Source organism: Liolophura sinensis, chromosome 3 (genome assembly GCF_032854445.1).
Source record: "Liolophura sinensis isolate JHLJ2023 chromosome 3, CUHK_Ljap_v2, whole genome shotgun sequence".
Classification (NCBI taxonomy): Eukaryota; Metazoa; Mollusca; class Polyplacophora; order Chitonida; family Chitonidae; genus Liolophura; species Liolophura sinensis.
In genome coordinates this window covers 3,469,623-3,541,711 of record NC_088297.1, presented here as the reverse complement: position 1 = coordinate 3,541,711, position 72,089 = coordinate 3,469,623, and the positions used below count along the sequence as shown (strand labels likewise).

The 72,089-nt window shown below is 39.8% G+C and overlaps 3 protein-coding genes across 6 annotated transcripts in view; 1 reads left to right on the top strand and 2 right to left on the bottom strand.

Annotated features, from left to right (window-relative positions):
- The window catches only part of LOC135463985 (uncharacterized), an 8,268-nt gene extending 8,093 nt beyond the window's left edge, over positions 1-175 (bottom strand). The window contains exon 1 of the mRNA XM_064741457.1: positions 170-175. Within this exon, the coding sequence (XP_064597527.1) occupies positions 170-175 (6 nt within the window). The remainder of the gene's footprint in view (positions 1-169) is intronic.
- A 15,219-nt stretch (positions 176-15,394) lies between these two features.
- On the bottom strand, positions 15,395-20,747 carry LOC135463866 (transcription termination factor 2-like). The gene is made up of 2 exons (XM_064741321.1): positions 20,641-20,747; positions 15,395-19,404 (listed from the first exon to the last, which is right to left on the bottom strand). Exon 2 carries the CDS (start codon positions 19,387-19,389, stop codon positions 15,832-15,834), a length of 3,558 nt encoding a protein of 1,185 aa, XP_064597391.1. The 5' UTR covers positions 19,390-19,404; positions 20,641-20,747; the 3' UTR covers positions 15,395-15,831.
- Positions 20,748-29,910: 9,163 nt separating this feature from the next.
- On the top strand, positions 29,911-62,596 carry LOC135463791 (phosphatidate phosphatase LPIN2-like). 4 transcript variants are annotated; one of them, XM_064741229.1, is made up of 16 exons: positions 29,911-30,101; positions 46,381-46,603; positions 47,286-47,390; positions 48,347-49,047; positions 49,415-49,626; positions 49,917-50,079; positions 51,787-52,086; positions 53,281-53,350; positions 53,654-54,403; positions 55,678-55,772; positions 56,467-56,614; positions 57,017-57,165; positions 58,783-59,022; positions 60,103-60,217; positions 61,317-61,420; positions 62,280-62,596. In XM_064741229.1, the coding sequence occupies exons 2-16, from the start codon at positions 46,415-46,417 to the stop codon at positions 62,500-62,502; spliced, it is 3,564 nt and encodes a 1,187-aa protein (XP_064597299.1). In that variant the 5' UTR covers positions 29,911-30,101; positions 46,381-46,414; the 3' UTR covers positions 62,503-62,596. The 4 variants fall into 4 exon arrangements, with proteins under 4 accessions (XP_064597299.1, XP_064597298.1, XP_064597297.1 ...); XM_064741228.1 differs by lacking the exon at positions 29,911-30,101 and adding an exon at positions 30,109-30,325; XM_064741227.1 differs by lacking the exon at positions 29,911-30,101 and adding an exon at positions 31,990-32,401.
- The last annotated feature ends 9,493 nt before the right edge of the window (positions 62,597-72,089 follow it).

Below are 72,089 nucleotides of genomic sequence, written 5' to 3'. Positions count from 1 at the left end.
TTGTCTCGTTGTGCTCCGGGGGAGCAAATGACACCCTTTTTTCCAAAGGAACACAAGCCCAGCTCCTCTTTTGTCTATCTTGTTCGTCTATGCAAATAAATCTTTATGTGAAACTTTTGTGGATGTCTCCAACATCCATGCTATGATGCATGCAAAAAATAATAATTACCTCCATTTTTGATCCCAAACTGGGTTGAAATCTTTGAGCGAATTAATTTCAATATTTGTCCTTTAAGGCCACGTCTTATACTGTGGTGTTCGGGTTTTATTTCGGTAGGAGGAATCCGCAGTAACTACCGACCTTTGACACAGTTAATGGACATTCTTCCCACTCGTGACAAACAGACATGCGTGCCATATTAGTTGAAAACAAGTAATCTTGAACATGCGGGCTAACCAGCGCCGTCGGTGTCCTTTTCCCAGTTCACTTTGGTCGATTTTAGTTTTGTTTTTGTCTTTCACAGCAATGGTCTGCAGTATCTTCTAGTTGCAGGAAATTATTCTGTAAAACGCATCCATTTATAATAGCACATCTCCAATAAACAAGTAAGCGGCATCTTCGTTCAAATAAAAAATTTCAGTCGGCTTATATATCTACGATTGCATACTCCTTACACCGCATGCGCCAATCTCACGTTTGTTTTACATCCCTGCCACTCCAAGTAAATCCAACTGGTCACTGGGTCAGGATGATGAGACAGGAAGTGATGTCAGAACACATAAAAACTCTGTGTCAACATTTGTTACTTTACGCACTACCATTCTCTTTATCTGAAGTATGTAAATCATAATTCTAACCAACACCTGGGAAAATTTCGTTGATGAATACTGATAAACAGTTCCGCGCAAAGACACAAGTGGCGAGGCTAAGCCTACATAAGCCTACGTGCGTCGCCAAGGCTCCATAGGTTAGTCTTATCTAATGGCGGTAATGATGCAAAGCTGGCGTAGAAAGTTCACGTGCACTTTAAGGAGTATACTATTATTGTTGTGCCTGCTTCACGCCTATGAGAAAAATTCTTTGTAAGCTATTGCTCGAGGAACGTCATAGAAAGTATTTTTACTCTTTAGAGCATTTGTATCTGAACTACAGGTATTGAATTCACAGGCATTGTTCCTGACGACAGAGGACACGTAAAGGAATTTTCCCTCGCACTTATGGAAGTGGAATGCCACCACTCGCGTTTTCATAGTTTCGACAATATAAATATGAGGTCGAATCTATAGACAATCGTACACCAGCCGTCAATCGATGAGAACGTTCCAGGTCAATAATCGCAAGGCCAGTTTCCAAAACGACGTATAACGCAAACCACCAAAGAACTATGAAAGTATATAAAGCACGGAAATAGGAGGGAATATGCAAAGAGAAGCTGTCAAAAGTTTTGAGTGATGTTGGAGTGACGACTGGTATACGAATGTCTGTTTCGACGCACAGATTCAAATCGTGTACCATGCTAGAATATCAGTTGTCAATAACAAAATATTATCACAGTTTGGTTGCAACTGTTCACATGTTCAACGCGGCAGTCTGATTCAACACGATGAAGATACAGGCCCAAGCCACGGGTTTAGCGGAATTAGACACAATCATGAAGAAGAGCGCCAGAGATTCTGGACGCTCTGTCCATATTTACTTACAAGAGAATTATACCCATTGTAAAACTTACGAAACTTGGAGTGTAGGCGCTTGATGGAATAACATTGAAACACTAGTTTTACAGTAATAGCTTGCCACGTTCATTGAAATCGTCACACAACACGCAGGATCTAACAAATGCTACAATGCAAGACACGAACACGCCATATACAGAAACCTTCGGTCAATTGCTGACCAAATATGGATAATTTACCATGTCAAAATTGAAACTATCCCTCTTGTCGTAAAGTCTGCGAGAGAGGAAACCGTTTTGGCCTTTGTACAAATGTAAGTTCAGATAAAACTGAAGAATACGACAGTGCAGGGTTGAAAATGCGAATACACGAAAGTACGACGGTCAAAAGCCCGGTGGTGAGAAACGAAGTATCAAAAAAGCGAAGTCAAAACCCGAGAAAATGCGAGTGGTCGGATCCCGATAGGCTTCCATGTGTACCTGTCCGCTTTGCAAGTTGGTTCGATGCCAGAAGAGCGCATACAGAAATCCTCTTCGACTCATCAAAGCCTATAGGCCTGGCCCTGGTTGTTCAAAACTGGTTTAAGAGGTAATGCCAGGTTTAAGTTTAAGCCGACTCTTTTCAGTTTTGCACGTAGCTTAAAAGCAAATGTGTAATATTGTATTAAACATGAACCAAAACTGCTGCTGTTGAACTCTGACCTCGGAGAACTGCATTGGCTGCTGGGCTTGCCTAAAAGCATTAACATAAAGTATGACTTAATACCAGCATTAACTGATACACTTTCTAACAACTGGGCATGTCTGTTTTGTCACGATTCCTAATATTACATTAATAATCAGTTATTATATTTTTTAAACAATATAATCGATTCTTGAAATTGGAAAATACAAATCGTACAAATGCTCCATTACTCTTCGGTCAAAAAATGTAAAAAAAAAAGAAACAAAACAAAAAACGCATGCATGTATTAAAAGCTAAAAGCGAATTTCTGTATGGTTCAATTGACGGACCGTATGAGTAAAGATATTTTTTACTTTCATCTTTTCTTCAAAGAGAGTCAAATGCATCGACTGCTTGAAATCCATATAGTTGGCATAATGAGCCATAAAACCGTGTATCCTTTGTGTATCCTTACGTTACAATTTTTTCCAGCTATTAATATTATAGTTTGAATTATAACGTTAGGATGTCAATTATTACCCTGAAGTAAAATATTATATTTATTTATTTATTTGACTCACTCCAGGACACTTAACTTATACGACGGGGAAGGGGTGGGAGGAAACCGGGCAGAGACCTGGGGGCACCCTCGACTGTCCCGAGGTATAAAATATTATAGTGTTCGTACTAAATTTGCCTGTGGGGAAATATAAACAGAAAAATAATCCCACAAAGTAATGTTATCTCAGAGTACTTGCCACTGGCATTATGGTCCATGCTGCCCATCTTAGAATTCAAACATTTGAATGCTTTTGATTTCATTTTAAAAAGTCTAGCAATCATCTTGGGATGATAACTTCAATTTTGAGCTATCTTTTCCTTGAAAAAAGTCGAAGCGGGAAAAATATAATTTATCTTAGTGAAATATTGTTACCAACCTGACTTGTTAATGCCAGAGAGTGACCCTCTCTGTGGCGGGCTAATCATACACATATGAGCCGAGGCAGCGGCCACACAAGCGAAGAGAAGATACAGTTTCATGGTGACAGAGAAGGTATACCAGTTGAACTGACCAGGTGAACTGACCAGGTGAGAGTTGATTACAAGGCCTTATGAAGACCTTATCAAGGGTGAGGAGCGCACCCCGTGGAACTTTGCGGAATAGCAGACTGTGGAATACCTGTATTCCTGACTAGTGATTGGACAGCTTTAAGAACGATTCACTGGAGACAATAAGTGCCCATTTTCAGGATTTGTGTCACTTGTACCACGATGATCAGTTTATGGTTGAGGGAAACCGGATTGCCCGGGATAAACGAACGACATTTTACACATTACTAATGACATACAAATATACGCGCACCATATTAGCGAGAAACAATTGGAGAGTTTGAGATCGAACTCTTTTGCTGTTAAATGTGAATGTTAGGCAATTCACATGTTAGGCAACCTTTGTTGACATTAATTTAGCGATCACCTGTCTCTCCGTGTTCTCGAGGCAGAAATCACACCGTTTTACTTCGGAAACGTATTAAGTTCACAAACGTTCAGGTCACTTTTCTCCATCGCTCGTCTGCTGTAAATAAACATTTTGTGAAACTTTTTCAGGTCCCATGTTATTGTACATGTAATCAAAAATGGCTGCCTAACATTTCTATAAAAAAAACATCATAGAATAGGACTGTTTTTATCTTCAGTGATAAAAGAGTTCGAACTCTCGAGCCTTAATTCCCTATTGTTCTTCAACGATTTTACGACTGAACAAACAAACGAACAAATTGATGTATGTTTATCAGTTGATTCTAGAACCAGTTACTGCATATGTGTACCATAATCTTTGCACAGTTTAACCGCACGAGCGGTTATACACATATTATGTATTTCAACTGTATTTGTACTGAACGGAAAGAAGATACAAAAAGTATGGAAGCGATCCAGTAACTTAATTTGGGTCACGATATGCACGATACATTTTTGAGATTGGATATTTTTCGCTCCTACAACACACTCAAGCGCATGTAGAGCTATGTAAGATCCCTAGCTTCCCGGGCCTTGATTACCCCTCAACAACCACCGCCTGACTGGCTTAGATAAAGCCCCTCCCCCTCCCCCACCTATTTCCCCGCCCACACCGCCACACATACACTGTTCCATAGGTCTACTTATAGGTACGGAAGCCGGATAGGGCCATCCTTGTACCATCGCCTGATGGTACGATGATGGCCTAATCCAGTCTAACATGCAAGTTTCAGAATTTAGAACTTTCTGGAGTCTACCAATGCGGTATAGGATGGGCCTTCTTTTTCCTGAGGTGGACATCACGTGGTGGAGTTCGTGATAATATTTGACATCTGGACATCGGGTCAACATTTGACATATGCAATATGACCTTTGTCCATGTTTCCAAGGTTGTTGGTGTGACAAGTACAGGTGTTACAGCTTAGGAGTCAACTACAAAGAAAGCTTAAGACCGTGCAAACAGATGGCACTGACATAGACCCTTATGTGGTCTTACACATAACCTGTGGTGGCGTCATAGGCAAGAATCAAATACACATAACTGGTACCGGTGATGCCGATATAGAGAACAGTCAAATACACCTAACCGAAGATGGCGTTATAGACAACAAACAAATACAAATAACCGGTCATGGCGTTAAAAACAACAATCAAATATACATAACCAATGATGGCGCTATAGACAACAATCAGATATACATAACCAGTGATGGCGCTATAGACAACAATCAAATACACATAACCGATGATGGCGTTATAGACAACAATCAAATGCACATAACTGATGATGGCGTTATAGACAACAATCAAATATATATATAACCCGTGGATGGGTTACAGACAACAATCAAATACACATAACTGATGATGGCGATATAGACAACAATCAAATATATATATAACCCGTGAATGGGTTACAGACAACAATCAAATACACATAACTGATGATGGCGATATAGACAACAATCAAATATATATATAACCCGTGAATGGGTTACAGACAACAATCAAATACACATAACTGATGATGGCGATATAGACAACAATCAAATATATATATAACCCGTGAATGGGTTACAGACAACAATCAAATACACATAACTGCCCAAAGCAGAAAATCTCCAGTATAGTTTCTTGAATTAAAGATATAGCCGAAGAAACCTCTAAAGTATAAAAAAGACCTTCGTCATGCAGGCACCTGACCTGACAAACCTCTAGGCTTAAAGCCCCAGCCAAAATAGCGAGAGCTGGATTCGAACACGCGACTTATTATAGTCATGGAGAACGGCGAAAAAACGTCATATCTTTATTGGTTTATAAGATTGTGAGTTAGATTTCAAGGTTAATCTGAACATTGCGTGTGTTTGCAAAAGGATTTCTTTGTATTATTGATTGAATTTTTTCTTGCGCTAACCGTGTCTGAGATACATGACAAAAAATAATTAATATTATAACATGGTCATGGTCTTTGCTCAGTGGGATATAATCCTCAGATTTATAGCCAACGTTTCACCAGCCTTAATGGAGGTATTAAGACTTCAGACGTTTCTAATGCACATGTGCTAGAAATCGGTCAGTTTTTACCAAACGAATAAAGATGGATTATTCTACAAAAAGCCTGTAGTTCTGGACAAAACATTGATTTCGCGAGAGATTCATTCGTTGATATCTGCCTGACTTCTCCTTATGACAAAGGGGATTCTTCTCATGACTATGTGGATATGATTTTTGTTCCTCTTTCTTTCATTTAAGACCCGAACTCAAAGCACAGACGAGCATATGTCAGACGAGACAAGGTGAACTTTGAATAACGGGAAAAATACCGTTCTTTGAAATCCAATGCTGTTCAGATGCATTACATTCGGTACAAAGAGCATCGTGACATGCTCGAATGGATGAGGTCCGCTCGGAGGATTTTCAACTGAATAAATAAAACCAAATAAGATTATTGCCACGCGCAAATGCTGAATTGTTTTTTTTATATATATGCCATTAAATTGATAAACGCGGTTAAAAGCCTTGTATAAAATGTTTGAAGTTAGCTATTGAACTGCACGCTTGCTTTAGACAAAAGCGACATGTATGCCCCATTACTATATTGTTAAGATTAACATCTCGTCCACGGAACAAAATCTATCCTATTTAGTCTAAGATCAATCAAATCACAACCGAGATGCATATTTCTGATTAACAATTTATAAATATTTCGGGGCCTCCTTGGCACAATGGGTTAGTGTGCTAGAGCAGCGTAATGACCCAGGAGTCTCTTACCAATGCGGTCGCTGTGAGTTTAAGTCCAGTTCATGCTGGCTTTCTCTCCGGCCGTACGTGGGAAGGTGTGCAGCAACCTGCGGATGGTCGTGGGTTTCCCCCGCGCTCTGCCCGGTTTCCTCCCACCATAATGCTGGCCGCCGTCGTATAAGTGAAATATTCTTGAGTATGGCGTAAAACACCAATCAAAAAATAAATAAATAAATATAAACATCTCCATTGTATGATGTCGAACACTTCGAATATAAAGTTGCATTTACCGTTTTAATCATACAGGTACAAATGACCGATCCACTTGACTCATTAACTGTTGAACATGGATGAATACACTATCCAGTCGATTAGAAGTTTCTTTAAAAGAAAAGACAAATGGTATAAGCTAACCTTATAGTCATTTCCGAAGAAGTTTGGAAAGAGGCCTCCATTTTGTTCTGAGGTACTTGGTAACGCCCTAAATTAACTTTGAGTCTGGAATTCACGCGAGGTTATGGGACATGATTTGTTATGGGGCAATCGGAAGCACGATCCCATGTCACTCCTATTCCACGCATATATGGTTGAAGGCAAAACAAGTTTCGGGTGACGTCAGCGGAAACAGCTGCGTTCTCGGGTTATAGACATAACGCACGCTTGATTGGTTAAAATTGATAACATGGCGGCGCTTTCGATTTTCTTATTGAGCGATTTTGATTACTTTTAGCTACGATATCTCGGTTTTGCAACATTATAAAAATAAAAAGTCATGTTTTTTTTTTAATTGATGTGGGATACTTTATCAATACACATATCAGCCTTCACCTGGTCTATAGTGTTGTCTATTCTTTCAAAGATGGACAGCTAAGGCGAAACAACAACAACTAACATACCGTACACAGATTGTCCACATTCACCGCACATGGCTGGAAAAATCTGATAAAACAAACACAGGCTACACCTTTAACGAGTGGAGACAAAAACGTCCTTATCTAAAATCATTGATCGTACCCAATTCGATCATCGATCGCACCCAATTCCATTAATAATAAAAGCATTATCTTTTCATATGTGTGTGTGTGTGTGTGTGTGTGTGAGGTGGGTAGGGGTGGATTGTATTTTTCTTTTTTGTTGTCCAATTTTAGCATTTGAAAACAATACTATGCAAGAGGCAATTGTATACGGGCGCTCGTTTACGCCACAGTGCAAGAATTGGGATTCCTGTTTTGAGCAAGTCAGTTAAATCTCTTCCTGTCAAGCGAAGATGGCCCAGTGGATGCTCTTTCATATAAATCAGTTATATCTCGCTTGTTGAAGAGAACAGACTGGACGGCAGGTAAATGTAAAGTAATTTAACAGACCAAAGTTTTCTGTGCAAGTACGATTATTACTAATATAATAATCAAAGATATATAGCATAGAGAGTAAAACCAGAGCAGAGACGACAGTGTCATAGCTGGCATATGGTTACCCGTAACCGGCGAAATACGCCTACAGTATGGAGAGTAAAACCAGAGCAGCGACGACAGTGCGAAAGCTGGCAAATGGCTACACGTAACCGGTGAAAAACAACTACCATTATGTTTTTTTTTACTCTCCCGCTTCCTGTGCCAAACAAACTACTCTGCCCAGTTTCTTCCCACCATAATGCTTGCCGCCATCGCATAAGTGAAATATTCTTGAGTACGGCGTAAATCACCAATCAAATAAATAAAATAAATCAAACAAACTATTATTATCTAAGATTCTCGGGCGTCGTGTTTGAAAGCACTTTTTGGCCACTGATACGTTATTACCGTATGTAAACGAAGTTTAACATTTTGTGTAACATGAACAGGTTTCAAATGCAAAGACAGAGAAGATGAAAGCAAAACAAAGGGTGACATCCAAGCAATTTTAACGTCAGCACATCAAATAATTTCCTCCACCAATAAAAACTCTGTACGCCTTTGGCGAGCGTTGCATAGCTCATCTTTCAACCTTCTCGGCTTCCAACGATTCTACGATGACGCGGAAGGTGACTCTTGAAATTAGCAGGAACAAGTCCAGTCTATAAATAACGCTAGTTCTTTGTTTCTATTTGTTTTCTTAAGTGTGTTACTAGTTTAAAAGGAGCGCCTACACCAGCTACAAAAGCTGTCCTTGTGTTTGAAAGCCGGTTCAAAGATATATCCGGTGCTGCCTCGCCTCAGAGGGTTATAACAGATTAGATAACCACGCTTAGTTCTGCAATATGAATGGTCTCCATTTCCGAACCACGCTGAGTTAAATTACCTGAGGTTATGATACCACTGCCAAGAAGGAACGGTTTCTAAAGAGCAGGAACGAAAGCACGTTCACGACTGCTTCCCTGGCATCTTCTGTAACCAAAACAAACTCTAGCACGGGAGAGTTCTATATGTAAACATTCCAAGGCAGGCATGACATATCCATGGTGATTCTTGCTTTCGGCCATTACATACACTCCAAGGATTCTTAGTCGTCATATGACTGAAAAAATTAAGTACTACCTTAAACCCTAAGCACTCACTCACTCTTCTAAGAGCGCCTGTGTATGACACCTTCTTGGTCTGGTTGTTAGCGCGCTGGCGAAGCATAACCACGCAACAGTCTCTCACCAAGGCAATCGCCCAGCTTGAGAATATTTCACTTACACGTCTAGTATTATTGTGGGAGGAAACCGGACAGATACCTGAGGAAATCCACGACCATCCACAGGTTGCCGCAGATTTTCCCACGTACGACAGGAGAGGAAGTCAGAATGAGCCTGACTTGAACTCACAGCGGTGGCTGAGCGGTCCCTGGGTGATTGTGCTGCCCTTAGCACGCTAGCCACTAGGCCATGGAGGCCTCAAGTTCCGAATATTTATCTATTTATTTACTTATTTATTTATTTCATTGGTGTTTTATTTATTTATTTATTTATTTATTTATTTGATTGGTGTTTTACCCCGTACTCAAGAATATTTCACTTATACGACGGCGGCCAGCATTATGGTGGGTGGAAACCGGGCACAGCCCGGAGGAAACCCACGACCATCCGCAGGTTGCTGGCAGGCCTTCCCACATACGGCTGGAGAGGAAGCCACCATGAGCTGGACTTGAACTCACAGCGGCCGGTGAGTGACTCCTGGGTCATTACGCTGCGCTAGCGCGCTAACCAACTGAGCAAGTTCCGAATAAAAGAAGAACATAAGAACATACACATACATTGTACGGTGTGCACGAATCTTTTCCAGATGTTTGATCCGACTGACTTGTTATAACAGGGGAGGTGACCAAGGTCCAGGTACTGGACTATTCGCGAACCCTGATTGATTGTCAGTCCTACGAATTGTGGTCACACTCTTATCCATGCATTCCGAATATATTGTTTTCACTAATCAAAACAGATTTGCTGTATTCGAAAGTTTTTAATGGTTCCGTTACCAGACAAACTACTGCACAGCAGTTAACGCAAGAGTGACGGGGTTTTTCGTGGCTAGCTGTTAAAGATTGTTCACTTCAGTTAGACGCATCGCACAGGCGAATGCATCAGCACGGTGAATTCCACGAACTCTTATTGCTCATCGAGAATACCATATTAGTGAAAGTGAAAGTGAAATTGCTAACAGTGAAAGAAAAAAAAACGAAAATAGGACTGAACTCTCATTTAAATACAATAATTTATGTACAGTTCTTGTAATGCAATATCCCGGTTTGCTTTGATTTTTTTTATGACAGAACTGACATGTGAACACGGGGTTATCATGTAAACCTCGCTCCAAATCGACGTAGCCATATGATTGAAAAATCGTAAATACGACATAAAACCCACAGCATACATGCAAAAGCAGACGCTCTAAAACGTGATTTTGCATTACATGCATTTTACATCCAAAATGATGCTCTTTGACCGAACAAACTCATATCTCATGTTACGCATTCTCTTGGGGCCGGTTGTTCATAAGTGTATTACAGTTAAGCCAGGTTTTAATCTTAAAGGAGAACAAAACTTAAAAACATGACACTACAGGCTGAAAAGAGCACATTTTTTTGCTACCTGGTCGTGCCTGCTGCATAATTTTGCAATTTTTCCTCGCCATACACATAAAGACTGAAAACGGCAAAGCTGGAATAAATTGCTTAGTCCATTGTGTCCTCCATCCTTAACACCCTGTAATTTATGCTGGGGTTGTGATGCCTCTCAGGCAATGAGAGTCGTTAGAACGGCCGGCTTGTTTGTGTAATCTCGGAACCGACGTCTAACATTCCGGTTTCCCGATCGTCAAACGGAAAACGAACTGTACTGTTCGCTACCTTCTGGGAAGAAGAGTTCTACCGGAAATGTACGAACTGCACTTCGGAGGTTTCCGACTGCAATTCTCCTCCTAACACAGAAGACTTCAGGACTAGCTCTTAGGCAAAATGGAGTCGCCCACAGCGGATTTTGGCGTTGACTTTATTTAAAATTTATCATCTTGAGGTACATATTAGAATATTTTATGGCATGCACCTTCCAGGAAATGCATACTCTTTTCAATGGTATATGTAATTTAAGTTTTCTTTTCCTTTAAGACCAATCTCACCCTAATACAAATAACAGGCGCTTTAGTCTGGACTAAATTAGTACCGGGATTGAGTAAATATAAGCGTCATATCCGACATTCGTATGCGATTCGTAGTCCGTAAAGGGCGTTCCAAGTCGATAATCGCAAGATCCATTTCCAAAACAACGTTTAACACTAGCTCCCAAAGACAAAGGTATGTAAGAAATTATACAAATAGGAAATAAAGCCGGTAACACACAAGAGAGAAGCGGTCATCAGTTTTCAATGATGACGGACAGACAGTTGATATTCCAGGCATGAATTCCATATTAAAGTTTAAATTCGTATTACATAAATGAGTTCCAGGTCTAATAACAATTAAACAAGATATCTCAGTCGCGCTTTGACTGCAACTGTTCATAAAGGCATCATGCTGATGTAATGAGCATGGCTGCCTATACGGCCTCTAGCCCCAGGCTAGGCGGTGTTAGTTACAGTTCGAAAATGACGAGCGTTACAGACCTTAACCGAAACAGATTGTGATTCAAAAGAAACGGATGATTACGTCTTTCCCGTTAATATGTAAGGATCTCATACTACAAGAGGCGCCATCTATGATATTACATATGACATGCTGGTCTGTATAAAAACTGCCAACAGGATAGACGGTTACACTCTGCAACCAGCGCCATTTGTGTTGTTAAAAATCCATGTACGCGATAGATATGTACATAACGATAACAGCGCCGTCTATGTGGTTGATCACAATGCAAATTGCCAGAGATTCTGAACGCTCTGTCCATAACTTCCAACGAGAGTGTTATTCTCATTGTAAAATTTGAGAAACTTAGAATGAAGGCGTTTGATGGAGTATCCTTGACAAACTAGTTTTTGAACTAGCAACTTGTGACGCAGATTAAAGTCATCACAATTAACGCAAGATCTGACAAATGCTACAAGGCGAGATATGTATACGCGATATGCAGGACCTTTTGGTATATTGCTATCCAAATAAAGATAATTTACAAAATCAAAATTGAAATTATCTCTTTTGTCGTAAAGGCGGCGTGAAAGGAAACAAGTGTTCGTCTTTGTACCATAGATCCAAATAAGATGTACCATCAGGACTATCTGTTGTTTCCTTTAAATCCAATGAAGGCGGATAGATTTCCTTCACCGCTTCAACAGTATGGGCTTATCAAACGCCAGTAGATCATGAATGTACCGCTTGGTAAATGAAAAGGACCGAGTTTTAAAGATATTACTGTTAAGTAATTTCTGCATATAGTCGTATTCATATGAACACAGGTATAGATCGATACACTTTTGGGCAAATAGGCCCAGCACGCTAATAAGATAAGACATTTGAAAGTTTTAATTTTGGTATGGTGGGTATTTTGGACCACCTATTAGTATATATTGTCCCAGGATAATAATCGTCTAAATGAGGACGTCACAGATGTTTAATACATTACGTAATATGCTAGATATTCGGTCTTTTCCGTTAACAAATGTGTTCAACCTGAATTTTAATCACATTTATAGTTTTGATATATTCATAAATATTGTTTATAATTAAGATTAAATGTGTTGTGATGAATGTGTTTGGATATTATCAACAGATTTACCTTGAAATAAATTCATTAGACTTGCATCACGTCCTTATTTAAAACACTATAATGCTAAGACGATGTATACCAAGGGGTGGTCCCAATACCCACTATACTAAAATATTTTCAAATGCCCTTTCTCCTGAGAGAAAAAAACCGGGAAAAAATGCTACGTTTGAAAAGACCATATTTGCAAATAACTTTCTACGTTCTTTCATCTGATATTTGCATCACTTTTATATTTTCCTCTCCTTTAGAAGATATGATGCCAAAACCTTAACCACATGATGGACTTACGGAGCTGCTTTGCAGCATCTAAGACAGCTTAATTCTGTCCTTGTTAAGCATGGGTCGATTTCGAACAGAGAAGACAAAAAGAGTCATAGTATTTGCCTTTTCCAGTTTTGTCACTTATTTGATTGGTGTTTTACGCCGTACTCAAGAATGTTTCACTTATACCACGGTGGCCAGCATTATGGTGGGAGGCAGAGTCCGGGGGAAACCGACGACCATCTGCAGGTTGCTGTGGACCTTCTCACGTAGGGCCTTGTCACTTAAACAGAATGCACAATTAATCATATCCCAAGATCACCCAATGTCTACTTAATAGGATCATATGAAACACAATATTAAGGATAAATCCCACGATTACACAAGTCTATCGATCCAGCAATGTGTGTGTGGTTTTTTTCACACATTATACAACGGCTTTTGACAGTGTGAAACAAAACAGGTGTAAGATATCTTCAGTAAATGCGAAGAGTTACCCACTAAATATTTTTTCCTTATCGCAATTAAACTCACGGTTGCCTCAACCACCAGTGGGCAATTCCCCCGTAATATGTATAACGACATTAAAATGTTTTCTCCCCAAAATTATTGTCTTTCTGAACAACATTTCAAATTAATAAATCGCTTCATTTCAAAGGGTTCTCTCAGTGCAAAACTGGAGTTTTTTCGTTGGGCATCGGATATTCTTCGGTGCCGTGTCATTCAGAAAAAAAAATCACCCCATACAATGAACGCTTTACTATATGCAATGCGATATCCCGATTCTCAATCCGAACTTTCTTCAGAATGATGGGAAGGGAGATTTGACTACGCTTAACCTACCTGAAACGTGCAAATCACACTGTAACGCGCATGCGTGATTTCGGCTTACATGATCTTCACCGTCTTCACCATAATGCCAAGTCCAAATCAGACATGTTCACGCTAACCTACATGTACCGGGTCTCTCTCCGTGGAAGAACACCTCAGTCTAAGGCATTTCAAATCTGCCCTGTGTCAAAATACTGTGCTCATCAAAAACACGATCAAATCAACCAGAAATAGATTCAAACGTGCATATTTGTAGTGGACAGAGCCATCAGTGATACACCCATAAAGCTGAAGACTTCCTATAGGCGAATAATCTGTTGTAAAACTGATCTTTGCCAACTGTATTCGCTGAAAACACAAGTTTAGCTGGTATGATGATATGGTCTTCTGCATATAAGCGAAACAAAGAACTGGATTCGAACTAAGCAAATACTCCAAATTAAGAAACTGTGCAGGCGTACTTATTTATATTTTTGTTAAGTGTTTTACGCCGTACTCAAAAATATTTTATTTACACTACGGCGGCCAGCATTATTGTTGGAGGAAACCGGGCATTGGGAAACACACGACCATGCGCAGGTTGTAGGAATACCTGCAGGTCTATGGGTGGAGATAACGGAGTACTCGAGATAAACTACCAACCTTTGGCAAGTTACTAATGACTTTGCCCACATGTGGCGTATAATATGCACACCATATTGGTGCTGTAAGATGAGTGGTCTGCAGTCAACTGCGCGAACTATGCACACAACTCCATGAGCCTCGTTGGCCCCTTTATCAGTGAGACCCCGATTAGTGAGAGCAGAGAAACGTAAAAATTTCCTGTTAATCAGGGTTTGAACCTCCGCCCCGTGTGTCGTAGCTTTGAAAGCCAAGCGACTTTAACCACTATCCCATGTATATACATATATAAAACTACCGGAAAGGTACACAACAAATTAATCTGTTAATTTTAACAGAAATTCTGTTGTCTGAGCGATGCTAGAATGTATTGGCCTATTGTAACAGATTATTCTGTTAACACATAACACATGTATAACACATGTGTTCTATTAATTTTACCCCTGCACAGAAAGCCTATTGTCTGAGCGATGCTAGAATGTATTGGGCTATTGTAACAGATTATTCTGTAAAACGTAACACACATATTCTATCAATTCAACATAAAAACTCTGCTATGTTGGATGTTATGTTGAATATCATCACAGTATTATGTGACAATAACAGATGCATTCTAGCATGACTCAGACAAAAGACTTTCTGTTACAATTAGTAGATTCATTTTTTTTTAGTGTACTGCATATCCATACAACACAAAACAGAAATTATGTCGAGATTGTGGAAAATAAATATTTACTGACAATTTCCTTGATCTGTTTTTTGTACATCTACATACACATACTTCTTCCACAATTTCGCAAAATCAGTATGAATATTTAGCACTACAATATACAACATACGAGTAAAAAAGAATAAATTATATATGACCACATAAAAAGTGTATTTTTAAGTCAAACAGATATGAAAGTTAGTTTATCAAAATGGATTGCACCTCGACTGACTAAAAAATTCTAATAACTTACAAAAAAAATACATGACCTTTTTTTTCCCTTAAAAATGACAGGAAATATAACCTGAAAACTTCTGACATCATCTGCATGCATTTTGCTTTTAAATATTTGTCCGAAGTTGAATTATTCAACAAAGTCTTTGATTAAATTTGTCACTGTGCTGTGGTATCACACACAACAGATAGGTTGCACGATGATTCCTTGAATTGCACATCCACACAATTGCATCCTTTCACTTAACTGCAAACCGAGATCTAAATCTGAAGTAGTTTTCGTCTGAAACATCAAACAGTGCACCTTGGTCTGAACTAATTCTCCTGTCACCTCGATTAATCCAGTACAGCTTGGTCAAACTTCAGTCTCTTTGCTTTCTACTCTTAAACCTTTAGTCTTAAACGTCAAACAGCAGTCTTCGGTCTAGATTGAAATCCACCGGTCTTCAACGCCAATCAGTACGGTCCAGACTTAAATTCACAAGTCCTAAACGCCAAACAGTAGACGCAAGTCCGCCAACGTCAGCTTACGCTTGGTACCACCAGTCCCAGTGAGAATGTCATTCGCCAACTCAGTTTTCCATTTCTGAAGCTCAGCGATTTTCTCCTCCACCGTTTCGGCGCACAGGAATTTGTGGATGACAACGTCTTTAGTCTGACCGACCCTGTAGACCCGATCGAAGGCTTGTTCCTCCAAGGCAGGATTCCAGTGCTGGTCCAACAAGAACAGGTTGCTCCCTCCGATTAAGTTCAGGCCCACGCCACCTGCCCTCAGGGACAGCAGTAACACTGTGGGTCCTGTTGGATTAGTGTTGAAATCCTCAACAGTTTCCATGCGTTTATGAGGTGGGATGTTTCCCTGGATTACGCTACAACGTATCCCTGCCTTAAGCAAGTGATGGGCAACAATTTCCAGCATTCTCGTCCACTGAGACACCACCACGCTTTTGATGGGATCTGACTTTGTGGATTTCTTCTGCACTTCCATCAGACCGTTCATCACGGCCTTGACCTTCGTGCTTACCTTCGCAATGTCGAACTGATCCAAAGATTTCTCGGATTTAGCCGATTTTTTGCCAGGTTTCTCACTGTCACCCAACATCAGGCCTCTCATCTGTTCTTCTAGAGTGAGTTCGATGCCCTCCGTCTCCAAGACATCATCCTCTATGGCCTCTTTGAGCAGGCTGAGATGACCACAGCACTGCCTCAGGCGAAGCAGGGATACGAGGATATGGGTGCCTCCTGTACCCTTCTGACCTAATACCGGGCCAGTCGACGCGCCAGGCTTGTCCATAAAAGGATTCCGACCGCCTAAGGAAGCCGGTGCCGTGTCGTTTAGATACTGGTCTCCTCCGTTCTTTTCAGCATGCCTTTTAAGATAGTCTTTGAACTTCGACTGAGACTGGGCATATACTTTATCATAGACGGATTTTTCCTCTTTGGAAAGCCGTAACTCGTGCACAATGATAGTCTTCGTCGGCAACGGAACCAAAGGTTTTCCTCCCGGTCCTTTCTGATTCTTCTCTCTCCTTAGCAAGAACGTTTTGACCAGAGTGTTTAGACGGACTTTGCCTGTCCCAGCGTTCGTGGCTACCTGTCTCTTCCACACCTGGAATTCGTCAAAGGGAGAACACCTAAGGAAGCGGAGTAAAGAGTACATGTCAATAAGGTCATTTTGGATAGGTGTCCCAGTGAGGGCCCACCTGCACCAGGCCCTAAGACGGCATACTCCTATCGCTGTCTTGCACTTATGATTCTTTATATTGTGTGCTTCATCCAAGATCACTCGCTCCCAAGCAATCTTTAACAAGTTCGGCATATTCTTTCCCTTCTTCCCTTTGAGGAAGTCCTGATCTTCGACTGGTTTTTCAGCATCTTTAGCGCTAGCATCAGATGCCACTTCTTTGCTGACTATGTTATAAGTCGTCAGGACGATGTCATTGTCCGCCAGTTTCAGGACGTTGGGTTCTCTGTTTGGGCCGTGGTACAGCAAAACTTTTTCCAGAATCCCAGGCGTGACCCTGTTTTCAATTTCTTTTTGCCACTGATGAATAAGAGAAGCTGGACATATGACGAGTGTCGCTCGCGACTTGATGATGTTTTTATCTACCTTATGTAACTGCTTGTCCTTACTCATCCAATCTCCAGACTTTCTGCCAGAAGCAGTTGCTTCCTGTTCCGGGCCTTTCAGCTCCCGCTGCTTCATCACCAGTGAAATCATCGTCAATGTTTTTCCCAGTCCCATATCATCGGCCAGAATCCCTCCCGCAGGTGTTTGGTGCTCCCGCCAAATAAGCCACGCCAGAGCTTGTCTCTGGTGTATCATCAAATTGACTTTTAAGCCTCTTGGATCCTCAACTTCAGCCGTTTCTGCGGGTCGCCTTTCCAACTGTTTATGAAGGCCTTCTATAGCGTCCTTCGTCACAGAGCCCACTTCCTTCAATCTGTCTGCAGTCATACGTCCGCCGTACAGAGTCTTCATCTGTGGATTGGCTCCATACATTTGTTGAAGAACATGATCTGGTATAGGCTCTGGTTTTTCAAGAGCGATTGTCTGCTTTTGTCCTGAAGCAGATGACATCGTTTTAAAGGATAACACCGTCTGCTTTGTGCCTTGGACAATTTGCTTAGAACCGCTATCCCCTGAGGCCCCTTTAGGCTGATGAAGCACATGAATGGTTTTGGTCTGACCAGTAGAGCCAGACGGTTGGGAAGGGTACACCGTGTAAACCTGAGGGGCTGGTGGAGCCTTTGGAGCCAGTGGGCGTACCGAAGATGCTGACGATGTGGACTTTGGATCTATTGGACGGACAATGGGCGCTGACGACGCCCTGTGGTCTTTGGGGTCCAACGGGCGTACATGAGATGCTGTACTAATCTTCAATGGGACAGGTTTTGATGCTGCTGGTACTGGAGGCGCAGGGGGCACATTGGGAGGCACAGAGCTCTTCGCTGAAGCCACGGAAGCTGCTTCTTTAGCTAGATGTGGATTGTTGACCAACTGAAGATTGAGGTACGACAGCTGTCGTTGAAGATCCTCTACCTGGTCATGAAGTCGTCTACCTTTGTCAGGAAGCGTGTTCAGATTCACAGTGCCAAGCATTTGTTTCTTTTGTTTCAGCTCTCTGGTCAGTTTTTCCTTCATGGATTGGTTTATTTCCATTGTCAGCTGAGATCTGTGACGGTCGCCACTCCCACCATGTTCACTGGTACCTGAGGTCTGCTGCTTTGAGCTGTGAGTGGCAGTGTGCCCATTCGACTGGTGCAATTTGGAGGACAGTGATGTAACTGGCGCCGTTTTCGTCAGATCTATATGAATAGAGCTTGTCAGGCTTTTAGGGGGTGCATTTACTTCAGTGTTAACAGCATTATCTTCTTCGATTAGAGTTGAGTTTGCCATAATCATTGGTGGCGTGTCGGCCAGGCCGAAGGAAGTTTCATCTAAATTGATGACTTCTGACGATGACGAAGCATGACTACCTGCCACTATTGTACTATTCGCTCCGTTATCAGGCATTCCCGTGTTACTCACTCCAGTCTGTCTACTCCCAGTTGTGATCTTTGAACCATGTTCCTGGATCCGGCTGCCATTGAGTGAGCACCTGTCGCGAGCTGCAGTTTTTTGCGAAGCTGCTGACAGTTTCCCTTCTGCGTCAGACACAGCTTTCTTCACGGACACTGATGTAATAATCACGGACTCATCAACGTTGTGCAGCTGGCTATCTCTGAGCGGGTCTATTCTCGGTATGGTGCCGATCACTGAGTACCCACACCAATTTGAGCCGCTTTCCACTCTCTCACGACACCTGTAGTAATGCCGCTTTTCCCCTGAGACTTTTCCCTCAGCGATGTACTGAAGGTCAGCGATATTGTCAGGGTGCTTCAAACAGTAACTGCTGGGAACATTTGGGGCACTTTTCACAAAGTCACACTTGTCTCTGAGAACACTACAGATGTAGAAACTCTTGCCATAGTTGGGGCCTGACTTACTTCCAGTCTTCAGCATGCATGGTGCACCATGTCTGGAGCATGACACTGACTCCATCTTCCTTGCTGCCACCTGAGACAAAAATATTCATCTGTTCATCACATTTATACTTTTCAGGTGTTCTTTTACTTTTTTCTTTAGGCATTAATTGAAAAGTTATTTTACTAAATTCAACAATTTAACTTTTAAATTGGATCTGTTGCTGCAGTTAGAAAGTCAACAAATGTTGAATGTAAATCTGGATGAATTTATTTGATCTGTGCTGAATGCAACTTAAATCCGTAATAATTACCTTGGAAATTAATAAAATAAAAGAGAAGTAAAATAATTAACAAACTGAGCTTATTACCAAAACAACTTTTTTTATCTTGGCCTTACACTCTGCAAAACAACCATCAGAGCTCAAACATGGAAAATCCACCACACAAAAGCATCAAAATAAGCAGACATTAAAGAACAAAAGTTTTACGCAATCATGTAAATACGTTTTTAAAATGTCAGAAAAATCTTGCATCTCTATCTGTTCCAGAAAATATTTTGATAAGCACCTTACACACCATATTTTCTCTTCAAATTATACAGCTGTATATGTCTCAACATGGCCAATATTCATTTTCTTAAACTTCTGCTTGCTAAAAAAGTTCCATCAGGCATAATTAAAGGAGCAAAACAGATTTATTTCTACATCTTACCATGATGACTGAAACTGCAACCGTCTAGTTTTACTAACAAGGAAATACCATAAACTTCATTTTATCTGTTTATTTGATTGCTGTTTATCAGTATTATGGGTGGAGGAAACTAAAATGCCCAGCATAAACCACCAACCTTGGGTTAGTTGCTGACAAACTTTCCCATACGTGACGTCCTTTTATGCACACCATATTGGTGGAAAAGTCCAAAGGTTAAAAGGCACAAATGATCATGCACTCATAGTAGACTGCCGATTGTCAAGAATGTGACAAATTCCTTGTCCAAGGCCAGGTTTGAACCAGCACCTCATATGTCCTAACATCTGAAAGGGAAGTGCTTCTAACCACTAGACCATTAACCGCTCCCCATGTTCTTTTAAGGGACAAGAGTGAATGAGAGCATGCTTGGGGTTCAATGTTGTACTTAACCATTTTTCAGTCATATGACGACGAAGGAGCCCTTAGAGTGTATGTAATGTGCCTCCTTGTTGCAGGACGGATTTCCAGCGCTCTTTTATCTAGTGCTGCTTCGCTGTGACAACTTACCGTAGGCAAGTAAGCCGTGCCAAAGCTTTTGGCACAAGCTGAAGTCTTGCTCTAGGATGATTGAACTTACCTGGCTGTAGCCTATTCAGATATCAACGATCCAGGGGAGACTACTCTGGTAGTTTTTCCCACAGATCTGTACCTCAGGGTTGCCTCTTTAGTCTCCAGCTTTCCTCTGAAAATTAAGGAGCAAAAATACAGCTGATATTGTATGTTTGGTTAGGGTTTAACATCTCTTTCAGCACTATTCTCATCATACAGTGTAGCACCATACAGTGTATCATTAAGTTTAGCATCATTAATGTGTACCATCATTAAAATGCACCACCATGCAGCACACCATCAATACAGTGTACCATCATTAAAATGTACCACCACACAGCCTACCATCATTAAAGTGTACCATCGTTAAAATGTGCCACCATACAGCACACATGTACCATCATTAATGTGTACCCTCATTAATGGGTACCATCGTTAAAATGTACCACCATACAGCATACATGAACCATTATTAATGTGTACCATCATTAAAATGTACCACCATACAGTATATCATTGTTAAAGTGTACCACCATACAGTGTGCCATCATTAAAGTGTATTTAGTCAGCTTTAGTCAACACAGTTCTTTATCCAGAAATTTCACAATAGCAATTACTTTTTATGTTGGATTTTTTACACAATATAACATTTTTAGCGCTTGAAAATCCATTAAAACTTACTAGAATGATCCTAATGCAGTTTATCGGGGAGTGTTTCACAGGTAATGACTATTTTCAAAATTCTTTTGAAGAATATGATGTGCAAAAGGACCACCACATTTTATCTTAACATCAAACAAATGTCTTTAACAGCACAGCAAAAATTTAACAAAAAAATTATACTGTAAAATAGAAGAACATGTGTGTCATTGGTAATTTGTTAGGTAACAAATTTTCAATTCTGCAAGATTGTGTTGATAAAAAACCATGACAAGTATAAGGCACAGCCTCTGTGGAAAGTAACTGCTACAAAGTAACTGCTACAAAGCACCTGCTACAAAGCACCTGCTACAAAGCAATGGCTACAACATAATAGTTTTATTTGATTGCTGTCATGTCACCACACAGAGATATTCCCGGTTTCCTCACACCATAGTGCTAGCCACCCTCGCATAAGTGAAATATTCTTGAGTATGGTGTAAAACTCTAATCAAATAAATAAACACAGCAATGCTAGGATTGGTGCTGAAAAACTGCAGGAATCAACAAGACATTGCATTCAAATACTAACAACTAAAAATTTTTTCTTTGATTCATGTAACCCCAAGAACATCCAGGCAAACATGAGCACAGCCGATAAAAAAACACTGGTGGACACCGACTATTGAACTGTAACAACAGAACTCACAACTAGGATGCACCTTTCTTACAAAAAAACCCTGCTCAAAATTAAAAACCAATAGTCTGCATATGCAGAGTAGTGCAATTACCATGTAACCAACAGTTCATACCTGTTTGTCAGCAACCTGCGGATGGTTGTGGGTTTCCCCCGGGCTCTGCCCTGTTTCCACCCACCATAATGCTGGCCGCCGTCGTATAAGTGAAACATTCTTGAGTACGGCGTAAAACACCAATCAAAATAAATCAAAAAATAAACAGTTCATACCACTTTAGATTCACATTCTGTGACCAAAAATTTGGGTTAAACTTTGTCAAATCAGCTGATTTCCTGCGCATTGGGCTCCTGTCATTGTTAGGAAGCTGATGATACAAAACTGAGGCTCCCTGGCCTCTTGGCAATGTGCTGCCATATTTGGCCTCATTGAAAAAAAAAAAAAATGGTTTGCTTCTCACAGAATGTACCTCAATGTCTGATCTAACTACGAAAAAACAGCCTTTTTTAAAGCAAGATAATTCTATTCTGAATGATACTAGCAACGTTTTTTGAGAGAAATAAATGCAAATTTGGAAGGGGTTTGAGAGTGTTTACCTGGCTGACTAATATAACATAACCAGCCACAACAAAGAAAAAGATCACATGGTCAGGTACTGGTAGAGCCTTTGGCAGCTGACCTCTGATGAAGGTGGGGCTAAACCTCTGATGAAGGTGGGGCTAGACCTCTGATGAAGGTGGGGCTAGACCTCTGATGAAGGTGGGGCTAGACCAGGCAGGTTGGAAAAGCTACAACAACAACTCCAAGAAATACAAAGTGGGGACGGCTAGTGTTTGTTCTGATGTTCTCGGGAGGATGTCTACTACTCGTGTGATGTAAGAAGTTCATGCGTACATTGGTGGCCAACGCGGTTCGAGTGAAAGTTTGAAGGGAGAACAGGTGTGGGAGACTCTGTTCAGCAAAATATCAATGACAATGGACAAACCAGTTAGAAATTAGATTGTAGACAAGGAGAGAAGGATTCAAGTGTAGCTCAAACAAGAGGGTAAGATGGGTAATTTAGCGTCAGCAATGTTGTTTGGAAACTCTGATTTTTTTCACATGGAACAACTTCTGACACTAATTCTGCAGCATGCCGTCAGGCCTATCACAAGATCTGTTGCAAGTTTAAGTCAGAATATCCCGACAATGTTGGGCTAGCCGGAGAATCGTGGGCTGTTGACTAAGGTTATATTTACATGTAACTTTCTACACCACTACTTACGTCACTCCATTCATGCTTTGCTGAATGAGGTGGACCAAATATGGTGGAGGCCTTTTTCAGATGAAGTTCACATGACAAAAGCATGTGACACACGCACATTCAACCCTTACCATGGTCATCTCTCTTAAATGTGTCTAAAAACCACGTTCTAGCACATCAACTCGAGTGGTGTAGTGGTATAAACAACTGGCTATGGACTTGACATGCTGTCTGATGGAAGTTCTAATCCAAAGCATTTCAGAACAAGTTAAGTTAATCCTTTACACAAAGGTATAAATCACGAAGCCATGTCATATAAATGACAGAGATAGGGGACAGAAATTAGAATAATAAACGTAATTAATTTACGTTGTTTTTCTTCGTATGCAAACTGAACATCCCACCATTCAATTTTAACCAATGAAAAACCAGTAAAAGCACGTTACCGTGGGGGAAAAATGACATCAGAAGGCACGTGGAAATCAACACATCAATATAGCCCTAGTCCTTACAACTCCCAATTTGTGCTACTGCTACGAGAGAAATATGATCAGGCTACATCTGAATGTTTTTAATTTCGAAAGATTCGAAAGATTCTAAGTCGACTCTGGCGAAAACTTAGCGAAGCCGTCAGGCGATACTTTAGACATGTTAAGTTCAAGGTTAGTAAATGAATAAATAAGGGTCTTAATCTCATTCCAACCATTCAAGCTTTCAAATTCATCACTTCCGCAGTATGTAGTCTGGCACAACAACAACACTGGAGAAAAAAATATACTGAGTGGTACATTTCAAAAGCAAATACAACACACCTAAATGCAGCAGTGCTACCTCTTTCGTTCGTGTGTAATTACACTTTCCTTTTACCTTAATATCCGGCTGTAAAACGTCCTCAAAATGAGATAAATTTTTTCAAAATGAGATAAATCGCCTTCCACGCAATGACAACGTCACTCGCACTATGTTCGAAATGCCGCCGCAGAATTCATCACGTGACAGAAACATTCCTAAAAACTTCTGTAAACGAAATGGACTTAAATCTGCAGCGCGTAATGATCGAAGTGGCTTGACCTACATATACTTTTCGCAGCAGCTTTTTACATGTATACTGGAATCATTTATATCACATTTCTTATGCTGACATTTATTACATTTTCCACACACACAGCTCAGTAACGTTTGTTTAAAGTACACCTATACCGCAAGGAAAAGGACCTATGTGCAAAAATGTAGAGATATGTACAGGCTGGGACTATTATAATCCCAGGTAGGCCTACAAGCTATAAATACCTGTGCACATAATTCGAAATTTATAATATAAAATCACATTCCAATCAACGGTGTCTTATTTTCTCACTAATTTAGGTCATTAGTGCAGTGGGGTGCGCCTGGTCGTGGGCCGTCATCGTATAAGTGAAACATTCTTGAGTTCGGCGTAAAACACTTCTCAAGTCAAAATCGACCACTTCGGTGGCATGGCCCTATACACAATAGTTTTAGTGAGTCATCCACGTGCGTGACATACATTTTTGTCACAATATATCACTCGTGCATACACAATAGTTTTAGTGAGTCATGCACGCGCGTGACATACATTTTTGTCAATGTATCACTCGTGCATACACAATATTTTTAGTGTCATGCACGTGCGTGACATGCATTTTAGCCACAATATATCACTCGTATATACACAACAGTTTTAGTGAGTCGTGCACGTGCGTGAGATGCATTTTTACCATAATGTATCACTTGCATATACACAATAATTTATAGAGAGTCATGCACGTGATGCGACAGAACCCACATGGGAAACGTCAGCACATCAGGTAAATAGCCCTACCTGTCTGAAACACCTCTTGAATGGAAGGTAAATGATCTAGAGTTGGAACCAAATATACACTTTAAAAACTACAGTGTACATTTATTCATTATTTCGATTCAGGGTTTTATGCCATATTCATGGATATTTCATGCGCTTATATATGACGGACAGACAGACTGTCCGTGTGGAGCAAACCGCCTGGCACCGCCCGATCTTAGTCAGGATCGGGAGCTTGCTCTTCACAGCGCGTGCGCCGCTCTCTACGATATAAAACGAACGTAGCAGGCTGATCAAGACTGTATACTCCCAAAAAACTATTCAGCTACATTTAACAGAAAGGTTTTCGTGTTTGTGTGATGTTAGAATGCATTCCGTTATTGTGGCAGATTATTTTGTTAAACACATGCTCATTCTTTTAATTCAACATAAAGATTGTACTAGGCCGTGAGGATAAGGTGTTGAATATCTGACATGGTACATTATGTTATAGTAACAGAACACATTCTAGCAGCGCTCACACAATAGACTTTATGTTAAAACTAACAGACTACTTTTTTGGGCGCATGTAGTGTACATAGCACGTGTATCACAATTCACCTTAGACAGAGACCGTAGCCTTAAAGGTTAAGTTTAACCTGTCGTAGAATCGTAGAGTAGTATATCACGTGGGCAAACGGGTTTGGGGGCAAAATCATGCACAAACTGACAGAACACAGTAAAAAAAGAAAAAAAGTCAACAATTCAACTTTTTAATTTATTCACATTGAAAACCATGTTTCTCACTTTCATGTTTTAATGGCGTCTAAATTCGCTGGAGTTGGACAGAGCAACTCGATCACGGAGGTGTACACCGTTTGCATGCATGTTTGACCCCTGCACAGACTTGCCCAGGCATCTATATAAATACGTAGCAACACCAAATTGCAATCCATCTGTCCGGTAAGATGGATGCTGTAAGAAGCCCTCATGGGTCTCTATATAGCCCAAAGCAAAGTTCCTACGGTAACGCCCAGCCTCGGTCATATAGATTTCCACGTGGACAATTTCACCAAAAAAAAAAAGCTCGAACCCCACCTTATTTTTGTTATCCACCAATTCCCTAAAAGCCCGAAATGCAATATGCCAAAGCCAGCATTGGTAAACCATCTTTCAACAGTAATCCAGCCATTTAAACTTTCGAATCGGACAACTCAGTTCAACGTCTGCCATGTTTGGATTTTCTTTTTCATCTTTGCCCAGGGCGATGGGCCGCATTAGGCATGCAATTCTTAAAGAGAATGTTGGGTAAGATAAAATTTTCGTGGTCCATCTCCTTACGGATAGCAAAAATAAGGCACGGTTCGAACAGGCTTTTTTTTAGTGAAATTGTCGTCGTGGAAATCCATATGACCGAGGCTGAACGTTACGGTAGGAACCTCCAGCTTAGCTTTGGGACATTCCCTGTATTCGGTAAGACGGGTCGCAAGTTGGAGGTCACGTGACCATCCTTTCGTGTCTGAAACAAAATGGCCCCCCAATGTTAAAGCATTCTGGCAAACGCCCCTTTTTGACACTTCGCTATCGACCAGTAAGGCCTAGCTGTACAAAATAACGTCTCGAAAGCTCTGCAGAAATACTCAGACTATCTGGAAAGCTGAAAATTATACACATCCAACGGATACAAGATCGCTGACAGTGATTCGAAAATAGGCGTTCCCTATGCAACAACGTTGAGAGGACCGTTTTCTACCGAAGAGATCACTTGATCTCTAGTTTCTGGTCCGTCTTACAGATATTATTGTTCTAATTAATAGCCACAATACCCACTTATGTTTTCTACAAAGAATCATGTAACCTTACCTATATACTGATAGCAGACAGGGAATATTTTGTTATAACGAATAAAATGTATTTCCCGCCTGTAAGCAATTCAGTCGGCTGCAAACTGTGTCAAAACACCATTCTCGCGCTGGGCAACACGCATGTGTCTCATTAATGGATAACATGGGATAAACTGAAGTTGTTATTCATGGGCCAGGTATATATTTATTATTGTTCTTTAAGGCCTGGAAAGGTTTCATTTAAACCTACTTTGATACGGGTGGAGTTTGTTAGAATTTCCCACGAAAGAAAACCACCGACCTGTGGCAAGTCACCGACAGTGTGGTCTACGTGTCTAATTGCTGAACGACTCGTTATTTTAAACGAACGTAGGGCCTATACAAGAGGTTGCACTAACGGTCACACGAGGGTCTTCGACCACTTGTTGTCCACAAGCCCGGGCAGTCCATAAAAATCCGTAGTTGTCCTAAATCCGAAGCATTGTCTTACAAGAAGAGCGTTGTCTAATTGATAATCAGTCCAGGGATTTATAAAATATCTTTAGACAATATACCTCAAAAAGATGCACAAATCAAAATTCTTGAAAAAGCTGTTCCCGGATATTCTGGGCAAACAATTCATATTTTCTAATCGAATCACATTCAGTTTCTGTGTTTACTGACAAATTATTTCCTTTCAGAAAATCTCAAACGTGTACATGTACTATTTAAAGCGCTAAAATCATTCTACAGTTTTCATAAGTTACAATGCCATCCGCTTAATAAATTTTAGGATCCTCATGGACAATAATGAAGGGTAACACGTGCAGAGACGAAAATCTACGGTATAGCCTTTTTGATTGCTTTGTAATGTGCGTGGAAAGAAAACACAGTGCGCTTCTCTATACATGTGAAGAGGACGAATATCTTGACGAATACGAGTGAAGCTACCAAGTCACTCGTATCCCTCACCCCTCGTACATACACAGTTAGCCTTAGCGATAGATATCCACGGGGACAGGTAGCCAGGGTGACATGCATCCAGGGTAACAGGTATCAAGGGTAGAGTGACCCACTTCAGCAGTGCACAGACGTTTACTCAGATAAACTGACCTAACAGGTCACCTTCCAGACACACACAGTTAACCTCGGCTTCCTCTCAGGTGTTTTATTGGCCAGAATATCGGACAAGGGCCGTTCTTAACCTATTTTCTTTTTGTAAACTGACTTAATATAATGTGCTGAGTTGTATATCGGTCTGAGGTCAGATTTGATGTTTTATTAAATGAGAAATAAATGCTGTCCTATATAAATTTTTAGTTCATGTACAAGTACCGCGCGCTCGGTAATGTTCTATGAAGTATATGTTTTATTTTACTCCAGACGTTTGCGTGAGTGAGTGAGTGAGTGAGTGCTTGGGGTTTAACGTCGTACTCAACAATTTTTCAGTCATATGACGACGAAGGAATCATTAGGGTGCTTGTACGTGTAATGTGCCTCCTCGTTGCAGGGCGGATTTCCACCGCTCTTTTTATTTAGTGCTACTTCACTGAGACGACTTACCGAAGGCAAGTAAGCCGCCCCGCCCGAGCCATTATACTGATACGGGTCAACCAGTCGTTGCACTATCCCCTTCATGCTGAACGCCAAGCGAGGAAGTTACAACTTCCTCTTTTAAAGTCTTAGGTGTGACTCGATCAAGGATTGATCCTGGATCTACCGGTCCCGAAGCGGGCGCTCTACCAACTGTGCTATCCTGGCCGGTCGTTTGAGTGAGACAAGGTTTACTGCTTACCCGCTCCTTATTGTGAGAAAAACTAATATAAATTGCGGCAAAACTTAACACTCCTCATTGTATTGCCTTAAATGGTTTTATATGCTTCCTTTTGTATTTACATGTATATACTAACTTATATACGGGCTACTAAGGTACTAGGTGCATATCCTTAATATTCTTGCTTTTTTCTGTTTCTTTTTTTTTTTTTTTTGAATCCATCCTGGACTATCCTTTGGCAAAAATGTCGACAGGGAACGTTATAATAAATATGAATCACTCAGAATATATGTGAAGAGGTCTCCATGTTGTCAAACAGGTGGATCGATGGATCTCTGCAATTAACTGTGAGGCTCTTGACCAAAGGGGTTGCGTGTTCGAATCTTGTTCTTGCTCATTCAGCTTCGACTGTGATGTCAGGAGGCTATAGCCAGACGCATATATACCCAGCCTTGGGCGGGGGTTTACTGAGGGCATCAAGGTTTCCTCCACCCCTAAATAGACCGCTGTCTTACGTGTACATGTATATAAGTGAAAATTTCTTTTATGCGACATCAAAAGCCAATGTATTTTGTTTTAACCCCATCACGGCTAAATGTACAAATTCCCACACTACAGACAATGGGACAATATGCACTGCATATCTGTCGTTGTGTGTGTTAAAGATGAAGGATCGTTTAACCCTCTCACCGATTCCATGGTTAACGGATTTGTACTTATCCGTGTACAAACGTGGACAAAATTACGATAGGACGTATAACTTTTCATTTAAATTTACTGACCGACCCACGGACGGACAAACAAACAGATAGATAACATATAAACATATAACGTATAATCCCATTTCCACCTTCGTATAAGTGAAATATTCTTGAGTACGGCGTAAAACACCAATCAAATAAATAAATAAATATAATCCCCTTTAAGAAGATAACAAATCTTTAAGAAGATAACAAATCTTTAAGAAGATAACAAATCTTTAAGAAGGTAACAAGCAAGGTTATGCGTATGGGCCGCAGATACAAGTACCTGTACATATACATGGTCTTGACACGAATGTTCAATCTTGACACGAATGTTCAATCTTGACACGAATGTTCAATCTTGACACGAATGTTCAATTTTTCTGAAAAGCAGATCCGGATGACCACCCATGTACACCACGTCTTTACTGTCCCGGGACTCTCATAAGAGACTTTCGTAAAATCAATACTATTTATGGCCTGGCATGATATGAGATCCAGGGTACAAACCTACGCGTTTATATAATCACAGATTTATCATCTGGGCTCGTACATATGTCTTGACTCCAAAGTGAAGCATCGAACACCTCGATCTTTTTCGGTATATTCAAATGGATAGGTATATATAGGGAAATGAGTGAGTCATATAGATAGAAGACACGAAATATTATAGCGGTATATATTTGCAGGAGAAAGGGAATATATAAGCAGTTTAACACGAACCTACGCCATGGAGCATGCGCAACTTGCAGCAGTAGCCTCTAGCTGTGCATGGTGAGTGTATCCGTCGTTATTTATTTATTTGATTAGTGTTTTACGCCGTACTCAAGAATATTTCACTTATACGACGGCGGTCAGCATGGTGGTTGGAGGAAATCGGGTAGATCCTGGGGGAAACCCACGAACATCCACACCTACGAATACGTTGCTGGCAGATCTTCCCATGTACGGAGAGGAAGCCAGCATGAGCAGGACTTCAACTCACGGCGACCACATTGGTGAGAGCCTCCTGGGTCATTACGCCGCGCTGTACCGCGTATATCTGCCGTATATGCCATATATAATAATGTGTTTTCTTGTATCATCTCAAAGATAAGAGGATAGTTTTTTTATTGGCATTTATTTGTCTGTCTCTTGATCTGTCCTGTTGTCTGTTTGTCTGTCAGCAACGTCATGCCAAAAGTTCTGGACAGATTTGCACGAAATTGTGTTTACAGCTTGGACTTGTGACAAGCACCAATCTGTTATTAGTATCTGGGTCTGTTAGTTTTAAACGACTGCTTCGCGTCTTTCTCTCTCTGGCAAATTCTATACGAACAAAGACAATACACGTGCTGACATGCTAACCCCTTATGCCACGGGGGCCCCAAGTTTTATTCAACACAATTATTCACTGTTGCCGGATCGGGCACAAATGTATATTTTCTTTTACACTTTTACAATCAGTCTGTTAAATTTAACAGAAAGTCTGTTGTCTGAGTGATGCTAGAATGTATATTGTTATTATAACATATCATTGAGTCATATTCGACATATCATTCCGTTATTCTAATAGAATCTATCGTTATGTTGAATTGTTTGAATATGTTAAATAGAATATGTGTGCTATATTTAACTGAATAATCTGCATCACTCAGATAACAGACGCCCTCTGAAATTTAACAGAATATTCTTTTGAGTGTACTTTTAAGTGTTGTTAAAATTCCTCATACTGTCGAGGGCATGCATGTATAGATATAGGCCTCTCTATACTCAGCTGTGCATTTGCTGCGTGGTCGTGCTTGGCTCATTTAAGAATTGTTCACTTATGACGGTGCAGTTTGGTCAGTTATATATAAGACGAAGAAACCATGGTGTGTAAAGCACTGCCCCGTGCCAGGCTGACTGTCAACCCTCCTGACTTAAAGCTACAGCCGATCGAGACAATGAAAGCTGCAATCGTGTTTGTGCCATATATGTGCATGTGTCACAATTTATTTATTTATTTCATTAGTGTTTTACGCCGTACTCAAGAATATTTCACTTATACGACGGCGACCAGCATTATGGTAGGAGGAAATCGGGCAGACCCACGATCATCAACAGTTTGCCGGAAGACCTTCCCATGTACGTCCGGAGAGGAGAAAGCAAGCATGAGTTGGACTTGAACCCACAGCGCCCTGGGTCACCTCAGCCATGGAGGCCCCGTATGCGTATTACCCGTTAAGAAACAGACGTTACTGTGAAATATTTAATTTTAGGTACCGTATCTATTTAAGTTCCTAAGGCCTAGGTACATGTACTGTATATTATGAAACTCTCTAGGCGAGGTACGTGTACCTCTTATCTGTGTGATAAAATTCATTTACTAGGAATTTTTTTTCTTTTTTCTTTTTGGAGCGATTAGCGCGAACCCTTGACCTCAGGTGAAAATATAACGGATTGTTGATAGTCTGCGTCGGACCTACTCCAGTGTGTAGGGCTATATGTCTGCATGTATAAGTAGTCACAAGCTGTTGCCTGAGGCGGTCGGTATAAGTCAGTTTGTTATGCTCTACATATTTGTTGCTACTGAAAACTAGGTGAGGACACACCCACAGAAACACCTCCAGTTTCGGTCGATTTGATTGGTCGACACATATAGCCAGACCCTTTTTTTTGTTTTTTTGGTTTGAATATTCATGACCTACAACATATGCGGTTAGTCGGGCAGTCGCGTGTGCGACCTGAATTGTACAAACAAGTGCTTTATCATATGTGTTTATTCTTCTCTCTCCGTCTATCTCGGGTAATTACTTACAATGTATGACAGCATGACCTAGAAAACGTATAGACTTAAATATACATCTGGTACTGTCCACAGTAGCTTGTTCAGAAGCATATCTAACGGTAGTTACATATGCAGTATTCGTATATAGGATTATATAAGTCATTTAACGTTAAGTTAAGTTAAGCAAGTAACTTCCACGAAGAGATGTAGTTACGAGCTGGCTGTTGTAGCCTAGCTGTTTGCAGTTATGTGAATCATATGCAGCCTGCAATGTGAAAGACAGCGGCTGCTCAAGCTGTGACAGGAATTTCTGAATCATAATAAGGTCAGTATATATGTCTGCATATGTAAACACTCAAAAAACTAAGCTGTCAAATTTAACTTGTCATGTATATTAATTCTGTTTGATGGTAGGACGGATCACGTTACGGCAACATATATAATATTATGTTATGGGCAACAGAATATACCCTGTTACAGCAACAAAAGAACACATTGTATTCTATTGGGATAACAGAACAAGTCTGCCATAAACATGTACATGTATATAACGTTACTGTAGCAATAACAGAATCTATTCTGTCATCATTTGGATAACTTATAGATCTAGTATTCTGCCAACTTAATGGAATAGTTTTTTTTTAGAGTGTACTGGTGTATGCCTAATATATAGCCAGACGTACCTATATACCCACGTATATGTGTATAGTAAAACACAATTACATAGCGGACCTGCCCATTTCACATGTTTGTTTCCATATATATACTTCCATGATTTATATAAGCTATATCTATATTAGGTGTATATCAACACCATTAATCAATTTATAACTATGGTTTTATACAAGCGCTCATGTGTAAGAGGATAAATATATCTACAGGCCTGTTAATACAAAATAACTGTCTCACCTAAATTGAATAATACATTTGTATATCACTTACAATACTTTTAGGGCAAGTCATTATATATATATAGTATATACAAACAGGAACTTCTCAGTTGCGTCAAAAATAAACGTTTTGGCCATTTGAACCAATAATGTATACAGGCCTCTGCGCATACACAGTGTAGTGGTCAGGTCCATTTCCGGGAAATGAGGGAGGTGGTTACCTGATAATGATGTGTGTCCTACCTGTATATGGTGGTCCTGCATATATGATCATGTTTTAATGCAATTCAATGATGATAATGCTCATGCATTTTGTGGTCGTGGTTACGAAGTGCTTTAGTGTTTACGTATTCTTGATAATATTTCTTGTGATCTTTGGTTATGACACAGGCCACAGTTACTCAGCCAACCAGTCACCAACTGACCTCCGTGGCTCAGTCGGTTAACGCGCTAGCGCAGCGTAAAGACCCAGGAGCCTCTCAGCAGTGTGGTCGCTGTGAGTTGAAGTCCAGCTCATGCTGGATTTCTCTCCCGCCGTACATGGGAAGGTCCGTCAGCAACTTGCGGATGGTCGTGGGTTTCCTCCCACCATAATGCTGGTCGCCGTCGTATAAGTGAAATGTTCTTGAGTACGGCGCAAAACGCCAATCAAATCAAATCAAATCAACCCTGGGAACGGCTGGGGGACAGCTACGGTGGACTAATGGTTAGAGCGTCCCGCTCGAAGTCGGGAGACCCCAGATAAAATCAGGATCGGGTCATACCAAAGACTTTGAACATCCTACTTGTTGCTGTCATGCTTGGGGGCTCACCATTGAGGTGTTAGAGCAAGGAAGCAGGGCTGATTGGTCTGGTGTCAGCATAATGTGACTCGGTGGGTGTCATGTCTGGTGTCTTCGGCATGACACTTCAGTGGCTGCAGCACGGACTCGCCCTGCCACAAGAAAATACATTATATGTACACACCTAATGACTCTTCGTGGTAGGCCTACGACGTAAAACCCAAAACATTCGTTTATTCATTCTGGGAGGGGCTGTGTCCTCCCCAGTAGTGTATAAAGAAATTTAAAGAAGTACGATGACACACCTAATGACTCTTCGTCGTCATATGACTGAAAAATTGATACGTAGGCCTACGACGTAAAACCCAAACATTCATTTATTCATTCTGGGAAGGGCTGTGTCCTCCTCAGTAGTGTATAAAGAAAGTAGGCTTAATAAATGATCGGTAGTTGTTTGGCATGAAGACTGAGTGTTTGTCTTCTTATTTTTCTTCTTAATTTGATGGAATTTCTGTCCAGCTACATGATATGTCGTTTGAGTTTCTCCACAACCATTCACTAGCGCAATACACATATTCGTCTAATGCATCGCTGAGGACCCAATTAAGCAAGTGCAGGTTTGAGTATTTATAAATTTATTTATATAAATAAATAAATATATATAGTTATAATTATATATTATAGTATATAAATTTATAAAACTAAGCAACTTCAAAAACTGCTGTGAGATCTTTGTTTTCAAACAATATCCTTTGCTTTTATTAAAGAAGCTATACTGAATATACAAATACATATATATATTATATCAATATACGCATAAAAAATTGCATATATATCAAAATCGTGTATTGAGATAAGTGATTATGCAAATTATAGGCCTAACCTGTCAAGGCCATCAGATAGGTATATAAATATATAGCACCCGACACCAATTGTATATATGTGTCATAATGTATTATAACAGTGTCACAAGATGGACAATAAATGGGTCATCTATGTTAATTGTGATTATACATGACGACACACAAAAGCTTTTAAGCGTACAGAGAAAAAGAACTATTGTGCTTAGCACATATGCAGCTGAATAGATCTGTAAAACATACATACATACATAAAAACAACTCTTGTATTAGCATGTACCCTGTAAACGGACGTGTACGTATAAAGGCAGACAAACTATATTGTTAAATGGTTCATTGCCGAAATACGTGTATACCTTCTAGTCTTCTTGAGACTGGACATCACGATTTTGTGTCATTGTATGAAGCTATATAAATATTTCTTTTCTTTTGTGTGTGTGTATGTGTGTGTAGCTATTTATTTATTTGGTTAACTTACTGCCCAAATAAGCACAGTAGGTATAGGTATAGCCTATGTACACATTTACGCCTACATGTGGCCCCAGCCTATAAATACCTGGCAATGGGCTGTAAACCAAGTCCCTTTTTTGTTAACGTATGATTTATAAATAAAATTCAGTAATGTAAATTTCTATGAGCACACAGGCCTGTAGAATGTTTTCATTAAAATGTAAGCCTAGTGGTAAAATACATTTGGTAAAGACCTTATATAAAGCATACTGTATATCCATATACTACTATACAGACACAACAATAAAACTCTGTACTCCTCTCACCTGTTGGCTGTATTCCACTTGGTAAGTGATTATTGAATATGAAATGTGTAGGTGTGCACGTATATATGTGTGAATAGTCACAGCTGTGTCCACAATACGGTAACATACTTAAGCGGCAAAAATGTATGCGGTGTATTATAAGTTTATATGTTGCATAGAGACTATTTTTGTCCCCTTTTCAGTATTTATTTGCCCCTCCCATTGTGTACATGTATGTGGGCAGGGTTTCAAATATTTTGCTGATTCACTTTTTTGTCACTGATCGCATAATCTAACACATGAGAGAATATATAATTTTAGTATAATGAACGTACGGTTTTAGCAGTCGAGCCATATCTGAGCTGCCAATCAGAGCCAGACCCACACGCCCCGCCCCCTTTCGACATGAGGTGAGCCGGTCATGTGACCCACTGACGCGAGACAGACAAAATGGTGGGATACCGGGAACGTAGTAGTTGACGTACGGTAGCCCAAAATGTAGATACTAGTCCAATTTAGTGCTAAATAATCGCTAGATTAGGAAGAGAATTGCCTGTCAGAGTCGAACAGAGGTCAGAATGATAATTGTGGAAAGATTTGGTAAGTATCTGTCGCTGAATTCCATGACAGTCTTGAGTGAGAATGACATTTCTTGAATAGTCCAACTTCTCTCAGACTGTTCTTCACGGTTTGCTGACAGTCTTGATCGTCTGATTTTTGACCAGGTCATATATATTATTGTTCAGTGGTCGGAGTTTTGCTAAAAATATACCCTGTTTAACTGTCCTTGTATGTGTCTAGGTCATACCTATTTTTAAATATAATATGTACACTAACTGACTGATACGAAGAATAAGAGTAAGGTTGTGTTAGAATGGACATGCAATGGCAGTATTGGCACCCCGTAGTTTTGGTTGCTATGGGAAGTTTGAAGTGAACGGATCTGGTAAATCAGTGGATCTGGTAATCAGTGGATCTGAGGGTGTTAGTAGCATGGATTAAAATATATATGACATATGGTAAGTTAATTCAACTAGCCAAATAATTGGACTGTAAGTACATGTACCTGTAGATTTTTTTATTGATGAGTATCAAGGTATTCCTTATTTTCTTTATGTTTATACGGTTTTAAGCCATAATCTGATATGCACAAACATTTATGAACATAAATTGTACACATGAAGATGACACTAATGCCGCCTTCAATTTCTTACGATAAAGGGCTGGTTTGCTACGACTTGAGTTACCCAAATCCTTGACCAATGGGGTTATGTTTTTTTATCACAGCTGTTGCTACTTCACCTATAGTTACACTCATCAAGCCACACAGTTCCAAGAAACAGCCCTGAAAATGTTGGGTTTGTGGTTTACTGCTGTACACATGTACATTAAGTCTTCCTTGGCATAAATCCACATCAACAGTGTGGTCTTTGTAATTGACTAACCTCAGTAGAATGGACCATGGAAATATCCTTTATTGTTAGTTTGTGTTGTTGCCATGATGGACTATTTTTTGGTTAGGTCAACGTAAGAACAGAATGTTGGTTAATTTGTACGAGCATGTAGTTGGGAGTACAGGGTAAAACACCAATCAAATAAATAAGTAACAGGCGGTTGGCGTCGATTTATGCCTGGGAAAACTTAATGTACGTGCAAACAGCGGAAAAGAGAGAGACGATATCTCTGTAATATACATGTATATCGCTGTAAACCAAACAGAGTTTATTGTTACTGAGCACATGTATATGTAGATGCATGTATTACTCAAGATTTTTTGTCAGTGAAAACAACTGTAGGCAACTGTTACTCAAGAATTCATGTGATTGTGTACAACTGTTATTCAAGAATTCTTGTGATTCTGTACAACTGTTACTCAAGAACTTGTGTGATTGTGTACAACATACTCAAAAATTCTTGTGATTGTGTACAACTGTTACTCAAGAACTATTGTGATTGTGTACAACTTACTCAAGACTTCTTGAGATTGTGTACATCTGTTACTCAAGAACTTTTGTGATTGTGTACAACTATTACTCAAGAACTCTTGTGATTGTGTACAATTGTTACTCAAGAGTTCTTGTGATTGTGTACAACTTACTTAAGAACTCTTGTGATTGTGTACAAAAAAAATTCTTGTGATTGTGTACAACTGTTACCCAAGAACTCTTGTGATTGTGTACAACTGTTGCTCAAGAACTCTTGTGATTGTGTACAACTGTTATTCAAGAACTTTTGTGATTGTGTACAACTGTTACTCAAGAACTCGTGTGATTGTGTACAACATACTCAAAAATTCTCGTGATTGTGTACAACTGTTACTCAAGAACTCTTGTGATTGTGTACAATTGTTACTCAAGAGTTCTTGTGATTGTGTACAACTTACTTAAGAACTCTTGTGATTGTGTACAACTTACTTAAGAACTCTTGTGATTGTGTACAACTGTTACTCAAGAACTCATGTGATTGTGTACTTGTACAACTGTTGCTTAAGAGCTCTTGTGATTGTGTACAACTGTTTCTCAAGAATTCTTGTGGTTGTGTACAACTATTACTCAAGAACTCTTGTGATTTTGTACATCTCTTTCTCAACAATTGTTGTCAATAACACAAAGGTCCATAAAGTTCAGAAATGTTTAAAAATGTTCAATAAAACCCCTGAAAACATAGGGGTGGGGGGTGCAGGGTAGAGAAATGGAAAAAAAAACATCATTCTACAATATTTTCCTATTGGGTTGTAAATGCTGATGTCAGCATAAAATATACTGCTGCATTAATCACATGTACATTCCCTTAAATACAGTTCTAACTGCGCTGAAATTAGAAAGGTGTTCTGAGGTTTGTTTGGAAGGTACATGTAGGATGCTAGCCTTGTAAGTTTTAAGTTTCAGCCCCTTAAATAATATTTTTGTGGTCTTTATTTGCTTTTAAAAGTGCACTTTGTGGACGCATTTTTAGGGCCAATACTGTAAGCCTGCATGCTCTAGTTGTGGCTGACCAGCATGTAGAAGGATAATTCTAGTGTCCCAGTGGAAATTTCCTGTCAACACAGCTGGACTGGTTATATCACACTACAGTGTTAGTGGCTTTTCACTGCCATGGCCAGGAGTACATTGTAAATGTCCTAAAATTTTGCCCAAAAATTTGCTTTTTTCGGAGGCAAGTAAATGTCATAAGTATTACTGTTACTGCAGAAACTTTCAATTTTCCAGCAGAGTATCGTCCTACCTTTCAAACAAACCTTATAAACACCCTTTTGTGGATCAACAAACCTGGCAGAATCAGGCAAAATGAACAGCTTCGTGATGTTTTAAGTGAATTACCCAACTTACAGTGCCAACTGGCTTATCTAGATGACCTCTCAGTGATGTAACCTGACTGGCTTATCTAGATGACCTCTCAGTGACATAACCTGACTGGCTTATCTAGATGACCTCTCAGTGACATAACCTTACCTAACAGTTGACAGTTCTGTGGCTAGATAAGGGTCATGTAGAATGGTTCAACATTGTAGGTGAAGGTGCTAGATCAAGGGCATGACAAGGCTTTGAGTGCACATTTGTTGTGAATCTGTATAGTTAACAGACTTTAACAGACAGTAAGTGAGTCAACATTTCCAGAAGCAAATTAATGTCCTGCAGCTTACAGTTTTTCAGCTGGATATCATCCTACCAGTTCCCAGTAAACCCTAAAGCACCTTTTATATGATCAACAGGACTCTCAAACCTACACATCACCCTGTGCGCTAGCGCAGCGTAAAGACACAGGAGCTTCTCACCAATGCGGTCGCTGTGAGTTCAAGTCCAGCTCATGCTGGCTTCCTCTCTGGCCGTACGTGGGAAGGTCTGCCAGCAACCTGCGAATGGTTGTGGGTTTCCCCTGGGCTCTGCTCGTTGTCCTCCCACCATAATGCTGGCCGCCGTCATGTAAGGGAAATATTGTTGAGTACAGTGTAAAACACCACTCAAATAAATAAATATTGAGCAATTGGTGTAATGTGTTCTGTGTATTTTAACACTTGATTGAGCAGCAGGTCTGTATATGCATTCTCAGTGTACATGTAGATTTGACTGAGGCATTCGATGAGTCTAAAAATACTTTATGGAAAGTCACCTTAAAGGAGAAGAAAACTTAAGATTATGACATCATAAGCTGAAAAGAGCACATTTTGTCTATCTGGTGGTGCCTGCTGCATAATTTTGGTATTTTTCCTTGCCATACACATAAAGCCTGAAAACCGCAAAGTTGGCATAAATCCCTGAGTCCATCACGTCCTCCATCTTTAACACCCTGTAATTGCTGGGGGTGTGTTGCCTCTCAGCCAATGAGAGTCATTTAAAACTGCCAGCTTGTTTGTGTAAACTTGGAACCTACGTCCATCATTCTGGTTTCCCGATCGTCAAATGGAAAACGAGCTGTAGTGTTCGCTACCTTCTGGGAAAAAGAGTTCTACCGGAAATGTACGAACTACACTTCGGCGCTTTCCGCGACAATTCTACTCCCAACACAAAAGACTTCAGGACTAGCTCTTAGGCAAAATGGAGTCGCCCACAGCGGATTTTGGCGCTGACATTATTTATACTTTATCAACTTGAGCTACATATTAGAATTTTTTTTATGGCATTCACCTGCGAGAAAATGCATACTCTTTTCAATGGTATTTGTTTGATATTTAAGTTTTCTTCTCCTTGAAGTTTTGCCCATGAGTGAGTTTCACACTTGGCCTGATTGTGTGAGTTCTAAAGATCTTAGAAAGTGTTTTGAGGTTTGTATGGTATGTAGGATGATGGCCTATTGGTCAAATGTAAGGTTAAGGACCTAAAGTTATACCATTTATTACAATATTAGCCCTTTAAAATTCCACTTTTTGGGGACAAAATTTGAAGGCATTTATCGTACATGATGTAAGCAAAACATTAGAAAACACGAGGCATCAGAAAAATCGGGCCAAAATACATTATTAAGGATATTCTGAAGTCATTATTCAGTCTTGACTTATAAAATTATATTTTTTGTGACGCCGTGAAACTGGTCAATCCAATCAATGTAGTTTTTCCTCCAAAATCTGCTGAAAAATTTATACAAATTGCACTAAAAGTTGGTCCTCTATATGTGCGAATGGGCAGAGGAATTACTACCTGGTTCTTCCACATAAGTGATGGCATAATTCAGAATTCAACAATCAAACAATTAAATAAAGGAATCAAAACATTACTGCTATACATGTGTATTAGTACGGTACACGTGTTTTAAAGTCAAACTTCTCAGTGGAAGGCAATTATCATTAACTCTTAACATAATAAGAAGTATCCGACTTCCATGGAAATAACACGTGATTTTGCACATTTTTGTCTTTGAAATCACCCAAATTCAGGAAATTTTTCTGGTGCACCATGTCTGATTTCCCTAAAATTTTAACTAATTAAATTTAATGTATACATACCTAATGAACATATGCAAAATCTTAGATTTTTACTCCCAATTCGTAGTTTTGCCAATCATCAGCACACTGTTTGGTCAAGGGACTAAAGGACTGAAGGTGAAAACAAAACGAATTTAACCCTGGTGAGATAGGCCTCCATAAGAAGATTTTAACATAAAAAATGAAAAATATAGCTCTTAGGTAAGAAATTCTTTCTGGAAAGGTAATCAGAAAGGTAATGTGCCTAGCCTTTGAATGCCATAAATTCAGTGTCGTCTAATACTTTTAATTAATTTAACTGTAGGAATCAGCAAAAATCATCATTTCGGCCATTTGATTCTATGTTCTTTGTTCTGTGCAACCAAAATACCAAAATAAAAATGCATTAGCTGGCCTCAGTAGACTTATAAGATTCCTGGAAGGTTTTGTCTTCCGACATCAGTCAGGTTATAATTAATTGACACTAAAGTCCAAAAGTGCTGAGTGAAGTGTCAGTGTTATACTGAATTCACAGTGGTTTGAGAATTCTGCTTAGATTAGATACATGTACTGGACATATGCATGTACTTGTAGTACCAGTATGTCCCTGCACTTGTAAGTCAAGGTGGGCTACACCAATTCTTCACGGACACTTCACTGTCCGCCTGGCATGTCTACCGGCTATCATCACTGCTGAAAGGGTTAAAGGCACACTAAGGCTTCACTGTTGGCCTGGCCACACAATGGCAAACACCCATACCCCTTCTCTCCACCCCACACCCCACTCCCCACCCACACAACACAGACTGCTTAGCTATGCTTGACATCACAGTCAGAGCCTTGGATGAACTGCTGAGGGGGGAAAAACAACAATTAACACAGTATCCATCCCCTGTGAGAAAAGTAAGTACAAAGGATATATGTAACTAATACTTTCTGATACCTTTGCAGAATGAGCTGATTAGTGATTTGATGGGTCACTTACTGTTCACATTGTTTGTGAGTGTGTTATAAAAGGGATAGGGAAAGCAGTGTGGCTGTTGTGTGTGTGTGTGTGTGTGTGTGTGTGTGAGGCTGGTCAGTGGCTTTTTCACCATGCTTAAGGGGCACCTGTTCTTTGTCTGGACCTACAGCATGTCAGTAGGCAGGTTTCACTTTCTTCACCATAGTATAGTATACAGTGACTCAGTGATTAAGATATTTTCATCTCCCTCAACAAGCAGTAGTGAACCCAGTTGATTTTGACCCAATTCACAGGTCTTAATACTATACATGCAGTGCGCATGTACAAAACCTGTATATGCAGATCTAATGTCAGGATATGAAGCACTGTTACATATGTACAGTATACCCTATTTCTACAAAAATTTGGGACACCTTGTCTGCTCATTTTAACCAATATATATGTAATTCTAACAGGACTATTGAGTTTCCTTTTTTCTCACATGTTTAGATCATCTAACGAACAACATTCTCATTTCTTTACTTTTGCAAAAGGCTGTTAAAGAAATGTAGTATTTCTACTTTTATCACTTCTTATATGTATCCCAAAGTTTAGAAGAATCAGGGTACATGCATGTACCCTTCTCCCAGTCTGGAGAACTGACATGACTCAGTGACTGTAGTGACACTGTAACAGATCCTGAATTACCCATGAGTAACATGCATTTGTTAAGTTACATCATCATTATCTTTCAACTGGAACATGAACTTTGGACCTTATTCAGCATACCGGTACATGTGTGCAGTAGAGACTTAGTCATACATATACATATAGCTATGCAGACATACATGTATATGCGGTGCACCGTATATCAACATCTTGTTGAGCAAGCCGGTGGCCTCCGTGGCTCAGTCGGTTAGCGCGCTAGAGCAGCGTAATGACTTCTCACCAATGCGGTCACTGTGAGTTCAAGTCCAGCTCATGCTGGCTTCCTCTCCGCCCATACGTGGGAAGGTCTGACAGCAACCTGCGGATGGTCGTGGGTTTCCTCCGGGCTTTGCCCGGTTTCCTTCCACCATAATGCTGGTCGTCATCGTGTAAGTGAAATATTCTTGAGTATGGCGTAAAACACCAGTCAAATATTGAGCAATCCGTGAAATGTTTTCTGTTTATCTTAACACTTTATTGAGCAGCAGGGATGTACATGTATTCTCTGTACAAGGGGTTTTGGTTTTGATTATATTTTGTATGAGAGATGATCATGTGATGAGCTGAAACCATTGTCATGGATGTCAGCCTCATCTTGCCATTCACTTGTATGTATATACGTATATACGTGTGTGTGTGTATGTACACTAGGATCTATAGCCAAAGTGGATCAGGACTCTGAGATGAGTACAGCACTGACTTGCTACATCTGCCTCTGGTGAGCACAGGAGACAGTGAGATCAGGTGTTCAAATCCGGCTCTGTGTGATTAGACCGTAGATTAAATTCAGAGTGTTTGTTTTGTAAAATGTGCAGTACCCGACAAAGGGTGGTACCATAGTTCTTCTGAAATTTGGGACAGATATTAATGTTGAAAGTAGAATATTATATTTCTTTACCAGCCTTTTGGAAAAGTAAAGATATGAGTATGTTGTTCATTAAATGGTCCAACCATTGAGGAAAAAGAAACTTAATATTCCTGCTACAGCTGCATGTATATTAGCCAAAAAGAGCAGACCAGATGCCCCAAATTTTAGAAGAAATAGGGTAGTTTAATTGCCCTTTGTTGGACATACATGTATGGTGTTTATGGGCATACATGAACAGGGCCAGATCTGGAAAAACATTCAGTGTTCTGATCCCAACCTTTAATGGTGACATTGTGACTGTGCATGAAGAAACTTTAAAAACGCAACTCCAATTGATGCTTTCTAACAGCTTTTTAGCATATGAATAAAAGAGATTTGTATGAAAACTTAACTTTCTGTTGGTAAACCATCATATTTTTTTGTTTAATTTACTTTGCTGGTTTTAATACAGCTTATTTGGTTTTGGGGGCCAACAGTTTGGGGAGCCCAAATGTCTTCCAGAACCAAAGTGACTACATGTATATATATATGGCCCTGTCACATCTAATAGTTCAGCAGGTTACCTGTAAATAAGATTAGCACCCTCACCCTGGTGAATTGTATTATCCGCATTGTATTTTTTTTTTGTTACGCACAGGATTGTTCATATTGGTATTAATGCGCAGATAATGTACAAATGTGTATGTACGTACGTGTATATATGTGAGTCTGTATTTGGGGGCACACCTGATAGCTGATGCAGTATTTACTGTAGTGTACAGGTACAAAAATGCTATTGATTGGGTAAGGTGTATGTGTGATTTGGCCTGGGTTACCTACATACATGTAGATCAGCTCAACATTTGTATCCTCAGTGAATATTTGTCCAGTGCACATGTTAATTTTTCACAGTAATATCAGATTGACAGATTTTTTTTTTTTTTTTGTACACTGTGACATATTAAATACAGCATCCCGTTCAAAAAGAGACAAAGAAGTACAGAGAGAAAAAATGAACAATGAAGTTTTAATAACCAGATTTTCATGTCTAGTAGTAAAAAGTTACTGTATATATGTGTATGTTTAAATATGGACTCTCAATTAAAATCAGAAATAGATCATGCACAGTATACCGGTATGTGCTGTTACAGTACACAAGTACACAAGTAACAGATACATGCATAGACTGTGCTTTCCTGTGAAATAATGTAATAAATGCTAGGAATTATATTTAATTCATTTCATGTTCGCTTCGTGTCTATTCAGGTGTAATATTCTGAAGGCATTTTCCAGTGTTCACTGATCAAATAATACTTTTTGTGAAGCCCTGGTATTGGCCAGTGCAACCAAATGTAGTTTGGTCTCCAAAATCAAATGAAAAATGTGCATAAATTGCACTGACAGTTGCTCTTTTGTAATTGGGAAAATGTTGAGGAATTAAGGTAATGTTGCAGGTATTGTTCCATGTAGATGAACATGTGATCATGAATTTGGTACTTCCTGAATGTACATCTAGTGTATTCAGTTTTACAGTTCATACAGTTATACATAATTTACATTGTACTGTAAATATATGTGTACACTGTACATGTAGTTTTAACATAGAGCATAGTCATTTTATAGGCAGGTACATATATTGAAGCACATGTAAGTGTTCCCTTAGTCACATGGTTACTGTGTGATAGGATATGTAGGATATGGAAATATATGGTGTCAGTAACCTTCATATTGCCGAGCCCAAAATGAAGGGTACTGACGCCGTATATTTCCGTATCCTTATATTCCTATCACAGAGCAACCATGTTGTGAATTTATTCAGTAAAGACCCATCAGTTAAGTAAGGAAGACCAATGTAAAGCTGAATTGCTTCATCATCTGTGATGGGACCATTGTTTTCACCACCCAGCAAAGTGGGGATAACCTACTCAGAAGACACATTTGACATGGTCGAGAATACAGTATACAAGTGCCCCATGTAATGAGCTTAGTAAAACTGCAAATTAGAATGAAATTATGCACATGTATACTGTAATCCGTACATCTTTTCACATGTTTGCAAGGGACGTGTATTTATTCAAGCATACTCTATTCAGGCATTAATCTGTACAGATTGATAAATTTATGATTTTTGTGAAGCCCTGAAATTGGCCAATCCAACTATTGTAGTTTTATCTCAAGTTAAAAATGTTCATCAATTGGACTGAAAGTTGTTCTTTCATATGCAGAAAGGTTGAGGAATTAGAATGTATGTTGGTTTTGTGAGGCACAGGGCAATGTGGTTTAGTATATAGATCTGTGTTATGACCTGTAATGCCTCTGTGAGGTGCAGATAAGCAATGTGGTTTGTGCATCTGTTGTCAGGTAGTGAGGTCAATGATCTAGCGGATGAATCGGGGCATACAATGTACATGTAAGCTGAACCAGTAGTTTACAGGTTTATAGTCAGCCCTCTGGGCTGATTCCCCCCCCCCCCCCCCCCCCCCCACACACACCCCTAATGATAGGCCCACTTATACGATTCATCCCAGAAAGCTGTCATTTGCCACAGGGATTTACCATTAATGTTTGGCAGTACTGCCAATAACTGTGTAACCATATCACAGTCTAACGCACATGTGGTTAACTCTAGGGTTTACCTCAGTGTGTACTCAATACACCAGTTTTGAGAAGGTAAGGACCAGTCAGTGATCCTTCCATCTGCCTAGTCAGTAATTATATAACCGTAGTTCAGTCTAATGGGCTTACATGTACATGTATTATGATATAGAAGCACCGTGCCAGTTCGGTGAAGGTGGAAACTAATGTCAGTGATCTATGTAGTTACTTATATTTACATGTGTGTATGTATATATGTACACTATACATGTATGTTTGATGCAGTGGTACATAAGGTACTGTGGTACATGTAAGTATTTTTGGGGTGTGTTTTGAGTTGAAATTAGTATACACTTTAATAATGACTGCCCTCTGGAGGTGATGTTGCCTAGGTTATGGTGTCACAAGTGACTGGAGTTTATGAGAAAATGTGTTGAAAACCGTTTATGAAATTTTAAGGATGTGTTCCTGCTTTGTTCTTTCTTATGGTCAGTTGACGTGAGTAACCCTGTCTTTGTTCTTCCAGAGGTGTGCTGGAGCCGTTAGCTACAGAGTGAAGGATGAGTTACTTTAGCTATGTGGGCCGCCTTCTCTCCAACGTGAAGGGCTTCTACAATGAGATCAATTCTGCCACGCTGACAGGGGCGATCGACGTTGTGATTGTGCAGCAGGAAGATGGCAGCTATCTCTGTTCCCCGTTTCACGTCCGCTTCGGCAAGCTGGGCGTTCTGCGCTCCAGGGAAAAAGTGGTGCGTACACATGTGCATATACGTACTTCTTGATTCATGTGGGAAAGTTGGTTAGTATTTTGCCAGTGGCCAGTGGTATCCCAGGCACTGTAAAAAAATCTTCAGTCTGGCTGTAAACAACAATCAAATAAATAAGTAATATTTCTTCTTGTTGCTAGTCACATTAGCACACTCAGGTATTAACGATGTTTCCAACCAGCTGATAATCGTGGGTTTCCCTCGGATCTGCCCTGTTTCTTCCCATTGCTGGCCGCCGTTGGATAAGTGAAATATTCTTCAGTACTGCATGCAACACTAATCATATAAATAAATTGATGTCGTTTCCTTAGTTCTTTGTTAGTCAACTATGCTTAAATCACGTAAAGGTGTGAAACTACTGCTGGACAGGCACCATGCATTGTTTCCAAAATTCAAGAAATAAAGCCTTCCACCTCCAACTTTTCTACTTGTTGCCCTACCTGGAGCTATTATCTGCTCAAAGCCATTGTTAGTGTTTCCTGGTATATAACATATATAGAGTTAACAGACTGGAGCTTTTGGTCCCTAAAATGCCCTTATTTCTAGTCCTGCCTCTCCTTACATATCTGTCTCTCTGTAAGTACATGTACATGTAATTTATGGTTAAAGAAAAGAATACAAATGTCCTTACCCCAATCTGTATTTCTTCACCTTACCTGCTCAGGTGGACATTGAAATTAACGGAGAGCCCGTCGACTTGCACATGAAGCTCGGGGAGACTGGAGAAGCGTTTTTTGTCAAGGAACTTGAAGAAGAGGCTTTCCAGGAGGTACGCTTTGTGAATGAGTTAGTGGTTGCATGCAGTGCCGCATTTGGTATGGTGCTAGAGACTTGCAGAGAATCAAAGTGTCATGTTGTAGAGTGTCGTCATTTGATTGAGGAATCTGTGTTTTAGAATGAATGTCTGAGATACGGGTTAATGTCAATCACAGGGAGCACCTGAGCTCTACATGGCCGCAGTGACAAATCATCTGTAATGTACGGGGGCCTCCGTGGCTCAGTTGGTTAGCGCACTAGCGCAGCGTAATGACCCAGGAGTCTCTCACCAATGCGGTCGCTGTGAGTTCAAGTCCAGCTCATGCTGGCCGTACCTGGGAAGGTCGGTTAGCAACCTGCGGATGGTCGTGGGTTTCCCCCGGGCTCTGCCTGGTTTCCACCCACCATAATGTTGGCTGACGTCGTATGAGTGAAATATTTTTGGGTACAGCGTAAAACACCAATCAAATAGATAAATAAATAAATCTGTGATGTACATGTAGACAGTGTACGGTGTATGATTCTGTTTCCTGGCATGCCTGTTTCCAGAAAGTTAACATGGGTGGGCACAGAGGCCACATTGCATGGGCTCGAGTGCCAAGAATTACCCCTGGTTCTAACGACTCTTATGGATAAATGTACATTTTTCCGTGAATGGCGTCCATAGCACAATGATTCAGCGACATGATTTAACAGGAAAGTGATGAAAAACTGATTTGCAAAAGTTTTTTGAAAGTCAGCCTTGGGACGGTATTCGAAATCAAATCCCAATTTTTTTTTCTTACAGCAATTTGTCGTAATTGTTTTTAAAAAAAAGAAGACAGTAGGTTAAAACCATGTCATCATATTGAACAGTCCAAAGACAGGTCATTGGGAGTTATGCAAATTTGATAAAAGTGTTATTGTATATCTTTGTTTCTTTAAAATTGTTTATGAAACTAGCAAAATTTATACGGAAATCTTTTACAGATTCCGCCTTATCTTGCCACTTCCCCGATTCCTTCCACGGCAGACCTCATGGAGCAGGGCGTCCAGGAACTCCGGAAACAGGCTCAAAAGGCTGAGCGTGAAGAGTTGACCAATCAGAAAGAAGCACCTAGAGATGACCAAGCCCCATCGTTGAGCTGTGAGAAACAGCTTGATGAAACATCATATAAGTTCAAATCTGAGCATTCCAGCAGCAAAACACAGTCCAAGCAGGTGAAACTTCCTGCCAATAAACAGGTTTCACAGTTATCAGTGTCGGGCAAATCCAGTAAAACATCCCCCCTGTCCAAAAACAGTTCCAAGGACTCTTTCGGAGAAAGCGACAACTCGTCTAAAGAATCCGGATCAAGGGACACAACTCCCAAGGTGAAACGTCGGGAAGACAAACCTGCTGCCGAAGAGCTCACAAAGTCGAAGCGGCGAAGGAAGAAAAAAATGCCTTACAAGAAGAACAATTCCAGACCTTCGGCAAAGTCAAGCCCCGACACGGAAATATTTGAAATGGACGTAACGTCTGATGAAGAAGACCTGAAGCTTCCGCCTGCGCCGCCAAATATGGTGAAGTCTGTCAGTTTGCCGCTGGCCGAGGAAGACAGGATGGACCGTACAGATATATGGGCGAGCAGTCAGTTTGAGGCTCAACTTCATCCGTTCAGCGACACTGATGTCACACCTGTAGGAAGGTGCGTTCAGATCTCATCTGATTTGTGCATGTCATTCTCACTGTTTTGGAGGGTGTTGGTGATAAAAAACCGTCAGTGACACTCATGTAGCTGTTTGTTCTGTCTAACCTTCACTGAAGGGCACTCGACTTCCCATGTATCAGTATGTCACCTATGTGAAAAGTTCGTCAGTAAATTACCAGAGGTTGATGGTTTTGGTTTTTTCTGTACATAAAACAGATTGTCATTGTTGTAGGTGAAAAATTCTTGAGTATGGGATTAAACCTTGATGAAAAAGTTACGCTACAGAAATACTACAGATTCCGCCTTTGCTGTTCGTAACAAATGTTCACTGCATATGTATGTGTCGTCGTTGTTGTTGTTGTAGTCCCTCAGCAACGCGGTGCCCGAGCCCAAGCTGTAAGAGTGACACAGAGTGTGAAAGACAGCGTCAGGAGGAGACGGAGGTGGAGCATCTGCTCCAGCCCCCCGACACGTTGTGGGAGTGGGGACAGCTGCCCCAGCCCCTCCCTTCCACATCACAGGACCAGACCCCGACCACTAAAGACCAACCTGCCTCCACAAGCCCACAAGGCTCCAGTATGTGTGCACTCATGTCTGATTAACACAGGCTGAAATAACCTTTTCCACTTTTATAGTATGTATGTGACTTAAACCTTTATGATTGAAAGAAAAGATTTATTTACTTATTTCATCGGTGTTTTACAGGGGAAACCCACAATCATAAAAGAAAAACACATGAAAAGAAAAGATAAAACTTAACCAGAAGTATTTATGAATCGATAAAGTATCCCACATGAAGTCTGAGTTATAAACTATTATGAGCAGGACAAAAGCCTACATGTAAGGAGCATATGTTTATTGTTTAGATTCCGTAGTGAAGCCCCAGGCTCAGGACTCCGGGGGGCTGTTCTATTTCATGAGGAAGACAAAGGCGATACGCCACAAGCCTGAGGAGGAAGGTATTTACCTGGAAGATCTGACCAAAGAAGAAATGGATCCTGAGGTCGCCAAACTATACTTCCCCAAAAGGTACGTAGATTTAAAAGGTGAATTGTAATACTTCTGATTTGTGTAAAACTTGTTGTCAACAGGCTTCTGCTGTTGTTGTATTAGAGTATTCTTTGTAACATTAATTCATTGAGTATTTTTAAATCTTTACAGTTGTTAAATGTAACATTGGGCTGGAAATGTCCTTGACTTACCAAAAATGACCTAAAATTTCAGTGAAAGAAATGTATTTTTTGGAGATAAAAAAATGTCATAAAATATGACTTTTGGGGCTAAGAGTTACATTTCCCCAGTAGAATATCATCCTACCTTCCCAACAACCATCAAAACACATTTTTGAAATCAATAAAACTTTCATAAGCAGGAAAAAGGAGGAATTTGATTATATGTATAAAATATTAGGTCATTTAAGGTACCTGACAAAAGGTGCTGTACCTTTTCATCTACATTTTATCTGGACCTGACTGTAATCTTGTACGTGTGAGTGCATTTTTAGATAAATATGCTTGCAAACAATAGCAAAAAAATCCTGTTTCTCTCTGTCAACCTGGGTCTTATACATTACAAGAATTTGTGGATCACCCACTGTCACTGTTCATGAGGATTTGGTGACAGTACGTTTGTGCAGTGTAATGTGCATTGAAGAGCACTTGTCTTCCTTCAGTGCTGTGTGCATATTTGTGTGTCATGTAAGGGAGTGTTTGTCTCTAACTTGTCACTGCATTTTCCCCACCCATAAAACTGACCACCATCTTACATGGACTTGCGGATAACTCGTCAATATTACATTAAACAACAATCAGATCTCTGTTACAGTTCCTTGCGGATAACTCGTCAATATTACATTAAACAACAATCAGATCTCTGTTACAGTTCCGTGCGGATAACTCGTCAATATTACATTAAACAACAATCAGATCTCTGTTACAGTTCCGTGCGGATAACTCGTCAATATTACATTAAACAACAATCAGATCTCTGTTACAGTGCCTTGCGGATAACTCGTCAATATTACATTAAACAACAATCAGATCTCTGTTACAGTTCCGTGCGGATAACTCGTCAATATTACATTAAACAACAATCAGATCTCTGTTACAGTTCCGTGCGGATAACTCGTCAATATTACATTAAACAACAATCAGATCTCTGTTACAGTTCCGTGCGGATAACTCGTCAATATTACATTAAACAACAATCAGATCTCTGTTACAGTTCCTTGCGGATAACTCGTCAATATTACATTAAACAACAATCAGATCTCTGTTACAGTTCCGTGCGGATAACTCGTCAATATTACATTAAACAACAATCAGATCTCTGTTACAGTTCCGTGCGGATAACTCGTCAATATTACATTAAACAACAATCAGATCTCTGTTACAGTGCCTTGCGGATAACTCGTCAATATTACATTAAACAACAATCAGATCTCTGTTACAGTTCCTTGCGGATAACTCGTCAATATTACATTAAACAACAATCAGATCTCTGTTACAGTGCCTTGCGGATAACTCGTCAATATTACATTAAACAACAATCAGATCTCTGTTACAGTTCCTTGCGGATAACTCGTCAATATTACATTAAACAACAATCAGATCTCTGTTACAGTTCCTTGCGGATAACTCGTCAATATTACATTAAACAACAATCAGATCTTTCTTACAGTTCCTTGCAGATAACTCGTCAATATTACATTAAACAACAATCAGATCTCTGTTACAGTTCCTTCCACTTCATGTCTATCAAAGAGAAAGAAGAGGACGCAGAATCTGGGCGGGGCGCCTCCCTACCCCAGTCCCCACACTCTGTTGAGGGTGCCATCGGGGGCCCACCCGCCAGCTACCTCCTGTCAGAAGTACGCCACCTGGGGGAAGTCTCGCTGTCCCTCTGCGGAGGACTGTCAGACATGGACGGCCAGGTCTCCATGGAGAACTTCATGCAGAATGTTGTGACCTTTGACACACTGTGCGAGGACCTCAGTTTGGTACAGCACCCGGACCTGGTGGTCAGGATAGGAGACAAGTAAGGCTTTGTCAAATCTTGTTCAAATTCAGATTTGTATGAATTATATATGGAGTTATTCATTTATTTGATTGGGGTTTTATGTCATAGTCAACTCCTTTAGTGTGTGTTTTAATACTAAAGAACCATAGACATTCATATGCATCTATCCAGATATTCCTGCCGTAATTTGTCATCAGTTACAGACATGTACATCAGCATAGACATTTAATCTCATTAACACGAACGCTTGCCTGTGTTAGTCATCGTTATTTCAACACAATATTGGGGTATAGTAAACAGGAAATATGACACGCAACGGTTGTGGACGCCCCCCCCTCCCACAGGCGTGTGACAGTCTCCATTATCCCTGTCAAACATCTGTCACCAGTTATCGTACATGTAATATGGAGACATGAGACGTGTGTTAACGATGTTGGTGTCTCTGTGTGTCTTCTGTTAAACTGATCTGAATATTCAACTGTTACAATGAATCACAATGAGGCTGATCTCCGTGTCCACCACGCTAGTGTCTCTACGCGTGCTCCATACATGTTCCATTAATCTGTGACACTGAAGAACAAGTCTGAGTTCAATATTAAACTGTTACAATGAAAAAACAAGTTTGATTTCTATATTAAACTGTTACACAGAAAAAAAACAAAAAAAAAAAAAACAACAAAAAACAGGAGTCTGATCTGAGTTTATATATTGGTCTGATCTCAGTGTCAACGATGCCGGCTACTATATGCTTGTTCTATTTAACTGTTACACTGAATAACAGAAGTCTGTTGTCAATGTCAACCATGCTGGCTACTATATGCATGTTCTATTTAACTGTTACACTGAAAAACAGAAGTCTGTTGTCAATGTCAACCATGCTGGCTACTATATGCATGTTCTATTTAACTGTTACACTGAAAAACAGAAGTCTGTTGTCAGTGTCAATCATGCTGGCTACTATATGCGTGCTCTATTTAACTGTTATGCTGAAAAACAGAAATCTGATCTCAGTGTCAACCATGCCGGTTACTATATACACGTTCTGTTTAACTGTTACACTGAAAAACAGGCATCTGATCTCTGTGTCAACCATGCCTGCTACTATATGCATATTCTATTTAACTGTTACACTGAAAAACAAAAGTGGTTGTAAGTCAGCTAAAAAATAAACACCAATACTGTAGGGTAAAAATGAATAAATTATCCTTTCAGATTTTACAACTGGGCCACGGCTGCACCCCAGATCTTATCTCTAGTGGCTTTTCAGAAGTATTTGCCAGAGGTAGGTTGGGCATTTCTCATTGTAGTGAGTAAAAGTCTACACAGGAAAAGTAATCAGCTACTTGGCCTCGGAATTTAAATGAAATATAATGAGAACTTAGGTCAGAGGAGATGGCCATATGTACATTTACCTTCTCCAAATGTTACTGTAGTACCAGGTTGTATCGGCCTCCCAAATAAACCTCCTCCATTCAAGACTCGGCTTTCCTCCACTCATAATCCTGACTGCATGAAGTGAACTTAATTGAAAATAAAATAAGAGCACCCACGCATAGGTCTCTCATCTGACTTGTATCATTTTCAGTCTGCGGTCCAAAATTTAATCAAAGAGCACATGCCAAAAAAGAAAGGGAAGAAGACAGGCGTGACGTCCTGGTTCTCCTGGAGACGGGCCCCGCCTGATGAAACCCAAACAACATCAGCGTACTTAACAACGACGACAACTGTGCAGCACACCACTATAGCACCGTCTTCAGATGGCACAGTGACATCCTGTAGCCCAGGGGAAGTGACCTCGGCACCAGCTGCAGAAGTCATCAGCACGGTGAATGCTGTCACCGTGCCAGCTTCAGAGGTCACGGCAAGCGCTGAATCAAAAGCTGAGGCAACGCCTATTGCGAAAATTTCAGTCAGTGCCACGGTTTCAGTTGGTGCAGGTGCACCGCTTGTCAGCGATGCTGCCCCAGTTGTTAGTGTTGCTGAGCCTGTTGTCAGCATTGCTGCACCAGTTGTTAGCGTTGCCATGCCGACTGCCAGCGTTGCCTCACCAGCTGTCAGCATTGCCGCACCGGCTGTCAACACTGCCGCACCAGTTGTGAGTGTTGCTATAGCGACTGCTGGCGTTGCCACACCAACTGTCAGCGTTGCTACTCCGGCTGTTAGTATCTCATCGCCATCAGGTAGCAGTGCTGTCATCATGTCAACTACTGTTGCTGTGGCAACCAGTGGTGAGGCTCCTCCCATCTCCACATCCATAGTGGCAGGGAAGGTACCTGTCCTGAACAATGCCGCCACGGAATTGGTGACCGAGGTGGTGGTGCAGTCCTCAAAGAAGGTTTGTATTCTTATCTGCCACATTATTGTTAATGTACCTTAATTCCTCAACCTTTTTGCATTTGAAAGAACAGCTTTCAGTGCGATTTATTCATCTTTTCATTTTAATTGTTTATTTATTTATTTATTTTGAAGTCAAAATTAGTTGGGTTGACAAATTTCAGGGTTTCTCGAAATGTATCATTTTATCAGTCACCACAAAATAGATCCCTCACAATACACTTTAACATACACCATGTAAATATGCGAAAAAGGTTGAAGAAGTACAGTAACCAGGGTTCATGGCCAAGGGGTTATGAGTTCAGTCTTTCAAACTCTCAGACCGACCAGGTATTGGTTGAGTGTGTATGAGGTTTGAGGAAACAAAATACCTATACTAGCCCTTGAACAGCTATAATCAAAATTGTCTTTTTCAGAATTATAGTTCCCAAGAGCAACCACAACTTACTAAAGCACTTTTTTCGGAATTGCACAGTATTGTTGCTTTTTAATCTGGTCCATTTGTGAAATAGCATTTAGAGCACAAAGAGTATAGAGTATAGCATTTAGAGTACAAAGAGTATAGAGTATAGCATTTAGAGCACAAAGAGTATAGAGTATAGCATTTAGAGTACAAAGAGTATAGAGTATAGCATTTAGAGTACAAAGAATATAGAGTATAGCATTTAGAGTACAAAAAATCACAATGATATCTGACATTAATGAGATATTTAATCACTACCTACATGATTCCATTTGTCTTGATTCAGCTTTGTGTAAGTAGATCTTAGATGCATTTGGTATTTTACTTTTTTGATTAGTGTTTTATGCCGTACTCAAGAATATTCACTTCTGCCTGGTTTCCTCCCAACATAATCCTGGTCTCCGTCATATAAGTGGAATATTCTTGGATCTGGAACACCCATCAAATAACCAACAACAAATAAAGTAAATTAAATCAGCATAAAATATATTGGAAATACTTCCAACATTGGTACATACAACACCAGTCAGTATCCATGTTTGGAAGGGACTAAGCTTTCAGTACTTGTATAGGATTTATGTTTACATCTTCAACTCTCTATTCGCTCGCCAGTTCAATTGCTGTGAGTTCACTACCAGCTCATACTGGCCTCTTCTCTGGTCACGTGAGAATTCAAGGTGTGCAGGGTTTTCCTTGAACTTTGCCCTTTTGCCTCCCATGATAATGGGTCACAGAAGTCGTGTATTCTTTAATACTCCCTTAAACTCCAACCAAATAAATAAATAAATAAATCTCTTCTGTTTGTGCGTTAGGTACAAAGTGAAGCTTTACTCAGTGAGGTGCCACCTAGTCCTGCTTCAAGTGCTCCCAGCAGTCCCAGGAAACCATCTCATGATGCAACTAAAAGGTTGGTGTTAACAATGTTGTGTTTCCCCGGACCTAGGATGGCGTCAGTGCTTACTCCTTTGTTAATTTTTATGAGAATGGGAATTACATAATTACGCAGAATTGTCTCCACAAGACTCAGCATACGTGTACATTGAAGCAGTGAAAATGGAACATGTTTCATTTTTAAACGCATTGGACAAGGATTTATTGCTGAGGTGGATTGAGGGTGTAGTAAAAATTGCGGATGTAAACGCATGGGTCGTGGAAACGAGTGCATCAAATAATTGCATGTCCTTCAAACTTCAGCCTCAGCCTAAACGACACAGCTTTTTTGAGTGGGCATAATCAGATTTCTTCACTGTGAAACAAATTCACTTCTGGCTATGTATATATATATATATATATATATATATATATTGATAAAGTATGGCACTGAAGTTTAAAGAGCTTTTTAATTTGTGGTCTAAAACCAACACTTCATAGTTAAGAAGCCCACATTTAGAAACACAAATACACCTGCTTTGTGGTGGTTTCACGCAATAATTGTTTACCTTATAGAGCGTGGGGTACGAGTGACAAGACATCATATTCCGGTTTCTCTTGTGACCGTTTCTTTTGAAAGAGGAAAATGACACCTCGGTGCAAGATCAGCACTTGGTATCAAGACAGAACAGTAGAACTGACTCCCATTTATCCCCCTTATTTCTGTACAGGTTGAAAGACGAAGACTCCAGTGATAATGAGACGGATTCCTCTGACAAAAGCATGTCTAGAACGGAAGTCCAGAGTATCAGTTCCGAGTCAGCTGACGTTCCCAACAAGAAGTACCAAAAATCTCTACGCCTCTCTTCCGACGAAATTGTAAGTGAATGATGGCAGCAATGTCAAGCTGGAAAAACGTCTAATTTAGTCTCATGCCCTTGAGGAAGTTGTTAAACTCGAATAAAATAAATAAATTTAATGTCACTAAACAAAGTTGGTGTGAAACAATGCACTCATAAATGTATTCTTTAGTTCCCCTCCGTGGCCTAGTGGTTAATGTGTTAGCGCAGAACAATGACCTAGGAACCTATCACCAATGCTTGTGGAGCCTTGGCATGCTTCGTGACGATAACCAGTGGACACTTCGGTTTCCTCCACCCAGAAACTGTTGTCCCTGATATAAGTCAAAAAATCCTTCCGTATTATGTGTAACAACAATGTAATAAACAAAAAATAAAAGTAATAACCCAATTTGTATTTTTTTGTTGTAATATCACACAGATAAAGCTGAATCTTCACGAAGGTCAGAATGAGATCACGTTCTCAGTGACCACTCAGTACCAGGGCACCTCACGCTGTACCTCTCACATTTACCTCTGGAGATATGACGACAAAATCGTTATCTCGGACATCGATGGCACGATTACCAAGTAAGTTTCATACCCTTTACAGCACATGCGCCGCTCTCTACGCTCTCTTTGCATAACTGAGAATTTTGTAGAGAAATCTTGATCAAGGCCGAGGGTTCATGGTGAATAGACAGAAAGTGATGTCAGAAAATACAAAAACTGTTTCAACTCTTGTTTGTAGTAATACTTTACACACATCCATTGTCTTTATTTAAAGTATACACAACATGATACCTGATACCCAGCACCTGAAACAAGGACTGTGGAAGGACAGCATTGGTGCGGTTTAGCATAAAGAAGCTTATGTGCACCACATGGGCTCCATAAGTGAAGCTTTTCTAGTAGTGGCAGTGATGTTAGGTGAGGGTAGGGCGCGGTTAGGTGAGGGTAGGGAGCGGCACATGCACAGTGAGGGATATGAATAAGTTTGCACAGCCTTTGAAAGTGGATTTGACATGGGATTTTCTGGATTCCCCTGCTTGCATTGATCCTAGGGACATTTGGTGGCAGGAAATAGGGCTATTTTTGTGTGGTTTTACATGAAGTTAACTGGAAACTGCTTGTCTTCCATCCGTACAATGTTTAACAACCACCAGTTAAAAAAATGATTCTTGACTGGCCTTTTTTAATACAAGGAGATGCCACCATGATCAGGGGTAGAAATATTTTTTTTTTAAAACCGCCTGTGATAAACAGGTAGATTTTTGTTTGTACCTGTCACCAACAGGTATCTATCTGTCCCCATCAGTCTGACTTTTAAAAAGTCTATTCTGTGCTTGCTCTGCCGATTGCCATTGTCACATGTTGGGAACATGTAATTTCAGTTTGGTGAAATTATTTTCCTCAACATAGCCACCTTGGCGAGGCAATATCAGTGTACAGTGTCACAAGAATATTTGGTTTCTGTAGCATTTCAGTTTATGTTAAATATTCTTTGGGCACTGGGACTTGTGCACAGTCAATCATCAACGTGAAACTTACTTGCGATGGCTCAATCTGTACTTGTGCATGTACGCACTTCCCATTCCAGGGAAACAACCGAGAAAAAGCTTCCGCTCTGGGTGCTTTCCGATTTATACGTGTGTTTCTTGAGTTGCTCCCCTTTACATCGTGACGCTACATGTAGTCTGAGCCTTGAGCGGGAAAAATGAGCAATTTTAGACTTTTGGGCGATAGGAAGAGACCGGGACTATATAATTAACTTCACATTTTATTATTGATTTATTTAACTAGTGTTTCACGCTGTTTCCTAACTGGACTGGAATCCTAAAAGTGGCCTACCTCAACATTTTCATTATCGGAACGCCAAGTAAAGATAGGCATGCATGGATATTGACTTAACACTTAACATGATTAGAAATTTATTGACCCTACATGTCGCTGCAACAGGTGTATTTTTTTGTGACCTGTCGCTGAGAAAAATTGCCTGTCGCCGACATGTACACCGGCGTTATTTCAACACCTGCATGGTGTGTGTATGGCGGAAGTCATGTTGAAAATAATTACTGCATTTCTTGTCAGGAAAACTTAGCTTCAAAAGTGTCATTTTGTGCTTCTGAAAGTGCATTTTTGCATATCGAATGAACCTCAAGTGTTTAACCATCAAGTGAGCAACTGTTATTTTTATGCTCTTTGCAGATCAGACGTCCTTGGTCAGATTTTGCCGATCCTGGGACGGGACTGGTCACAGTCTGGAGTGGCTGAACTCTACACTAAGATCAGTAACAACGGCTATAAGTTCATGTATCTGTCGGCCAGAGCCATTGGTCAGTCCAAAGTCACCAAAGATCTGCTGCGCAACATTTGCCAGGACAACCTGGTATTGCCGGAAGGTCCCCTGATGCTGTCACCTATCTCACTGATCAGTGCATTCCATAGGTAACTCACCAGGTGTATTGACAGTCATCTACCTGTACCGTTTACAGTGTACCCCTAATCTACTAGTGCCTCTGTCATTCTAACAGTCCATCTCAAAACTGTTGTCTGGACTTCTTTAGTTTCTTGTATTGAAGTAAAACTTCATATGGAATTCATATTGTATATGGCTTAATCATGTTGAATTCCAAGTTTTTTTTTATCAATTTTGAAAAAAAATTATGCCAGTTTTTTTTCCTGTTTTGGATTTTCACAGTTTTGCAGGCTTGGAAAGTCACCTGCTGGTTTTGCTAAATCTTCAGGCCAAAGGTTTGTTCAATCACTGGACAACTGTGATAATTTTGTATGGGCCCTGGAACATGTAATACATGTAGTATTTTACTCAAGGATAGAGAATCGAAGCTGATTAGTGGAGATAAATTTTTCGTGGGTTAAATTTTCCTTTATATATTTTGATTGGTGTTTTACGCTGTACTCAAGAATATTCCTTGGTTAAATTGAATAAATTCAGTTCAAAAGAATTAATACGGACTCAGTAAACAACTGCATGACAATTTCTTTCTATGGCCATAAATTAAAAAAAAAATTGTCCTTAAACAGTGTGAGATCAAATTGTATACCTTCTAACTTATATAGTCTAGTGACTGCATATTTTTTTATGCAGGATTTGCTCAATTGCTTGTACATGTAAAATCTGATGTTTACAACTTGTGGCCGGTGTACCCATGCAGTCATCATAGCTGTGTCCAAAGTCTAACACCCTGATACACAGGAATGGCGATGACTGTTTGTAAAAACTCTGTAATTGTTAAATTGAATGAATTCAGTTCAAAAGAAATAATATGGACTCAGAAAACAACTGCGTGACAATTTCTAGGGCCATAAATGTGAAAAAAAATTGTCCTTAAACAGTGTGAGATCAAATTGTATACCGTTCTAACAGTAAAATACAATTGATAGTGGAGATAGGCTCAGCATAGCCTGGACTTGCGTGTCTCTTAAACCAGCCAGGCAGAATCGATTCTGTATCCCTTTAGAGCAAATAAACAGTTTCATCAGTGGCATTGTTTTTTTTCTCCTCAGGGAGGTGATTGAGAAGAAGCCTGAGGAGTTTAAAATCAGCTGTATGAGTGACATCGGCCAGCTCTTCCCTCAGAACCAAAGGCCCTTCTACGCTGGATTTGGGAACAAGATCAACGTAAGTTCTGCGCCACTTTTTGGAAAATCTATCCTGTTGTCTACTCCTTGAGTCGTAACTCGTCCTTGAAATTACTTGAATTTTGTCGAAAGGCTTTTCAAGACCTTGTAGACCTTGAAAGAAGCGTTTCTTGACAGTTTTTCAGTGAAGTATATCATATTCAGGGCTGCCACTTTTTCTGGAAAATATTTAAATGTTGTTGAATGGTTTTCATGACCTTGAAAGTCCTTGAAAAACATATTATTTCATGGTTGAGAACCCTTGTTAAAGCTTACAGACTGCATAAGGTGTGTTTTTTTTTCCTGATCTCTCTCTCTCTCTCTCTTTTTCTCTCTCTCTCTCTCTTTTTTTTTGGTCTCTAAATGCATGTATGTACATAATTGACTGGACAAAATTTTGAAGTCTGTTTGCCTTATAACCTTGAAGGGGGCCTTTGTGGCTCAGTTGGTTAGCGTGCTAGCAATTTGCTGTGGGAAGGTCTCTCAGCAACCTGTGGATAGTCGTGGGTTTCCCTGAGGCTCTGCCCGGTTTTATCCCACCATAATGCTGGCCGCCATCGTATAAGTGAAATATTCTTGAGTACAACAGTATAACATTCAATACCTGCTTTAAGGTCATATTGGAAATTCCTCAGCGTGATTTTTGGAATGGAGTTCGCCTTTTAAACTCTACCAATTAAAAAACTGAAGCATCTGACATCAATTGATTTATTGACTTATCTGATTGGTATATTATATCATACTCAAGAATATTTCACTTATACGACGGCAGCCAGCGTTAATGTGGGAGGAAACTGATCAGAGCCCAGGAGAAACCCAGGACCATCCACAGGGTTCTGGAGGACCTTCCCATGAACGGCCGGAGATGAAGCCAGCATGAGCTGGACTTGAACTCACAGTGATGGAATTGGTGAGAAGCTCTGGGGTCATCACGCTGAGCCATGAAAGCCCCAACATGAATTGAGGTGGATCGATCTCTTCTGCAAATGTATCTTCATTACCAGAATCCATTCTCAGATGCAGAAAATCTGATCAAATACTCACTTCTTCTGTAATATTGTATTGATGTGGGGTTGTTGTTGTATTGTTGTACATTTTAGGATGCTTATGCGTACAAAGCCCTGGACATACCCTTCTCTCGAATCTTCACAATCAACCACAAGGGGGAGCTGCGACATGAAAAAATTCTCACCTTCCAATCATCGTAAGTCTGTGATCTTTTCAGGGAGGGGTGTGTGTGTGGGGGGGGGGGGGGGGAGTTGGGAGGGGTGTGTGTGTGCTTTATTGCTCAGTGAGTTAAAGGCTTCTCACTTCAGCCTTACTCTGACCAGTGAAGTACGAGGCTCAAATCCAGATCATGCCTCAAGTATGGAAGTTTATCATGTGTCTGATGAAGAGTGGTGGTTTGCCCCCTGGCATTCTGGTTTCCTTAACTCATGAGACTGACCGCTGTTATTAAAAGCGAAAAATTCTTCAATACGTGAATAGTGTTGAACACTAATCACATGACAGTCATTGGTTTAGTATAGTCATTTGTTTGTGATCCCTATGTTGATTCAGAAAAAATAGTTTTTTTGATTACTTTCTCTGCATTTTCCTATTTTGGTTAAAAAACTCCCAATAATTCTACATTCCATTTCAGTGACCCAGAAAAATGAGCACTGTTTTGTGAAAAATGAGCACTATTTTGTGAAAAATGGGCACTGTTTTTGTGAAAAATGAGCACTGTTTTGTGAAAAATGAACAGTTTTATGAAAAATGAGCACTGTTTTTGTGAAAAATGAACAGTTTTATGAAAAATGAGCACTGTTTTATGAAAAACGCGCACTGTTTTATGAAAAATGAGCACTGTTTTTGTGAAAAATGAACAGTTTTATGAAAAATGAGCACTGTTTTATGAAAAACGAGCACTGTTTTATGAAAAATGAGCACTGTTTTTGTGAAAAATGAACAGTTTTAGGGAAATGAGCAGTTTTATGAAAAATGAACACTGTTGTTGTGAAATATGAACTCTGTCAGTTGAACTCTTTTCATGACAAAAGAACACTGTTCCTCACTGACAGGTATCACAAGCTGGTGGACGTGGTTGATCACTTCTTCCCTCCCTTACAGAGGATCGTGTTCGGAAAAACAATTCTCCATTCAGAGTTGCTCGTCCCGAATGAGTTCCGGTCTGTGTCGTACTGGCGTGAACCCCTGCCAGAGGTGTCATTGCAAGGCCTTCTGGAGGTCAAGCTCACAGAAAACAAGGTCATTTCCAGTCAGTCTAATACGGAGAAAAAGTAACACCCCCGCAAAAGGTGTCAAGAAATAGTATACTTTAATACTTACCTGTATGTGTGAGTTTACATCAGTTATTGTTCACTGGTCCAGAACAAGAGTCATTGTTCACTGGTCCAGAACAAGAGCCATTTATCTATGTGAATGTCATTCGTTTACTTCACTTTGTTACATTTTTTACAAATGTCGGAGAGTATTTTTTACTAAACTTGTCATAGTCGATGAAGACATAGTCTGACAATGTCACGGTGACTGCATATTTTTTTATGCAGGATTTGCTCAATTGCTTGTACGTGTAAAATCTGATGTTTACAACTTGTGGCCGGTGTACCCATGCAGTCATCATAGCTATGTGCAAAGTCTAACACCCTGATACACAGGAATGGCGATGACTGTATTTTATTATTATTTTTTTTTTATTTGCTTCATGTTTCTTAACCATACTGTTGGCCACAATGTGAATTAGCAGACCAAAGACCATGACCTCCCTGTGAGGGAGGCTCAGTTTGGAGGTGCTTGTGTGTAGAAGTTTAGCTAGATGTTGATTATGTGTTTGGGTAAAATTCTTTCCAGGCGTTACATATCCCGTGTATTCCCATCACAAGTAGGATGTGTACGTATTCATCGTATCAGAAATATCACCACTACCAGCGCATTGCTTTGAAATATCCTTCGCAGTTTATTTGCAGAGATATAAACTGAAGGTAACAGTGTATTTGTGCAGCATAGAGTGTTGCCGACAAAAGCATTGATCTGACTGATGAAGTGCTGCAAGTATTTAGTCGTTACATGTACTTTGTAGTTACATGTACACTTAAACAGTCGTTACATGTACTTTGTAGTTACATGTACACTTAAACAGTCATTATATGTACTCGGTAGTTACATGTACATTTAAACTGTCGTTTCATGTACACTTGAACAGTTGTTACATGTACTCAGGCATTACATGTACACTTAAACCGCATTACATGTACACTTAAACTGTCGTTACATGTACTCGGTAGTTACATGTACACTTAAACAGTCATAAGATGTACTCAGTTACATGTACACTTAAACTGTCGTTTCATGTACACTTGAACAGTCATTACATGTACTTGGTAGTTACATGTACACTTAAACTGTCATTACATGTACACTTAAACAGTCATTACATGTACTTGGTAGTTACATGTACACTTAAACTGTCATTTCATGTACACTTGAACAGTTGTTACATGTACTCAGTAGTAACATGTACACTGTGATTACACACAGGCCTACACAGTTGTTACAAGTACACATTGGTTACATATATGCTGTAGTTACTAATACACGTTTTGTTATATGTACACAGTCGTTACATACACATTTACAGTAGTTATGTGTACCTGTTTTCAGGCTGTGAGGGTATATGCAGGTATGCATACGGGGTGCCCAAAATTTTGAATGTGAATACGCACCATGATATTTACATTGACAACTTGGAGAATGTTGCATTTTCAAGATAATGTAGCTGTTGGTTCATTAATGGTAATACCATGCCATACCACCACATACAGCTTGTGCTTTTCTCTACAACATATCAGAATAGCAATGTAGCATGACCAACATTTTTTTTAACTGTGCTTGATGGAAGTGAAGTCGTAGCATTTTGTTATCTTGGTGGGTAATAACACTGAGGAATAAACTTTTCACTTCTATCCAAAAGAGACAAAATTCTCATATATTTGACTGTGCAAACTAGCCGAGCAGACATTTATTGTGTATCAACAAGCTAAATGGTCTCTGTGGCAGTATTACCCAATGAGTGCTCCTTCGCCCTTCAGTTCGGAGGCAAATCACGGACCGAATTCCCTCAGTTGCCCATGTGTAACATCTGGACCTCATATTTTGCCTTGATTTATACGTGACGCATCATGTAGTACTACCCTGACATCGATAGTCAGTGATAAGGAATCGGCGGTCAGCGAGCAGTCGCACTAAGATGGGCAAAGAACAAAGATAATAAGAGTGGTGGAGAACTCAACTGAATTTGTGATAGTAATTTGGCGAAATCATTTACCTGAACTCGCGTAGGCTTTCATGTGTACATTCAATTGCAGATTTGTTAAGTCAAATTTATTTTGCATTGTAATGTACAAGCGCTTACTCTTTACAGGGCATGCGTCGCTCTCTAACTTTCGCTTTACATCCCTGCCACCACTAGTAAATTTTGAACAAAAATCTTGAACAACTCCAAGGTCACTGGGGTCACAGTCATGAGGCTGGGAGTGATGTCAGAAAGCAAAAACAGTCCAATGTCTCTAACAACACTTTATAGACATGCATTGTCTTTAGCTAAAGTATGTACATCACGATTCTAACCAAAACCTGAAACAGTTTTATTGATGAATGCTGATTGTATAGTTCAGCGGGAAGAGACAAGTGATGAGGCTAAGCTGAAACAAGCCTACTTGGGTCTCATGGTTCACAGGCAGCAAAGGTCAGGCTTGTGTATTAATGGCAGTGATGTAAAGCGAATGGTAGAGAGCGGCGCGTGCACTGGTAGGAGCATGGTACAAGCGGTTGAATCTTAAAATCTGAATGTGATCAATAATTGCTTTTGTGCTTTGGACTCCCAGGAGTTTTATTGTCGGTGTAAAATGTATCGAGACACAAGAGTTTTAGAATTTACCAAGTGTTACTCTGCACTGTGATTTGTGGTGAGAATCAAGTGTTTACAAAGTTTGTGAGCGATGGTACAGCCATGCTGGACACAGAGACTGATCTTGGAACCTACATTGAGCCACAATGCAATCTGTGAAAGCATATTTTAAAATTTAGATTCTGAGTATTTTAATTTAGTGTGATCAACAAACGATTGTTGCTTTATTTAGGCTGAAGCTTTGACTTTTCCTCTCGTGACTATTTACTGCTCATGTTCCCAGTGATTTGATCATTTCAGTCTTTCCATTTTCTGAATAGTTTCATTTTTAGTGTGATCAACTGTAAGTTTATGCACACGTAGACATTTCTCCATTGGCTTTTTGTTGCCAGTGATACCAGCTAGTGAATTACTGATTTCAGTCTTTCAGTTTTCTAAACCCTATGCTATTGTTTTTCCATTTAAAAGGGACATAGATACATTGCTAACTTTTGCCATTTGAGGATTTTAGGTCTTGTAGATTTATCTGGTGAGCGCTCAAGTGTGACCAAAGTTATATCCTATAACGCAGGACCTCCTATCTCAACTACTGACCAATTAGCATTGATTCTGTATCCCTAAAATGTATTATGGTATTCTGTAATTTGAAAGATGTTTGTAGGGTGGGTGGGGTGGGATGGGTGGGTGGGTTATGGGAGTGGGTGGTTATTGATTGGAATTTAAAACGTGTCCATCGACAGTCTGCACCGAACATGACAAGGCTTTGAATATTTTACCGGCACAACTTAAATTTTAAGTTGGGGAATGGAATAGCACCTTGACTCACAAACATAAGTATATGTGTGTGTTGTATATAGAATGTGTTGTTTTTTTCAGATTACATGTTTATATTGGTAGATCATGTATATCTAGCTGATTTACTGTTTGCTGCTTGGCTGCATTTTTTGTGATAAAGACTCACTGTCTCACACTTTTCTGTACTCTATGTGTGGATGTGTAAATATATTATGTATAATACTGACATTGCTGACTGCCTTAAAGGCAGGCTTGCTCTGAGTTCAAGTCCAGCTGATGCTGGCTTCCTCTCCTAGAGCATGTGGAAAGGTCTGCCAGCAAACAGCGGCACGGCCTGTTTCTCGCAACCATGATGCTGACTGCTGTCGTAAAAGTGGAATATCCTTGATTTAGGCATAGAACACCAATAAAATAAACAAATAAATAAATCAAAGCCATGAGTTTGCAGAAGGCCTCTGTGTGACTCACTGTTTATGACACTTTTGCACAGAGTGTATACACGTAGGTTTGGTGTTGAAATTAAGTACGTGCGTACCTACAGGTGTGTGTATTGAGTGTAAATTTGTCACGGTTTTGTTGTGCCATTTTGTTGTGATATTACACTATTGTTAAATGCGTTGATGTTATAATTTGCTTTGCTACCTTAGTTTACACACACCTGTGTCCAGGAAGCATTTTGTACCTGATACTTCAAAGTGAATGATTACCACAGGTCGATGTATGTTAAGTTTTTATCATCTCTATTGCTTTGCATTTCTTTCACTTGAGTCAATTCCTTGATATTTTCAGGATAAAAATAAGAAAAAAAAGCAAACAAAAACTTGCACACCAGTTATGTTGTGCCTATAGTAAAACATATTCATTTTCACGTGATGAAAAGCAATATTTTACCAGTCACTTATTACTGTTTTTAAGTGTGGGATTTTGAAAGGAGTTCGAAATTGAAAGTTAAGACAACTAGTATGTAAGGTTTACATGTATATGAACTTTGACAAGTTTATAGTTCCCAGGTGTAAACTGTACTGTTTCATTTTTGAGAAGTGAAAGAAAGTTTCAGTTAGATTTTAAGAAAGATTTTAGATGTAAAGACCAAGGTCATATTGAGATATCATAATCCATGTGTATACAATGTTCTATTCAGGAATTGGCCACAACAATGCAATTATTATATTTTATAGGTACTGCAATTTTTCAGGCTGTTCCTATTTTTACATGTTGCCTATTTTTGTGGTACTGGTCTTTAAAATATTGCATTTCATCCAAGTTTAGCTCTTTTCAGAGTGATGTATGTTGCTTGATTCGGGTTGATTCTTTCATCTTATATTCCTCTGAAGAGTTTTTTTGGTGAAGTTTGATAAATTTCTACAAATGATACATGTACAAGTGATATTTTCTGAAAAGACAATAACAGGAGTTATTCTTGGTAAATGCTGAAAATTTGGTTTAATTAACAAACTTGGGTTGTTTGGCAAAATTCTCATTTTCAAGCATACTTGTATTTATTACAGGATTTGAACCAAAAAATAGCTGCATTTATCATTTGGACCAATTTTGACTAAAAGTTCAATCAATAAACAGTGTTTATTAAACAGTATGCAAATTAGCTGTGAATATGCACAGTGTAAAAACAAGCCTGAAGAATCCTGTGGTTCAGTGGACCTTATTGGTACTTTATGTTACACCAGTGTTTTTTTTTTTTTTTTTTGTACAATGTGTGTACATCGGTTGTTTTATGTTTAATTAATGTGCTGTATATAGCTTGTAACAGACCAATGATACCAGATGTTAGCTGAGCTGTGTCTGGAGTTTTCTGTGTGGTGTGGTGTAGTTGTGCACTGTTGACCAACAAGTTGTACATTGTCAAGAATTGTGTATGAACACGTAATGTGACCGTATTTTGCTGCTGGTGTTAAGGGTTAGCACATTGTTACAGCCCTCGGGGTGAGGGAAGGGTGGATTCATTTGCATAAAGTTGTTCTAAAAATTGTGTGGAATAGTTGTAACCAGATTACAAACTACTTGTGTATGTTGTTAGCATGTTTTGATAATATCATGCCTGTACAGTCAAGTGAGATTCGGACGTGTTTACACGTGTGAGGAACATGTAATACATCTGCACAAAGATGGCAGCCTGTCAGCGCTGTGATTTTGTTACTAGTTTAAAACTCTTCACAAGATGAAGTGAATACTGTCCTGACAATTCAAATGTAGTGTCTCTTTGTGTATATTTATTTATGACGTTATTTCGTGAATTCAAACACTGTTATGCACAAGGAAGTTAAAAGAGCTACTGCATGTTTCTACTATAGCAGTGCAAAAGTTGAACTCGTGCCCACTTGTTTTGTTATCATCTTTCAAATTACTTTCATCAAGAATACCTGTTTCAAGAAAAGTTAGCTGTAATTCAGTGACCCATGTTAAAGTATATTTATGTACGTGTAAACAAAGACACCGCATGTGTAAGTATGTACAGGGATCTGGTCTCTTTCAAGTTCATGCAAGAGTTATCTCCCTTCACTCGTCATCGCTTTATGTGAACGTAGTTCTCCATCCAGATACAGTATATGGGGTATGTGTACTTTTATTTTTCAGCTGTATTTATGCAAAGGGACAGCTGGTTGTGCATTTTGTGATTACAGTTTGAGATAGTTTTTATTGAAGTGTAAGTGCTTGTCTAGGTAATGTTACAAACTGTACATGATGTGTACAACTGGATCGTTTCTATGAAATGAGGATGTTATTTAAGAAATGCTACAGAAACGTAGAGCTGAACAAAATAATGTATGATTAACATTGTAGAAAAGCGTACAATTTACACTGTATATAATGTTTATATTTTCAAAGCTCTGTATATAAAACGTAGATACTTGTATAGACCTAGTGTAGATATGATAGTGTTCAATATTATGTGATCATAGTTTTGAGCTTATAAAGATGTGTGCCATTTTGACTTACTGTATCCAGTCTGAACAGACCTTCCATTACGTACACGTCAGCATTTACCTTTGGAGAGAATAAAGGTCAAGAAAAAGCTGAAGAATTCTGTTTTGTTTCTTTTCTTCATTTGATACTACCGTTGGGATTTCATATTCAGCCCCAGGAAACTCTCTCAATTGTTTTGAGATGTGCACCAATGCGATGGCTGTGAGTTCAAGTCCAGCTCATGCTGGCCTCTTATATTTATACAAGTAATGTAAATAGTGGTACATGTAATAGTGAGTGAGTGCTTGGGGTTTAACGTCGTACTCAACAATTTTTCAGTCATATGACGACGAAGGAATCATTAGGGTGCATGTACGTATAATGTGCCTCCGTGTTGCAGGACGGATTTCCACCGCTCTTTTATTTAGTGCTGCTTCACTGAGACGACTTACCGAAGGCAAGTAAGCCGCCCGCCCGAGCCATTATACTGATACGGGTCAACCAGTCATTGCACTATCCCCTTCATGCTGAACGCCAAGCGAGGAAGTTACAACTTCCTCTTTTAAAGTCTTAGGTGTGACTCGATCAAGGATTGATCCTGGATCTACCGGTCCCGAAGCGGACGCTCTACCAACTGTGCTATCCGGGCCGGTAGGTACATGTAATAGAACACTCAAGTATATATGTTGACATAGAGAAACAAAATTTTATGAGGTATGTCTTTTTTTCAAAAGTCAACATTTTCACCACAATTCAGGACTGGAAAATTTAGTCACAGCTGTTCAGGTTTTCTCAAGACTGTTCCATCCTTCTCAGAAGATGGAATGAGAGTTGAGCTTGACTGAAATGAAACTTTATCAAAGTCTGTCCTTAACATCTGGTGAATGAAAGCTGCCCTTCAGAAAAGCACTACATGTTTGATGGTGGGGGGGATTCACCATCTTCTGATGGGCACTTGCTTATGACTCTGTTCTCTGGGTGGAGGAAACCATGAGTGGCCGAGGTATACCACTGACCTTTGGCAAATGTACTGAAAAACCAGGACACAGTTGACTGCAGCAAGAGCAAATACTCTTCAGCACAAAGCAGTGTCATGACCCTTGCCTTACATGCTATCAGTGCCATGTCTAAATTAATTTTGTTTCCAGAAAACATTTGGTCTCCCAAACCATTGACTGCATTAACAATCAACCTGTATTAAAACTACTAAGGTGCGAATGAAAAGTAAAGTTTTCATACAAATGTCTTCCAGACTGAATTAATAGCTCTCAGAAAGCATCATTTTGAATTGCGTTATACAAAATTTCTCTATGCACAGTCACAAAGGGTACCTCTGTCGTAAAGTTCAGGATCAGAACCTTCACTATCTTTCTGGATGTAACCTTGGCTGTATGAAATCACACAATACAAGATGACACAAAGTGCTTTGCATTTTTCTAACTTTTTGTTTTTATTTCGTCTGGTTTTCTCCAACAGACAAGCTCACGTAACTCATATGGCACTGTAGTTAAAACATCTCTCCCAGGCATGCGCACAATGATCAGAAAAACATAATGCATGGTACGGTAAATTGTCAGGCATGAGATTTGTCCTCTTTCTGGAGGAATTCCTGCATCAGACAAATGTTCAGAATTTAATTCAGAAATGCTAAAAATGTCAAAAGTACAAGTATGATGAATAGTTTCCTCTTTTCCATCCCAGCGTTGGGGGTATGTTGTCTCATCCCTGAAATTGTGTATATATTACATAGATGGAGAACTGGAACCTGCTGATTAAAGAGACAACAAAATAATCACATGTTCCAGTCTGTACAAATGAAGTCATGAAATGAAATGCATGCGTGCATAAGGGTAAGTGGATATGCACATCCTGACAGCTGTGTACTGTTTCAGGCCATGCCATGTCCGCAGAATGCGTTTCCTACTACATGTATTAATATTGTCGACATTTCTCGAAAATATAGTTGCGCATGAATCTAGTTCGGGGACATTTTGGAAACTTGTAACTTTACAAAAGTTTGATTAAATCAGGACTCTAAAAAGTTTCTGTAAATTGTTTCCTCTATCAAAAGTCTCAGTATTATTCATGAACTGTTTGTCTAAGTAAGCCTACTGACTACTGTAATTCTTCAGCCTTCTCGCATGTTTGCCAGGTGCTGATTCAAACAAATTCTGTGTAGATCGAGAAAACTATACTTTTTGTACAGCCCTGAAATAGGCCAATCCAACCAATGTAGTTTTTGTCGGCAAAATCAAGTTAAAAACCCTGTATGCATTGCCATGAATGTTACTCTTTCACTTGTGAAATGTCTGCAAAATCAAGTTAAAAACCCTGTATGCATTGCCATGAATGTTACTCTTTGACACCTTTTGTATTGTATACATGAGTGACACCTTTTTATAGTATACATGAATGACACCTTTTGTATTGTATACATGAGTGACACTTTTTGTACAGTATACATGAGTGACACCTTTTGTATAGTATACATGAGTGACACCTTTTGTGCTGTATACATGAGTGACACCTTTTGTATAGTATACACGAGTGACACCTTTTGTATAGTATACACGAGTGACACCTTTTGTACAGTATACATGAGTGACACCTTTTGTATAGTATACATGAGTGACACCTTTTGTATAGTATACATGAGTGACACCTTTTGTACAGTATACATGAATGACACCTTTTGTATTGTATACATGAGTGACACCTTTTGTACAGTATACATGAGTGACACCTTTTGTAGTGTATACATGACACCTTTTGTATTGTATACATGAGTGACACCTTTTGTGTTGTATACATGAGTGACACCTTTTCTACAGTATACATGAGTGACACCTTTTGTACAGTATACACGAGTGACACCTTTTGTATAGTATACATCAGTGACACCTTTTGTGTTGTATACATGAGTAACACCTTTTGTATAGTATACATGAGTGACACCTTTTGTGTTGTATACATGAGTGACACCTTTTGTATACTATACATCAGTGACACCTTTTGTATAGTATACATCAGTGACACCTTTTGTATAGTATACATCAGTGACACCGCTCCACTGAGGCTTTAGGTAGACGGCATGATTCAACAAGCCCTTGACATAGTCACAACTGAAATTGAGGTTGCTAACTTCAAACATGATATTTGAATTTAGCACTCAGTAAAGCCGCAGCCTTTCAAGTGGATGTATGCTTTGTAAAGGCTTGCCGCTGTACGGTGCATCCTGCAGAGCACT

Coding starts and splice junctions, on each gene's coding strand:
- LOC135463866 (XM_064741321.1), bottom strand. CDS start 19,389: ATGGAGTCAGTGTCATGCTCCAGACATGGTGCACCATGCATGCTGAAG.
- LOC135463791 (XM_064741229.1), top strand. CDS start 46,415: ATGAGTTACTTTAGCTATGTGGGCCGCCTTCTCTCCAACGTGAAGGGC. Junction 50,080..51,786: donor AAACTATACTTCCCCAAAAG/GTACGTAGATTT, acceptor TCTCTGTTACAG/TTCCTTCCACTTCATGTCTA. Junction 54,404..55,677: donor TGGTGCAGTCCTCAAAGAAG/GTTTGTATTCTT, acceptor TTTGTGCGTTAG/GTACAAAGTGAAGCTTTACT.